The 72,089-nt window shown below is 39.6% G+C and overlaps 2 protein-coding genes across 2 annotated transcripts; one reads left to right on the top strand and one right to left on the bottom strand.

Moving 5' to 3' along the window:
* Nucleotides 1-21,364: 21,364 nt before the first annotated feature.
* Nucleotides 21,365-44,623, bottom strand: LOC124117049 (galactocerebrosidase-like). Its single transcript, XM_046478747.2, has 18 exons — nucleotides 44,420-44,623; nucleotides 43,207-43,272; nucleotides 41,674-41,737; nucleotides 39,134-39,222; nucleotides 38,145-38,309; nucleotides 36,478-36,516; nucleotides 36,033-36,166; nucleotides 35,476-35,593; nucleotides 30,834-30,871; nucleotides 30,411-30,535; nucleotides 29,427-29,566; nucleotides 28,672-28,761; nucleotides 27,966-28,052; nucleotides 27,115-27,256; nucleotides 26,437-26,614; nucleotides 25,350-25,519; nucleotides 22,926-23,002; nucleotides 21,365-21,917 (listed from the first exon to the last, which is right to left on the bottom strand). Exons 1-18 carry the CDS (start codon nucleotides 44,555-44,557, stop codon nucleotides 21,711-21,713), a joined length of 2,067 nt encoding a protein of 688 aa, XP_046334703.2. The 5' UTR covers nucleotides 44,558-44,623; the 3' UTR covers nucleotides 21,365-21,710.
* Nucleotides 44,624-50,770: 6,147 nt separating this feature from the next.
* On the top strand, nucleotides 50,771-61,640 carry LOC124117044 (galactocerebrosidase-like). The gene is made up of 18 exons (XM_048393525.1): nucleotides 50,771-51,556; nucleotides 51,991-52,059; nucleotides 52,294-52,357; nucleotides 52,750-52,838; nucleotides 53,103-53,267; nucleotides 53,862-53,900; nucleotides 54,843-54,976; nucleotides 55,711-55,804; nucleotides 56,638-56,675; nucleotides 57,199-57,323; nucleotides 57,497-57,636; nucleotides 57,868-57,939; nucleotides 58,343-58,432; nucleotides 58,682-58,826; nucleotides 58,908-59,091; nucleotides 60,278-60,456; nucleotides 60,755-60,834; nucleotides 61,201-61,640. Exons 1-18 carry the CDS (start codon nucleotides 51,425-51,427, stop codon nucleotides 61,399-61,401), a joined length of 2,040 nt encoding a protein of 679 aa, XP_048249482.1. The 5' UTR covers nucleotides 50,771-51,424; the 3' UTR covers nucleotides 61,402-61,640.
* The last annotated feature ends 10,449 nt before the right edge of the window (nucleotides 61,641-72,089 follow it).

The following is a 72,089-nucleotide window of genomic DNA, read 5'->3' as shown; positions in this document are numbered from 1 at the left end:
CACTAGGCTATCCCGACACCCCTTGCAATGTTTTAATTGTCAATAATAAAAACGGCGAAGTATGGGACAGGCGCTTCTTTATCAGTAAGAATTACGAAAGGAATGATATGGGTGCACACTCAGTTGGAAACATTTCTGTTGATGCCCGATCTAACTCGTGTCGATTATTTCTCTTCTCACCCTCCAACATAAATCAATCTTCCAAAGGGTACATTCAATACCATAATTTGACATGACATGTTTTAAAAAGGGTTTTGTGCAGTGTGTTTCAGCTGTAATCTTCGATTAGAATTCTGGGGCAGTTGACAAAATAGGACAAGTTTTGTAATTGAGATATATAGCTTATGCCTTTAGAAAATCTCAACATGAAAAAGCAGCACTTTATGTGTTTTAATGGTCTAAAATGTTCTCGGATGTTCTTGAAAACAGTTGGGTGGTAGTTAGTGCCCTTGTTAGAAAATACGTTTAATGTGAGACAGTAATTCTAAAGTAGGGACAAGTATGATGGCCTTTTACCTCATTATCCTTCCCTATATCCTATTTCGAATATCAGTACGTATAATTATGATCATGAATTTATAATAATTCCACATTTCCTCTCATATTGCAATAAGCCGTACGGAATAGCTGGCACTTTGTACAGGCATGAATAAAATAAAGGTCAATGGCTTCTGTTTCTCACAGTGTATACATTCGTTCGATTTATGCCCATGTGTGATAAAATTTATGTCCCGTATAAATGATGCTTCGCAATTGTAGTCTCCCATATATCCGTTATTTGTTGAAAATCGATGTACCTCTCAACTTGCTTTTTCGTGAAGAGAAACTGCCTATGCGGTCTAGTGGACAGAGCGTCCGTCCCGAAATGGAAAAATTGTTGAAAGATAATTATTTTGTTATCCTGCCTGGCGCTCGACATTAAGGGGATAACACCAGGACTGGCTGGCTCTGAGCCAGTAATGTGTCTCTAGTTACTGATACCATTATGATATCAGCGGTTGTTCCAGCAAGGGTAAACGTACTCAAAGTTGGTAAGGAACCATTGTTCATACGTCTCACAGTGGTTCTTAGCATACAATAACCTACCCTTGACATAGATTCTTATTGAATGATCTGGATACTGATTCCTTATGATGTCTAGTCCTACGACAACACTAAGTATCTGTGTCCCTCAGGTGTACCAGATTCATATGAGCATGGGGTCGAATCCCAGATTCATGTTTTGTTTTGTCGCCTTTCCCGTGCTCAAAAGCTATCAGTTCAGATCTGCATCACTTTGGGCGTTCTCTGTCAGTGAATTATGATCATGCAAACGATCCGAAATACCATTTTCATCATATGAAATACTGGTGGTGGCTGTCACAGATTCAACTGATACCAGGAATAAGTGCCCAGGTAAGTCGTTCTGATACTCTCCAAGCAAAGTAGGGGATCATGAAACAAGTGTTTTATCGAACGTCAAGAAGAAATGTCACACTTGAAAAACGATGCAACTCGGACGTTTTTTTTACATATGTTTAAAGTGCTTTGAACCAAACTCAATTCTAACATGACGCATAACATGTGAAAGGTAGATCTTGATACATACAAGTAATACATAGTGGTAATTTTATTCTTTCTTCACTCGTAAGTATATCTCCTTCTTCAGTATCAGGTCTCGACAGCATCGATTTCTCCGTTTCTGTTTGGTTCCAGAGTCTCAGTCGGGCGGTTTCACATCTGGCAGTCGTGATGAATTTTGCTCTGTGTGGACTGTTGGTGCTGCTTGATCTTCTTGAGCTGACTTCTCTCGGTGAGTTCACCATCTTCTTATCTATTTTCAAAAGAATAGTTTCCTAATGCCTTACTAACATTTGGTAAATAGTTTTGAAACAGCTCCATCGGCATTGCGATATTGCGAAGCTCAATAACGTTTTTCTAATAAAGACGCCTCATCTCTTTCTTCACAGAGAAGTTGTAAGAATTGCACATTCACATCTTTAATTCATCCTTCATTAAAAGATAATTGTAACTTCAAGGAAAGAAACAATATTGAATCTGTAGATTTCGATCATTAAAGAATCCATTTTGTTGTTCTATTTTAAAATCCTCACATAGCTGAAACATGTTCCTCCAAGAGTATACGATAAATTATAAAATGCATTACAAATACCAACCACATAAGACAAAATATTCCGGGTTAGAATTGGCCTTCAGCAACCAATGCTTATCGTAAGAGGTGATTGACAGGGTCGGGCGGTCAGGCTTGCTGACTTGGTTAATAGATGACGTCCAGGCTCGATTGATTTACAGGCCGCCGTCATATGCAGCAGGTATACTCTGAGAGCGGCTTTAAACAAACAAATAAAACAAATAATACGTATATAAATTAAGTCCATTGTAGATTCCGATTATATCATAAGATTGTGTTTAGGAATCAGTATAAAATGGCGTTGATATCTGGTATCCGTGGAATGGCGAGCGTATCCTGATCCACCGGTGGCAACCGTTACAAACACTTGCAAAAGCAATTGTTCACCCCCCAAAAGACTGTCGTCGATGCACCTATGTCGATGCACCTATGTCGAAAACATACAAATATCACAATATTGAACGACACAATATAAATAAGCACACAAACCAGGATTTAAAGAGTAAAAAATACAGTTTAAAAGAATTCAGAATTTTATCAAGATCTGAATGATCCTGTCCACATCCACATTACTTTCGAATTCGCTCTGTGCACTCAACGATAGGTATAAACACTTTCCCTTAACATTTTGAAAGTATTTAAATTATCATTGAAAGTATTTTTAAAGAGAGGAAGGATACTTTTATATCATACTTCGGGGAATGTTTTAACAAAAAATACTAGTACCTTTAATAAGTGATGCGACATTTCAGTACGAATACTGGTATGATGGCCAAGCACTGACTATAGATAAAACTTACCACAAAGCGTGTTGTGACGGCCATATTGAAAATCGGATTCGAAGCTCTTGAACAAAACGGCTTGTCATCATTGGTGAGAATAAGTATATGAAATTTCAGCTTCATTGGTTCAGCCGTTTCTGAGGAGATGATGTTAACAGATCGAGCCAAGAATGTATCTGAGAGGAATGGGCGCATTCTCAAAATTCAAAGGTCAAAGGTCAGGACTAGAATGAAAAACAATTGAGAAACACAGAACTTGTGTGATGGGTCCGAATACTATACTTCTAATTATTCCCATATTTTGCACACACAAAACACAAATGGCTGAGTAATTGGTCATTCTAGGTGTTTCAATTTGGCTGCTTTGGTGGCAACATTAAAATTGAGATTCGACTACCTTGAACAATTCAGGTATGATAACCGCATATAAAACTGTAAACATTTAGCGTTGATTGTTCTGTGATATATGGAAAGATAATATTAGAGTTGCATTTTGAGATAATTCCGGGGCATGTCAAGGTGCAAAGGCTGAATCAAGGGCATAATCTTGTAAAACGATTGAGAAAAAGTTCAACTACTAACTGCACATGTATCATCTTGAAAATAATGGCCACAAATAGGTTTTTAATATGGCTTCACAACATTTTGAATCCTGTTATCTTTGTTGGGAACGAGCTTAAGAATGCAAGGGTTCCTGTTATTCCGTTTATCGTTGCTGTCATCTGTATAATTATCAGTGCAGTCCCAATAAAAGACTTCATGCGTCTTCAGGCAATTCTGCTCTCTTCACAAGAATTCTAATTTTAGCAAATCACATTAAAACTGCGAAAGCAGACGACGTGTTTCATTACTCTATTATCGATAATTGAGCAGTAACATGATTGATCTTTGCAACCGCCAAATTGGTGGCTATACAAACACAGGACTGGTGTTCAAATATGTTTTCTGGCAACTTGTTTAACATATTTGCAAACAAATTGCCTAAAATCTTGAAGAATTTCTGTCAATGAATATTGCAAAGTTTGGAAATAATAAGCCGCTGATTTTTAAATGATTTTTATGTTGATTTTATTTTATAACTTTACGATTTATCTTCCACGTTTCATACATATTCGATCTTAATTTGATTTTTTAGAAGAAAATAGATCAAAAGTAGAGTCCAATATGGCGACCAACCATATGACATATCCTTAAAAAGCGAAGTGGTCTTGCTGTATTGTGTATGGAGAAGCATTGAAAGTGTAGTTTCAGAGAAAATTTTGGTAGACATATACCCTGTGAAACGGTAATCCAATCCAATGTGGTGTTGAAAGCATGAGACTTTTCATACACTCTAAGAACAAAGTTGTATGACTATTCAAGTTGATGAATCATGAAATGTTTCAAAGTTGTACAAAAGGTACTTTGGAGTAAGATTGGGAAAGATGGATTTTGGGCCGAAAAAGTTACTAGTTATTTCCCCTTTACAAATTGTCCAATTAGATCCAATTTCTTGTAGCACAAACACTATCGACCTAAACATTTTCGCAAGAACCAATGCAGTACCTTTCTTCATTTTAGTCAATCATGATCAGTGAAATTTGACCCCTGTTGCTGAAACTACTTAAGACCATAAACTTGGATGTAATTGGAGTAGGTAGAATAAGGGCCCGGTTTGGCCAACTGGGTCTAAAATGTGAAATTTTAGAGTTGAGGAAAACTTTGAAAAACAAGTGTTAAATTGTTCAGACATGTTCAAATTGCAGACAGCGAGTCTTTTTCCTGTCTTTCAATTGCACGTTTTTGACTTCTGACATCGTCAAAAATACAATTATGGCGAAAAGGAAAGTCTAAACATGAGCAAGTCCCAATTTCATTTTTTCACAGTATCCTGAAGCATAATTATTTTCTGGGACATTTTATTGTATTTATGATGTCCCCAACATACAGATCCCGTGGGGTAAATAAGGCAATTAGCCTTCTTTGTCCTACGGAAAAGGAGCAATTGCGCTTGATGCGTATGCCCTATGAAACAAAACTGATCCATCAGATAGGGCAAATATTTAAAAGAGGACCTCCGATGAAATCTGCAAGAAGTCCTAATTAGTCTTGGAAAGCTATAATAGTGTGTGTTTGTTGGTTAACAGCGCAATATTCATCAATATTCCGGCTATATGACGGCGACCTATTTTCACTTGTGTCTCATAAGACAATCCTGTGATTGATGGTACGTACGTCCCCGTGAAGATCCGAGTTAGAATTGGTCTTCAACAACCAATGCTTTTTGGAGGAGGCGACTTAATGGGATCGGGTGGCCAGGCTTGCTGAGTTGATTGATACAATGTCGTCATGTATTACAATTGCATAGAGGGATGCTCATGACTGGATTGTCTGATCTGTACTCGAATATATAAAGACCACCGTCATGTTTCTGCAATATTTCCGAGTATGGCACTGAACAGGGCAGAAAGATCGAAAGCTTCGGGGTAAGCTGATGCACAAACATATAAGTTGCCAAGTCTGACCGCCGATCCTTTTTAGACAAGCACAGTGCTAATGTAATATTTTGACAGGGAATCTCTCAAAGGATTCAGCTTTGCTTAACGAGATAAGTCTTAAAACGCTTCCATACTTACCTTCCTTTTGGAACGGTTTTAGTATCCTTTCCAATTCAGTTGAGCGGGGAATCTATTTGATTAATTACAGTGTATATAGATGGTAGGTGGACTAATATAAACATACAAAATTCCCATCGATTGAGGTATGTTCCCATATACTAATTGCAATAAAATATTCATTTGTAAATAACCAATAGTTCAAGCACACATTAATAAGCATCCTCGCCCATCTTGTTTTCGGTATAGTACTGACTCAAATCCATTTGCTCAAATGATTCAGGGTTCAGCACTGCAGGGTACTCAGCTTGCAAACAATTTCTCGAACTTGAAGGGATCTGCAAGCCTCGTCGTCATCTGAACCTGATGTGTTTTAATCATACCACAAAAACGTCAAAGACGAAAGGTGGGTGACATCATATATGTATTATTTTCCATTGTTACGATAAATTATTACAATGGAAAACCAATAAAAATGTGATTTTAGACACCAAGTACATGATATGGGATTATAGATGACATCCATTTTTATTACATGTCCAATGTGCTCTTACACTCATAACGTCTATTAGACATTGTTTTGACATTGGGGTTATTTGATATCGAAGATGTAAAGATGGATTGTTGGGCGAGGTGTAGAGGATGACAAAGTGCAGGAGGCGGTGTTGAAGTAGTAGGCAGATCATTGATGGAGAAATGTGATGAGGTGGTGTTGAGGAGGTGATCCACATACCCATGAGAAGGGGCAAGCTTCTATAAGGTTAACATGGCCAGTTGTGAAAGGGTGCAGTAAAGGGGGTTGAGGACGGGGGAATTACGTGAATGCAGAGTTGAGAAAGGAAACGGTTGGAGGATTATTAAGAATAGCCTAAAAGGATACAACTATTGCATTGTTTTACTTGGATGCACAAATATACCACATTTGAAAGTATTTTTTGCTTTCCTTCATGTTAGTTCGACCAAAGGGGTACTTGAAAGTATCGTTTGGTAAGGAAAATCTATTCTTCAAACTGTACCAAACAAAGAGATCTTGGTTCAAAGCTTTGGAAAGGTGCAGGGTTGATGGTGGCTCACTTGCAAAGATAGATTCTTCTAGAAAACAGAGGGTCATTCAAAGGATTGATGGATTGAACGGTAGGTAAAACTATCATGGCTTTTGTAATTTATCATCCAAAGTATTACATCTTAATACTTTCTAAAATCGAGAACACGTGTATATGTTTAATGTATCAGAAAGTGTGACGCATAACGTGTACTATGATTGTAAAACAAACAAGGCAGGCGGTGACAAGATAGTTACCGGCCGTGTGCAATAAAAGCGATAAATCCCCTTCCATGATCAAAGGAAATATGGAATCCATAAAAATAACTATAACATAAGCATGTGCTATGAAATAGTGATAACAGATATTCGCGAAAAGGCGGACGTATCCTGCCCCGTCACAAACACATGCAATTGCAAGTCAATTGTTTAGCTGTACGAAACCCACGGGAATATACGGAACAAGTCAAACTAGGAAATAGGATCAGTAATCTACACTTTCTGAAAGCCTGGCGTGAAAATAAATGAGCCGGGTTAGCGGATCATTGGAAAGATAATAAATCGAAGTTGTTCTCGTAAGTAACAATTAGATGCAGATCTTATTGTTATACTATCCATTTTGCCAGCAGAACCCGTCAAAATAAGGGTATCTGACCAAAACTGAATCGTCAAAAAAATCACGAAAACAAATTCACTGTCCAATAAAACACTTTCAGTAGCACGTTTTTGTTGATACACGTGATGCAATCCCAGCCTTGCACCGTCGTCACATGCTCCCGATAAGTGTCTTGATGGTTGTCAAGGGAAAATCTACCAATGCAACGTGCCTGACTGTGATGTCGGATCAGTAGGAGTCGATTGCATGCCCTCTGTGACGGGAGACAAGCCTCACAGAGACGATTACGCACTCTGAGTAGAAATATTAACGCCAATGGCGGTTCGCAGGTCATTTCTTGGTGTGACAGCAGTCACGAAGTCAGGAGAAATCACACTGCCTGTTGTGTGGTGGAACACTTTCGACCAACTGCATGTCTCTGGGTAACTGATACGACGTCCTTGATGTTGATGGGGCATAAGTGCATTCAGTTGTTGCAATCCTCAGAAGAAAATGGTGGTAATGATGTGCAGCGTAGACTGCATGCCTCTGTCCGTTCATCGTGAAATTGAGGTCTAAAAGGGGTTACCCAATCATTTTGTACCGGGATAGTTCTTTATTTGTTGGATTATTTTTTTATATCATCAAAATTGTATCCTTAGCAAACTTGGAGTAGTATATATTTTGTCTGGTTCAGACTGGGAAACCCTTTGTGATTTATTTTATAGGGGATATTATCAAGATCACTGGTTTAAAAAAGCCTTAAACTGGATTTTGTTCGACATACTTGATCGGCGAATCCGTAAACAAAGTTTAAACAACAACAGTCGTAAACAACATTAACTGCCGTTGTAGCGTCCGCCAACCCAATTGTAATAATAGTCGTCAATGAAGCAGTCTAGATTTTAGACAGGTTCGTCTTTCATATCACCGGTGCTCCCTTTCAATTGTTCGTGTCTATCCAAAACATATTTACTGAAACTATCCTAAGTACAGTGCACAAAGTAAAGAGTAAATCATGTGAAGCTAAAACGTCAAAGCGAGAGTACGTTATTTAGGCGCTCGTGCGTATGAGATGAAGATTGTGAAATAGCATACATTTCAGGTGGCCCTTGGATCGGATTGCGAGATACCCATGACAATGATACATTTTTCTGGAGTGATGGATCCCCTCTTCTCTACACAAAGTGGAGTTTATTCGAGCCCACTCACATGTCTAACGATGGTTCTAAAGAATACTGTGTGAAGCTTCTAAAGGGATTGTTTGATTATCCATGGAATGATATACCATGTGGACGTAAGCATCCTTTTTTATGTGAACTGTGAATGTGGCTCTACTTTGGCATGACAAAACGGTGACAAGAATATACGAGCTCTCTAGTTATTGAACAATTGTAAATGGTAATTCAAGTATTTATCAGGTTTTTTAAATCTTCGATTTACATGTTCAAAAGCAGACATTGCAATTACACCTTCATGTGCATGCTAATTGTTAATTGAGTTGTTACATCATGTCTCTTGTTACCTTATTGATTTTGTCAATGAATTTGTTATGACAAAACATTAATGAGGCGAATGACCAAATATTGTTATCATTTTAAATAACATAACATTTAGACCAGTGTATATGAAGAAGTTTCCCTTAAAGTACATGTTTCTATTAAAATAGCCAATTTAATTATCTGACCAAACACATGTAATTTTTATTTAGAAAGCGACATACTCATTTTGGAACTCAGAAGCTGATATTAATTATGTAATGAAATGTCGTGTAACTGTTCCATTGTAATTCAGCTATGTGATTACCCTTTCTTTTGCTTCCTCTGCTTCTTTGTATGACATAATATTCAGTGTTTGCGGCAATTTGGAGAAACATAAAGTGTTCTTGTTCCACTTTTCCAGCAGGTGTCGTTGATATATCAGACATTCATGAACGTATACATATGTCCAACAGATAAGTGAAAATGGGATAAGTGAAAATAAATCGTTGTTGTTGTTGCATTAAGCGTTTAAGAGGTCGCCTTCTGCCTAGGCGATGTCGACTGACCTGTCCCTCTTTGGGTCTCAGGTGTGTGAATAGGGTACACATATCTATTGTGAGTTTGGTATTCACATAATTTCTGTTTTTGCATTGATATGATTTCTATTTTCGTATATTGATATAATTTCATTTTTATCTTTGGCTGCTCTGTTTATATACGTTCGAGTACCTGTCCATCTCTCAGAAAAAGAGTTAGTTTGGCCTTCGCTATTGCATCTCTTGGATTTGGGCTTTAGACAGATAGCGGATCAAACTGCAATATTTCTTTTTTAACCGAGCCCGGGCTTGGGTTCGGTCTTGACATTCCAGTAACACGTGAGCAATGGATTCAGCCTGATTGTAAGATGAACAAATCTTGTCATAGTGGTTTGTGTGACCGAGTCTGAGGCGTGAGATGGCAATTTCAACTTTCCTTTCATTTGAGTATGAGTATGGCTTTTGTTGGATCAAGATTTGAATTTTGAAAAGCCATCTGCCGATCTTACTTGCGTCCGACTGTGCTTGCCATCTTTGGGCTATAGAGGCTTTGATTTTGCCTGTTATCTCTAGTTCACTAAAGGGAATAGACTGTATCTCCGCTTTGTCTAGAGCTAGCTTCGGCGGTGTGTCTGCTTTTTCATTTCCATTAATATCTATGTGAGAGGGGTTCCAACATAGCTCCACCTGTTGTTCGAGTTTTTGCCGCTGGTGGCTTGAAGTGCACTTAGCGAGTCTGATAGGACGACTGCCTTTGCTTCCGGAAGTTCCGGTATGAGTTTGAGTGCGTGATGAATTGCCTCCAATTCAGCAGTGAATACTGACTGAAGTGAAAATAAAGGAAGGTTGATGCTTAACATACTTGTCACGACTTGGGTCAAGACAAGAGTTCTACTCACTTATGTCATCAGACAGAGGCCACTCACGCAACGCGGTGTCTTTGTTCTATGCGACTGCGTCAAGGCCGACACGAGCCAGCGCGCATGTATTGTTTTAGCGGAAGTACTCTACTCAGCGCTAATAAGCGGTGCTATTTGGTGTGTGACTGGATTAATGTAAGGTTAGATTAAGGTGAGGATTCCCCTGTAAACCTGACAGAGGATGTTTTCTTCAGATATAAATCCACTGATGCTTGAGAGGAAGGGGTGTCGCAGTGATATTGAGTCGCATTTTTTTGGGAGGCTCATTAATTTCACGATTTACAGTATTTCCAGGTATTTGTTTGAAAAAACCCAAAACAACAGAAAACAAAAGAAGTAGATTATTTTGTTAGAGTTTGGGCAAAAGATGTTTTCATTTAGCAAAACATAAGATAAATATTCACTTCCAGATTTGCATAACGTCCACGTTATTATTATTTTATTTGATGTTTCTGCTCATATATCACGCCTTTAATAATTGAAAGAGAGTATCTGAAGAAGTGTTCTGTCACAACCATTTGTCATCGACAATTACCCTGTGTTTCCACTCAATAATGACAAATACCCAAAACCCATTTGCTACGATAGCCTTGTGTTGAGTTCAAATGACACAACGCTGGTAACCAATTTGGCATGATTAAAACAAGCAACGGTATCACCAGTACTTGACTCGCTTTGCCAATGGTGTAAAATACAACTGGGAACGTCTGGTAGGGTGTCCTCCCATCTGTCAGACACCCCACTTGTTAGACACTTTTAGCAATGGTTGATTGATTACTAATCCCATGCCTGTTACCTACGGTTTAAGTGGACTCAGTCCTTTCAACACCCATTTGTCAGCTAGTAAGGAGTAAGAAAAGAACAACACAAACTGTTCCTCATATGTTTATGTACAGCACTAACAATTCAAATGGCATTGTTCATATCAACAAAATCAAATCAATGTCAGCACTAAAACACACATCTCAAGTCATTTACAGCACTATCAATTCAAATCGGAAGAGTCATCTCAACACTTAAAAAGACAAAGAACTTGAAAGTCACTTGAACTGCCTTAATGAGTTTGGCAACAGCATCCAGGTACTGCATTGTCGTCTTTTCACCGCTGTCCAGTTTTTCTTTCAGTCGTGCCAGTCGATTGTCAATCTCCTTGTATACTCGCTTCCTAGGAGGAGGGGCTGCACCAAAGTTTATCAAGAAATCTTGAAACGATCGACCTTTTCAATTCGCTTCAAAATATCCACAAGTCGGTAAACGTTTGAATGTCGGGAAGACAGAGAACTATTCAAACGACTGTTAAATCCCCCAAGGCTGATGTTAGTCCTTGCACCGAAGGTGGCGTGTACTTCACTGTACACCTCCAATGCGTGCATGTAGATAGTTACCCTGAAGAGATAACCCTAGAAGTATACCTGTGATGTTCCTTTACATGACATAACATATTCGACTTGTTGCAATCCTGCCATCTTAATGCAATGCAAAAACACACCAGCGACACATTAGTGCGGACACCGTGCGTTGTGCGTCGATGATTGACGAGCAGACACCTCCACTGTCACAGGCCACACCGAGGACCCATTCTGTCACCACTTCATCGCCGGGACCGTCTTCAATGGGCAAAACAGCACCAGCATTGGCGCCACCAGCAGTGGAGAAGACGCCGTGGGGAACGTTATTCGGATGCTTATGATGTTGAGATTGGTTGGGTGGTCCGAGCATCATGGTGTGGGGTTGAATTGGTCTTGCACAGAGGATCGGCCCTGTGGTCTTCGAGAACATCGGTCCAGGGAGAGGCAATGGTGTCACAGCAGCTCGGTACATTGATCAAGTCTTGAGACCACACGCCATACCTTATTTGGCACGTCGCCGCAACGAGTGTCAGCATGATAACGCCCGTGCCCACACTGCGAGAGCAGCAAGAGACTTCCTCCAGCAGAATGGTATCAGAACCATGCAGTGGCCTGCCCTCAGTCCCGATTCAAATCCCATCAATGCACATGGCGGACACACAAGATACTGACTTGTGATTCGATTTTCTCAGAGACGAGTGTTGTGTTTCACTTTAAGAACATTTGACACTTTAATTTCTACCATGATGATCAGTTTTGCCAAGTTTCATCTTTTTAATATGTTTCAAAGTATGTTTACAGTGTTTGGACAAATAAGGTTTCTCATATATCTATCCATGGTGACGTTTCTTTTGCGGTTCAGTATATGTACACTGTAATTCATTTTCTCAGAGAGCTTTTTTAATCCCTTTACACTGGTCAGTGGTAGTAGTTCTAATCACTCTAGCTAGTTTGGACTAGCCTTTTACAGCACAGGTAAGCTCACTTTATTTTTTTAGTAAGTGTCTAACAACTGGGTGTCGAACACATGGGGTGTTTGACGGATGGGGTAGAACCTCTGGCAGCATGAGGACTGCCCTCTGTCTCAATGTTCAGAATAACATCTTTCCAGCTAAAAGTCATTTAATAAGTTTGATTCGACTCAATATATCGTGGGCTTAACCACACGAATCAACAATCTTGTATGTAGATATATGCCAAACTCTCGTTCAGAAGAGTCATTCCGATTGGTTGTTTCATATTCATCAGCAAGAGGCGTTCTGAGCTTAGTTTGTGATAGGAAAGATAGTTGCGCGACTAAACGACGTCCTGTTGCCCAGTGTATTTAATCACAACAGAATGAAGATATCAATACAAAGGATAATCGACGATGACCACTTCGTGTTCATTAACTGTTTCTGTGTAAACTGTACGAGGAATGTTTTATCCATTTTGCATATTTGCAGTGATCGTATTTCGCAGTAAAACATTTATGTCACAACTGTCATCATTTGAAGAAGTACGTCATGAGATACATAATTTAATCATGTTTATTGAAACTTTTCTCATGATCTCTTGGTTGTAAAATATGTCTTTTTAATGGCACAGTGTATGTCGTAGTAAACGCATTTATATTCATGTTGTCAACATTTCTAAGTGATGTACTGCAATTCAGGTAACAAACACTTTGTCGTTTCGTTCTGACGATATCACAGTCTACCATCTACTGCTGAACAAGCATCAGAATCCATCACGACCTGACAAGTAAACACGCAGATTTGCATTATCCGACCAGTCGACAACAGCAAGGCTGGAAGGTCTCCTTGTGGGCCAGTCGACGTTGGTCCATTGACGATAACACATGGAACAAACTACCAATGCAACGCGTCACACTCCACCGCAGTCCCCTGTTCAATGGAAATGGTTTCTTCCGTTGCAAACGGAATGCCTTCTCCCAAACGCGGTATTCCCATCGATTTTACTTGAGGGTTGTTCAGCAGTAGCATTAATATTGTTCATCAATAGTGACGGGGTAAAACGACACCGCTGCAGTAAAAGCATGATAGACCAATGATTGAGTGGATGTTGTGTTTCGCTGTTGTCTGCAATATTTAATATATATCGTGGCGGCCTGTAAATATGGCCTTGGCCATATAATAGTTGTTGGGTGCATAGGAGCCTCATCTTCCGGCTTCTAAATTGGTAACATACTAAATGTGTTTATAAGGACATTTTTCTTTGTGGTGTAACTAGATTAAATGTCAATAAAGTGGATGATAAAGAAGTATATTCATTCTTTCAATTACATATGTCTTTCGGTTGGACTATTAAGAACACAAACCCTGGAAAGTGAATTGTGTCGCTTTAGATCATAGGTAACCTGTGTCCCTACTGCAAACATCAAACTCATAAATTGTGAATATATATAAGTGCCTCAAACATGTAGCATTATTTGATTGAGAAATACAGCATGGAGACAGACTAACACTGAAATGCCCCATGTTTTACACTTGTGGGGATGTGGTGAGGTTTATGTTGCTACAGGGAGATGAGCCACAACAAGCTCCAGCTATTAGCCATGCATATGTGTTGTCAGAGTGTAACAGAAATAAAATATGCACTTTCAATATTCGTTTGACTTTTTTGTGGGTCACATATAAATTCCAAACTGCTATACACATTCTTTATCACTAATTCACTCAACCCATATTATGTCCAATATTCACCCCTGTCAGTAAATCTACCCTACCATGAATATTTAGTATTTGTAATATTTATATTGAACTCAAATGATACAGTTTTTCTTTCCTTTGTTTGGAAACTGTTACCGGTACATTAATACATGGAACATATAAACCATTCAACTTGATTTGTTTTTCACTTTGGGGATAATAAGGAATTTAAAGAGAAGTTGGATTATAAATAAATTTTAAAATTGGCACCACTTTTAAAATGAGGCCATTTAGGAATATACATAAGAGTATAATTCTACTTATGTCAATGTACCTATAATTGAAATGCAAACAGTTCCATAATACTGAGATATCTGTGCGACATATGCTTATAGTCGGAAAGCACATGTTAAATCCCCAACTTAAATAAGTAAGTTATACTAAGATGGTTAATCAATTGGCAAGGTATCAGGGATGTTAAGCTCTTTAGTACAAAATAATTTCTTTTCATTAATACTTTACCACACAGAATATAAATTTGGTAATATATAACAAACTTCAGGCCTCATCTTAAGTATGTGATCAGAATGTTATCAAAGTCAGCTGCTCCAAAACTGCCAAGCCAGAGTGTAGCAAAACCAGACTTGGGTAGGCATTTAACAGCTGAATCAGCTGATTCAGTCCATCTAAAAAATGACTGCAGGTGTTCCCTGTTAAAACACGCTGGGAATAACTTAACCTAAAATAGAACCACTGACTCTGTAGGTCTCATGGCTGTCATCAAACTTTCAGTCACAATCTTGTGTTGGGGACCATTCCAATACAAAGATGAGTGAGAGAGTGAGGTGGGTTTTATGCTGCTTTGAACAGTATTCCAGTTATATCTCAAACTAAAATAGAGCCATTGGCTTTGTATGGCAATATATCCTGTCAGAAATCAAAATTACAAATACAGGAAGACAGAAGCAATAATATAAATATTATACAAGTATACAAGGCCAGGCTGTAAATAATTGAGAAGAACCAGTGGATGATATATGCTCCACTTTTTGATGTGCAATTAAGCAAGTCACTGAGCCTGACCATCCAAATGAATTTGGTCACGTAATAGAGCTGGGGACCAGTCCAATTAAATAAAGGCAACAAAACCATTTCCATAATCCTGCCCCACCAGTGGCCAGCCAGGATGACCAGTTTCTGATGCTTGGACAACACCGTACATTCGGATACCATGACTCATCAACAGGGTGAGTGCATCCTGCCCCACCAGTGGTCAGCCAGGATGACCAGTGTCTGATGCTTGGACAACACCACACACTCCGATACCATGACTCATCAACAGGGTGAGTGCATCCTGCCCCACCAGTGGCCAGCCAGGATGACCAGTGTCTGATGCTTGGACAACACCGTACATTCGGATTCCATGACTCATCAACAGGGTGAGTGCATCCTGCCCCACCAGTGGTCAGCCAGGATGACCAGTGTCTGATGCTTGGACAACACCACACACTCCCATACCATGACTCATCAACAGGGTGAGTGCATCCTGCCCCACCAGTGGCCAGCCAGGATGACCAGTGTCTGATGCTTGGACAACACTGCCCACTCCGATACCATGACTCATCAACAGGGTGAGTGTATCCTGCCCCACCAGTGGCCAGCCAGGATGACCAGTGTCTGATGCTTGGACAACACCGTACAGTCAGATACCATGACTCATCAACAGGGTGAGTGCATCCTGCCCCACCAGTGGCCAGCCAGGATGACCAGTGTCTGATGTTTGGACAACACCGTACATTCCCATACCATGACTCATCAACAGGGTGAGTGGATCCTGCCCCACCAGTGGCCAGCCAGGATGACCAGTGTCTGATGCTTGGACAACACCGTACACTCCGATACCATGACTCATCAACAGGGTGAGTGCATCCTGCCCCACCAGTGGCCAGCCAGGATGACCAGTGTCTGATGTTTGGACAACACCGTACATTCCGATACCATGACTCATCAACAGGGTGAGTGTATCCTGCCCCACCAGTGGCCAGCAAGGATGACCAGTGTCTGATGTTTGGACAACACCGTACATTCCGATACCATGACTCATCAACAGGGTGAGTGTATCCTGCCCCACCAGTGGCCAGCCAGGATGACCAGTGTCTGATGCTTGGACAACACCGTACACTCCGATACCATGACTCATCAACAGGGTGAGTGCATCCTGCCCCACCAGTGGCCAGCCAGGATGACCAGTTTCTGATGCTTGGACAACACCGTACACTCCGATACCATGACTCATCAACAGGGTGAGTGCATCCTGCCCCACCAGTGGCCAGCCAGGATGACCAGCGTCTGATGCTTGGACAACACCCTACACTCCGATACCATGACTCATCAACAGGGTCCAACACTGTAACCACCCATCAGACAATACTCACTTCTTAGATATCCATGGGGTACTGGGGATCTAAGCCCTGGAATTCCAACAGGGGTCTAAAAATGAGCTGTTTCAAACACTAAGTTGAAACTTCTGTTATAATAAAATACAGTTAAAAAAACCATCTGTAGCTGATATTCATTTAATGTATAAAAATAATGTTCCAGTGTGACTTTTCAACTATAAACAATCACTTCTTTTCTTTTAATGAATATATCATGTATGACAATGACAAATTTCCAAAGACCTGGAGCTCACCTGAATTAGTCAACAGTTAAAAATGTCCAGAAAGCCACTTAAACTTGCTGTCAGCATTGACATTCAAGTATTTCTTGCAGAAATAATGAGGACTGAAACAAAACTGATAAATATCAAAGAAGTAACTACAAGGCAAAAAGTGAGCAGGGCTCACTAATACCCCCTACCTCTACTCCAACATATTTCTAAGTTCAAAACATGAAAAAATCATATTTTCCCAGAAAATACACATGTCAAAATCAAACTTTGCACTGCACCTCTTCTATTTGTATGGAAACTGTTCAATAAATGTGGTATTTTTCAATATGGCCACGGGCAGCCATACTTGATTTCAAATGTCTTGAAAAACTTCGTACCACACAAGGTTACCATATCATCCATCAATTTCAGACCGCTGTCCCTTTAAGTTTTTGATAATAAGAACTTTATATTTATACCTGGCGACCATATTGAAATTCCAATTTTCGAACCTTGAAACAAACATCCAAACAAAAATTCAGACCTGGGCCCACTTGCACAAAGCGATCTTATCACTAAGATGATTGTAACTCCCATTCTTTAACATAGGCTTACAATAGTCGTAGCGCTAAGATTGGTTTGTGCAACTGGGCCCAGGTCAGCTGAAATGCTTTGAACAATATATTATGTCATCTCACATATATCAAATTATATCACTTTTTGAAAGAAACTGGCAGTGTAATAATGGCTTTTCAACATGGCCAGCTTTTCAATATGGCTGCTATGATTTCTTGATGGGAACACACAGTTCAAGTTGAATTATTTCACTGTAAAAGCTATGTTTCAACATAAACCATTGTGAAGCACATGTTATCCATAAATTGTGTTTACTTTGTCATCCGTCCCCTGCAAGTTTCAACTCCATCAAGATTGATTTCTTCAGCCATTTTTTGTTGTCAACAACAGCCTCAAAAAAACTCACCTGACTTTCAGTGAGGTGAGATAAAAATGCAGCCCTTGCTACTAAGACAATATATAATATGCTGCAGTTATTTCTGAAATTCTCCTGATCCATGCTAATTTAACAAAAGCTTAACTGAATGATAAATTACATGACCTGACCTAACAGAAACAGGATAAAAACCTGAATTTTTTTTACACTGACAGAAAAATCTTTAGGAAAAATATTGCAATCAGTGAAAAGCCACTGAATTAATATTTTGTTAGGTCATAACTGTACAGATCAATCAATAATCAATCAGTTAACACATCACAGTGGTTTATCAGTATGAAATTATTGGTGGCCATCTTTGAAATTGTACTCTAATTGTTTAGAGAACCATCCATGTTATTTTGTGTACATCACTGCAATACTGGCATTAAGCCAAACTCACCAGATCATTGTTATTTTGTGTTCATCATCTGCATGATCAGTGTAAAAGATGTACAACCCCAACACCCCCCCCTCCCACCAAAAAACCTGAAACAACCAAAAACAATCAAAAAAGCAATAACAAACAAGAACCAACCTTTTGTTGAGCATGCAAGTGATAGGTTTTCTTATCACAGGTTGCTGAATTACTGCTTGGTGTTGAGAACTTGAAAGATGGAAAAAAAAAACAAGGGCCAAAAATAATTACTAACTTCATTCTCTTCTTCAAATATCCTTTTACGTGAAACAGGATGCTTCTTAATCTATTTTACCAAGGAGGATGACATACATTCTAACATACAATATGGATATAAAAACACTTTTAAACATATTTCAGCAGGTAATTTAGGGCTGATGGGAGATGAAAAAAACACAAACAATTACACAGATGGCCTAAAAAACTCTAGGTGAGATCATTCATACACCAGTTCAGGATAAGATGGAGGTTTTATTTTTGGTTGAGATGCACTGGTGTAGATTCTTTACACACAAAAACAAGAACTAAAAATCTTGGTTATGTACAAGTATGTGTAAGTACCAGCTATTCCAGCAGCACTGTCAAAAGGAACAGCTCATTCCGGTCTGGAATATTCTCCATGATTTGTACAACCTGCACACAGGAAGCAGTTTCATGAACATGACATATGAACAATGACCAATCCAGTTCTGTAAGATTGGATTGAGTAGTCATTGTCTGCTGCTGATGTAAAAGTTTCGAGGAAATAGCTATGTATTACCCTGACATGTAAACAAGAACAGCTTATGGTACAGACTGTTAGGTTGAGTAGTGACAACTTGAGTATTGAAAGTAGAATCAACCCGTATATGTGGCCACATATTTAACCTCTGTAAAATCTAATACAAAACACATTGCAACACTAGATCTAATGATACATCAATACAAATATATACCTTGTGATGCCCCAATACTTAACATGAACACATAATATAAAATATAAAAAACAAGAAACACACACCATGTCCATGTACTGCACTATTTTGTCTAATGTGTCATTTCCCTCCTTTTGTCTACTTCTCAACCAACTGAAGGATGCTCCTTTCTGGGACTTACCTTGATCTGTTGCAGCAAATTTTGAAACTCGTATAAAGAACCTCATCCCAATTCACGCTAGCTGCTATTGTAGTTATAACTAATATACATGCTTTGAAGAGTATTTCACTGATAAGTTGATCAATAAAGAAGAGGAATTATTGCCTGGTTTTACATTATTGAAATGAAAGCAATTTTAAAATACAACGTTAATTTCTCTGAATGTTGCATAATAAAAACTTTCCCAATTTTGAACAAAATAATGATATTTTTGCCAATTTGACAGCCATAGGCACTTTGTTTGGAATACCTGCCTTTATATCTACAATGACTTCTTCTAATGGACTTGAATACATGCAACATTAAGGAAGTATAGGATAAAACTTGCCTCCGTGGTTTTGGTTGAAAATGTAAAACTGTGAACAAGGAAAAAGAGCTCAAGGTTTTACATTTTCAACAAAAACCTCGGAGGCATGTCCTATCCAACTTAAAAGGTTGGTTGGTTGGTTTGTTGTTTGACGCCGCACTCAGCAATATTCCAGCTATATGACGGCGGTCTGTAAATAATCGGGTCTGGACCAGACAATCCAGTGATTGATATCATGAGCATTGATCCTCGCAATGTGGGATCGATGACATGCATCAACCAAGTCAGCGAGCCTGACCACCCGATCCCGTTAGTCGCCTTTTACGGCAAGCATGGGTTGCTGAAGACCTATTCTACCCCGGAATCTTCACAGGTCCAACTTAAAAGGAATTCGCTCAAAGCATGCGAGAGAAAAAACATGTGCAACATGGACTAGCTGGAGTCATGACATCATAAATTGAACAACATCTCATCACCCGCCTTGGTAGCTCAGTGGGAAAACAGTGGGTTACAAAACTTAACATGATATATGACTTTTAACCAATCACCAAACACAGTTGTGTTCACGTCAAGAGGCAAGTTCATAAAATGTTACTTGTGAAGCCTGGGTATTACATTTGAAATGTAAAACCTCAAAGCAGGTTTAGAAGTGACCCATTTCAAAATCTAGGTTTGGAAGAGAACCTCTTCAAAACCTGGGTTTGAAAGATGAGCTGGTTACTTGTTTTACCCGTGCATGTCTGGAACCTAATGCAATATAGGTTAATGCAGTGATAGGTTAATAATTGTCCTGTTATTTTTCAGTTCATCGAGTTATGAATGGCAATGATAATTTTTTAAAGTATTTGCATAAGTGTGATCATAAACAGAGCTGATATCCCAAGCTAACTGACTGTTCTGACCAAACTGTTTGAAAGGAGGATGTAGCATTATCACCAACATTTTAGATTCTAAAGGTTTCCTTATCCCTTACCCACATCATGATGTCGGTTGCTTAGATACTGAGGTAGTAAGAATGTTGATGATGGAAATTTGAATTTTGAATGGCACTTTTACATGATTTTCTCATTTCTTACAAAACAATCATTATCATTGCTAAGTTTGAGAAAAAATGAAAACACAAAGTCAATGGCCTAAAAATATGGCCAATCTAAATCCTGCAGGTTAGCTCCTGTATAATACTGAAGGCTTCATTATACATGTACATGTTTTCCCTAGTTATAAACCTATTCATTGGGATCGCTATTAAGTAAGAGACTTCTTTCTATAGGCATTAAAACCTATTGTGAGGTTTTACTTTCCAGTCGGGTTAAATCTCATAAACGGGGACGTTGTAATGTCCCTGGGATATTATATAATATCCCAGGGATTTTATATAATGTCCTGGGTATTTTATTAATACAACTTCCGTTCAGATTGTAACATGTACCCTGGTAATGAAATGTAAAATCAAATGACAAATGTTTTCTTTATATTCCCGAGGATCGAACTCGCAACCTTTATATCTGTAGCCCAGTGAGTGTACCACAAGGCAAAAGAGGTGTTGATAAGCCTCACTGGTTTTTAGAATGTCCTTTTCAAGATCCGTACGCCAGCAACAGATATTTTACGCGCGTTTCCTAAGGTTCATGGAAAGTATGTTCGAAACATAAAAATGTTGATAAATGTTGATTTAAGTTCCTTTTTTCGGTTTATAAGCATGGAAAAACACTTTCCCTCGGTTTTTGTAGACAGAGCATGCCCTGGGGGTCGGAAAAAAATGCGGGGGCTTTGCCCCCTTGGTTTTTCCCTCTCCCCAGGGCATGCTCTGTCTACCAAAACCTCGTGAACGTGTTTTCTCCAATACATAAAAACTAGTTATCCTTATTATATAAATACATGTATATAAGTACTTTCAATCATTTGTGCAAAATTATGGCAAACATTCTTCATGTCAAATTCTGTACAAAGACTTGGCAAGACAAAAGATCTTGACATTTTGGAATATTTCTGTGAGCAATCTGAGATAAAACTCTTGACAACAGGCAAGAAAATATATGTGGAATGTATGAGTCAACAATTAAAAATAATCATAATGACCTAAACATGAAGTCATTCTTAACAATATACAACATCAAAATAGAATTATCTTACAGCTTACTTGAAATACTTATATTTAGTTTTCTATTTTTCATGTAGTGTAGCCCATCTCTGGCACTGGCAATCCTCACATAATCAAAGTCAGCATAGCCTAGAGATCCTGTTCCCATGCCAACAAATCCTGACTGCACTGAGGTTGGTAGGGTGGTGTAGTTGAAGATCATTTGCCCATTCAGAGATCCCACTGCACTGTTTCCCTGTCATACACAGACACAATACTAGAGTGAGTGAAGTGAACATTGTTTAATGCAGCAATATTTCAACGCTATCACAGTGATTAGACCAGAGAAAAAATTCAAAATAGCAAAAGGCACCAGTTAAGCTGATGAGTAATGCACATGCAAAGTTTCGTTGAAAAAAGCAGAACGGTTTCAAGTAATGACTAGGATGGAAACGTTGACGTGAACGGGAACCAAGCCCCAAATATTTTCTCCCCTCCCTTTGGAGGGGGAGGCAAAACAATCCATCATCAACACTATCAGGCGGATCTGTCATCCACAAGAGGGTGAGAGAGGGAGTCTGGGTTTGACACCGGACTAACCAATTAATTTCAATTTAATGTGGGAGGCTTTACACACCTTTTGAGTCAAAGTAACTCTGGTATAATGCATCTGCGCAGAGTCTCAAATAGAAGCGTGTTGAAAGATGTTTACCATCTTGGTGAAAAGCACAATCTAGGTTTTAGTGATAAAGGATCATAATATTTATCAGAGTGAATATGGGGCACGAGCCGCTGATAACCAGATCTTAGCATGGTTAATGGATGAACAAAACATGGTACTTTTTGTTATTCTGTCTGGCTCTCTGCATTTAGGGGCTAAAACAAAGAACTGGTCGGCTTGGAGTCAGTATACTGTGTCTGAGCGGGGTATTCATGTTAAACTGCGGCATGGTATCTCAGTGGGCTAGCACTATAAAATCGGGATTAGTCCGGACTTGTACAAGCAGCCACACACACACGCATGCATTTTGCTAAATGCAATAATACTGTTAAACCCTATTTCACCACACCTCATCTCACCCTAGACTACACACACAAGGAGATTACTTGTAATAGATGAAACAAAACGACCATACGACAAGAAGAGCTTGAAGTTGCACATGGAGGACACGGTTGGTCAAGAAATTTGACCTACAACTGGTTATACATGCAGGCCTAAGAGGGATACAAACCTACCGAAACTAACAGCATAGCAAACACATACCACAGTCAGGAGTGACACTGTATTCCAGTCTTTGTTGAGTGTTTCAATTTTTCCTGTCGCCAAGATGCCGATTAAACCTGAAGACCAACATATACGCATATAATTATCAATAACAGTGTTAGACAGTGTTAATACTAACAGTGTTAGACAGTGTTAACACAGTGCAGAGTGGCGGATTAACCTAGAGGTTGACCTGGTCACCAGCTGATGACCCAGGTTACAATAATTACAGTCCCCACAAAGTCAAATCAGTTCTTGGCTTCACACTTCAAACACACTTCATACATCAGGGATCAAAATGTTTGTTGTTTCAAGTGAGCCACATGGGAACTCTATGGGAAAGTTAGGTGCTACATGGAATTAATGTGTATATAGCAAGAAGAATTTTTATCCATACAAAATATGATATTTGAAATGTTTGTGATCAATTACACATTGTAGTCAACATCACAAGTCTATCAACTATACTCACCGCCAAAAGAGACACGAACCATAGAAACATACAGAGAAGTATGTACGTTAAGAAGAGACATTTCTAATGTGTCACTTTATGACAAAACTAACAATCAGCCAAGTGTTACCACAGAGTGTCTTTAGTCTTATCATGATATGCTGCACGTGATTTCCAAACTTTACACGCTAATCCTGCACGAGACAAATGATGCATCTAGATTCATGGATCTATGACATCACATGTGATGTGTTCAAGAGCGTCAGTTCACACAAAATGACAGTATGTTCGTTTGTGCATAGGACCAATCTTATATCTCTTGCATATGAGTAGGTCTTCATATATTAACCAACATGTATGTCATTCATGTTTCTTTTGGCAGTGAGTATATAGTAACAGTTTCCACTGACATTATGAACTTACTGGTTGTTTATTAGACTTATCCACTTCATGAATATGCAGTTTTCACCTTTCCTTTCATTGACAAGGATATTAGCTGGTTCATTTTCTTAATCCCTAGGTATATTTTTTGAGGCATACTATGCATTAAGGAACCAGTTCAAAAGTTCAACGGAGGATAACAAACTTAATTCCTTATGTTTTGAGACAAACACCTTCCCCCAAAAAATTAATTCTGAAAATTTGGAGTTTAGTGGCCTCTTTTGTCAAGCATTCTGCTTTTTCAAAACATTTATCGACTGAAGTTTCTTAACTAGGTGTTGAAAATCACTTGTAGGGTTTTCATAGATCAAATCTGCCACTCTATATTACACATTGCACTAGTTGGACTTTCCACTACTGCTGGCCACAATAAAACCCTAGTTTGTGGAAAGACAGGATATATAACAACTTCTAACAGCATCAGAATGAAAATAGGATCGGCCTAGTTCAGTTACTGTCCATAACATTGAAAATCAGGTTAGATCATTTTGTCAGATGGAAAACACCATAAAGCCAACCACCCACAACACCACCCCAAGGGAATTGAGGTTTTTATCTGACAACAAACTTTGAACTGGTCCCCAAGTGCATTCTTATGTTTAATTTTGCAAAATCACTGGCTTAATATACCTTACATTGTCTGAAAGTATTAAATACATGCGAGTTCTAAGTGTGACCTTCAGGCACCAGGGATGTATTTTAACCATAGGCCATAACTATGTTAACCATGCCATTGGCACTCTGAGACAAGTAATTTAGAACCCTATTAATACAGTAAAATATGTTTATAACGAACATGCTTATAACAAACTGACGGATATTACGAACTTAATTTTTGGTCCCAGCCATTTGCTGTACAGAGGTTGAATACATGCTTATAACGAACTACGGTTATAACAAACTAAAATTAATGGCCCATTTGAGTTTGTTATAACCGTAGTTTACTGTGCTTCCTTCTTGTCAGTCTCAGAAGCAGGCTTGGCCCAAACAATTCACCTGTGGGGAACCTGGGATCTGTTCTACCCTGGATTTCCCACATAGTCACTTCTTGCAGGAAACAGAATGTACAATCAGCTAGGTGACGCTGTGTCCATCAAATCCTTGTAAAATGACTCTGATAAAGTGCATGGGAAAATGTGGAACTATTCCGACATTTGAACAACAAACTGGAAGCTCTCAGATACTGTTCTTCTCTGAATCCACGCACTTAGAGTCACACTGAACAGTGAGTGAGTGAGTTGGGTTTAACACCACTTTTAACATTATTACAGTTTTATCAAGGCGTGTCAGCTTAATGTGGGAGGAAAGCCTGAAGTGATGCAGGTCTCAGACGTTTACCACTTCGGTGAAACCCAAGATCATGGGTATGGTGCTGACAAACCTAGAAACATAATCGCTGCGAACTGGGATTTGAACCCACAATCAAAGGTTTCTGGCGTGCCCAAGGGACGCAACTCTGCACAGAGAATTGCGTCGCCTAAGATGACTAGGCCACCCATGCCCCAACACTGAACAGGGTAACAGCAACTTACTGATAGAGCTTGACAGGATATACAGCTTCTTTTGAGGGTTGATGAACAGGAAGACTCCCTTGGCCATGTTAGACTGACACCCTGCCTGAGTGACTCGGGCTGCGACGTAGATTGCACTGACGTTGCTGTTGTTCGGGGCCTGGATGTCGGCTTGTACATAGATGTCACTCCTGGTACAAACGGACGGAACATGTTGCTTGGGGTTTACAGATTCAGTCAGCCACAGACAAATATAATATGAAAATAGTTTTACTTATTATAATGTCTCTGACAATTCTGTCTTTGCTACAGACATCCCAACTATGATGCCTACCAGTGAGAAATGCCAAGGATTGTGAACCCCATACCTATAGAGTCAGCAAGTCACCAGGCTACAGACGTCTCTACTATGATGCCTACCAGTGGGAACTGCCAAGGATGATGAACCCAATACCTATAGAGTCAGCAAGTCACCAGACTACAGACATCTCTACTATGATGCCTACCAGTGGGAACTGCCAAGGATTGTGAACCCCATGCCTATAGAGTCAGCAAGTCACCAGACTACAGACATCCCAACTATGATGCCTACCAGTGAGAAATGCCAAGGATGATGAACCCCATACCTATAGAGTCAGCAAGTCACCAGGCTACAGACGTCTCTACTATGATGCCTATCAGTGGGAACTGCCAAGGATGGTGAACCCCATGCCTATAGAGTCAGCAAGTCACCAGACTACAGACGTCTCTACTATGATGCCTACCAGTGGGAACTGCCAAGGATGGTGAACCCAATACCTATAGAGTCAGCAAGTCACCAGGCTACAGACGTCTCTACTATGATGCCTACCAGTGGGAACTGCCAAGGATGGTGAACCCCCTGCCTATAGAGTCAGCAAGTCACCAGGCTACAGACGTCTCTACTATGATGCCTACCAGTGGGAACTGCCAAGGATGGTGAACCCAATACCTATAGAGTCAGCAAGTCACCAGACTACAGACGTCTCTACTATGATGCCTACCAGTGGGAACTGCCAAGGATGGTGAACCCCATGCCTAAAGAGTCAGCAAGTCACCAGGCTACAGACGTCTCTACTATGATACCTACCAGTGGGAACTGCCAAGGATGGTGAACCCCATGCCTATAGAGTCAGCAAGACACCAGGCTACAGGTTTCTGAAGAGTCATCTGCCTCAACACATGGCCATGCGTGCCCCCAACATCTGCAACCTCAAATGATCCAATCTGCTGGGCAAACACAGCTGGGGCCTGGTAGACACTGGTCTCTGGGGAACAGAATGAAGAGAGACATTAGTTCTGTGAGTTTTAAAGAAAAATGGTTCGCCAGCAATCACATAAACTTTATAGGTCTGAGTGTGGTAGATCCTTTGAATTCAAGAGAGAAAACACAGTGATTTGATGTAAAATTAAAAGATAAAATATTGGCTAAGAAATAAGACTTTTCGTGGAGGATAATAATGATATATTATGTGTGACTAGATGTGTATACAGATCCTTAGTCAAATGCCTGGCACCAGTAGGACATCTTAATTTCCCAATAGTGCAAGTTGATGCTAGCAGGCATTACTTGGAACCAGATAAAAGAGCTCTTAAATAACTTACCATGTCCATCTCATTCACTACAAATTCATTCCAGACATAAGACCAAATTAGTCTAAGGAGGCCAGAAAATATCCACACATTTTCTCATTGAAGTATTTTGAATAAAGCTGAAAAAGCAAGTTGATTTAGTTTTTAGATACAAGAGACTGAAGTATTTGCTTACCTTCAAAGTTGACAGAGTACGGAAGTGGGAATGGTTTGGATGGTGGAGGGGGTGCATACTGGCCCCTGTTGCCTGTAGCAACTGTTGTCAGGGTCAGTACCTGATCTACACCCAGTTTAAACCTTATCTGGCCATCAATCACCTGCAAACAATCAACATAGTAGATGCAAATATTGTTAAGTGTCCTGATTTCCTCTATCAAACATTAACAGAGTCTTGAACTTTGAACGAGTCAGTGAATGTCCTTTTCCCTGCAGTCTGTGTCAAATAACAGGGAGTTATCTGGGATTCCAAACTTGGTGCAGTCAAATTAGGCTTAAAAAATAATAGAATTGGTTTTCAGGCAATGTTTTTTTAAAATATAGTGCGGGCTGGCGATGTCTTTTTTTTCCGTTGTTCAAATGAGTATGTAACCAAATAAACAGTTGTGTACAATCAACCTGGGAAAAGGGTCTCCCTTCATAAATGTATTCCTTGATGAGTAAAAAACTGGAATATAGTATTTGACTACAATTGGACTTGGAATATTTAAGGATTTGTTTGTTTGTTTTTTTAAAATGGAAATTAAAATGAAACATGCGGTGAACTTTATGATGATGTGAGCTGTGCCTGAGAACCAAGACTATTATTTTTTTGCCTTAGGAAATATTTTTTAATTTAATAAAATCGACTTTTGTGTCCAAAATTAAAATAAATTCAAAATATACATAGTCAAGCTTTCGGCCTCCCTGCCTTCATCAGGCACACTAACATTTGTCATGATCATGAAAGCATGACTCATCTAAAAAAAGATTTTAATAATAAACGATTTGGTCATTTACTTACAAATACCTACAACATAATTCACTTACTGGAATGGGCATTTGTTGGTGGAATAATGTGGACTCTCCAGTGAAATTTAGCTGTGAAAACCACGGGTATAACTTCTTTATACTTGACTGAAATGATAGCAAAAGAAACAATCCTTAACACACATCATGTATTTATAATATAAAACATCCTGAAGAATACTTCATATTTATTTGCTATTCCAAATATGAATCATAGTCAATTCATTCAGTTTTTGGTTATATAATCTCTGCTCTAAACAAAAGCAGGCCTGTTAAAGAGAAACAATATTCAACTTGTTGCATTTCTTATTATACAAATAATTACTCTTGACAAAGTCAATATGTGAAAACAAGCACCCAAGGACCCAACAGCTGAGGTGGTCTGCCCACCGAGGGTCTTTGTTTTTGCATTTTAACCTCATCAAGAGTTATCATTAGTTTTGTTACATCAAAATGTACTTGAGAGTTTATGAAGCCTTTAACTGTCCTCTGTTTCATTACAGTAACTTAGCTGCTAACTGTAAAATGTTAGTTTTCCAGATGCCATCTTGTTCACTAGCAGACGAGTTAATATTCATCATGTGACAGGTCAGTACTGATCATGTGACGAGTCAATATTCGAGGTCAATGTCAGTCACACGATTAGGGGGTCTACATTAAAATGTATTGTTTCATCATATGGTGAAATTGCAAGATTCTTAATGGAGGAAGAACAAAAAACACTTACATAACTTCCATTGAAGACAAATGTAACATCTTGCGGGACCACAGTGTATGCTGGTAAAGCTGGTCTGATGCACAAAGAGTGGTTGTGGCTCTAAATGAAAACAATATCAAATCATTACTGCTATGTTCCGCCATTGAGTAAACCCCAAGGATTTCCTCATGACAGTGCCTTGGAAACAAACTGGGTTTAGAAACTTCCTGTGATGTCATCCATTGTTTTGGGGTGTTGCTTGTAGAATATGTAATAACTTAACATGCTTGTGGCTGAGATGAGAAATTTGTACTTGACATGCAAAGTAGACTAGATACTGGTCGAGTCTCCTTCTTTATGGGGGACAAACAACTCAATTACTTGTGTGGGCTCGAAACATCGCATATCTGGTCAAAAGACTCAGACACATTTGATCGGTATTTGTCTGTATCGAAGCTAGATAAACCACTCCTCCTCAGTTTGTTGGGATGATAAAACCCTTTGCTAGCACTGGTCCCTGTTACCATGGATATCCACAGTTATTACAAAACCAAAACTCCGGAGCTGTGTTTTAACTATAGCGTCAAGACAGAGGAGAAGGTTTTCAACCTTCACTTCCCCAGGGTGAGTACATAACCAGCGTTAGAAATTGGCACTTGTCCTGTTGTCCTTGCCAAACTGCCCAAAAGTTGCTATATGTTATCATTATAAGGACCAGTGGACTAAAAATGTTAGTTTCTACCGCTGCTAATTATGTTGATGAAGCATCAGTCTCCATGTCTTACCATAGTCTCTATGACAATGGTGAAGTCCTTCCCATCAGGGCTGACCAGGGCAACATAGGTCCCCCCTCCTGACAGGTGCCCCACCCCCCAGCCATGACTCAGATACCGCCAACCAACACTGGTGAACTGAGTTGTGTGTGCTGCAAGGAAAAATGGAATTTTTAATGATACCATGCAAATATACCATTCATATTTCCTGAACTATGTGTTCCATTAAGTTTTTAAAACTACAAGTAAAATATTAAAGAGGTGATTACAATGCATTGAGAGGAAGGTATTTGTTGCTTTGTAAAGCACAGTTTTGTCAGCCAGAGAGGACTTGCCAGATCATAGTGTCCATGGCAGTCCATGGCTCCACACAAGATATGTAGGTGCTGTATATATATTTTATAATGGCACTTACCGGTCAGCCAGAGAGGACTAGCCAGATCATAGTGTCCACTCCATGGTTTCACACCCGATACGTAGGTGCTGTATATATATTATATAATGGCACTTACGGTCAGCCAGAGAGGACTAGCCACATCATGGTGTCCACTCCATAACTCCACATCCGATACGTAGGTGCTGTATATATATTTTATAATGGCACTTACCGGTCAGCCAGAGAGGACTAGCTAGATCATAGTGTCCACTCCATGGTTCCACACCCGATACGTAGGTGCTGTATATATATTATATAATGGCACTTACGGGTCAGCCATAGAGGACTAGCCCCATCATGGTGTCCACTCCATAACTCCACACCCGATACGTAGGTGCTGTATATATATTATATAATGGCGCTCACCGGTCAGCCATAGAGGACTAGCCACATCATAGTGTCCACTCCATAGTTCCACACCCGATATGTAGATGCTGTATATATATTATATAATTGCACTCACCGGTCAGCCATAGAGGACTAGCCAGATCATAGTGTCCACTCCACGGCTCCACACCTGATACGTAGGTGCTGTATATATATTATATAATTGCACTCACCGGTCAGCCATAGAGGACTAGCCAGATCATAGTGTCCACTCCACGGCTCTATGGCAGTCATCAGACCATCTCCATAGTAGGGCAGGCCTTCATACCAGCTGGCTAACAACGCCCAGGAGATTGTGCTACAGAAATAGATACACAACTATAGTCTGATAGTCCCTGCCAAACTGCCCAATGTTATATGTTATCATTAAAAGGACTAGTTGACTAAAACTGCTAGTTTCTGTTGCTGTATCATAATCAACTACACTAGGGCCATTGCACAGACCGCCCCACTAAGATCTGTGCATGTATTGTGAAGGTTGATCATAACAAACTGTTTGGATATCTGAGGGTTATACTATGAATACATACATACTAAAACATTGTAAGGAAATATAAAAACAATTTCAACAAAAATTCTTTCACAGGAATGCTCACCTTGTCATAAATCCATTGACATAATTCTGGTTGAGGAGCTGAAAAAAATACAATTTGTAGATCAGCTCACATAGCAACCAACCCTCTCCCAAACACTGTCTGTAACATCAGTTCACATAGCAACCAACCCTCTCCCAAACACCGTCTGTAACATCAGCTCACATAGTAACCAACCCTCTCCCAAACACTGTCTGTAACATCAGCTCACATAGCAACCAACCCTCTCCCAAACACCGTCTGTAACATCAGTTCACATAGCAACCAACCCTCTCCCAAACACTGTCTGTAACATCAGCTCACATCACATCCAACCCTCTCCCAAACACTGTCTGTAACATCAGCTCACATTGCAACCAACCCTCTTTCAAACAGTCTGTAACATCAGCTCACATAGTAACCAACCCTCTCCCAAACACTGTCTGTAACATCAGCTCACATAGTAACCAACCCTCTCCCAAACACTGTCTGTAACATCAGCTCACATTGCAACCAACCCTCTCCCAAACACTGTCTGTAACATCAGCTCACATAGTAGCCAACCCTCTCCCAAACACTGTCTGTAACATCTGATCACATAGTAACCAACCCTCTACCAAACACTGTCTGTAACATCTGATCACATAGTAACCAACCCTCTCCCAAACACTGTCTGTAACATCAGCTCACATAGTAACCAACCCTCTCCCAAACACTGTCTGTAACATCTGATCACATAGTAACCAACCCTCTCCCAAACACTGTCTGTAACATCACCTCATATTGGAACCAACCCTCTCCCAAACACCGTCTGTAACATCTGATCACATAGCAACCAACCCTCTCCCAAACACTGTCTGTAACATCTGTTCACATAGCAACCAACCCTCTTCCAAACACTGTCTGTAACATCTGTTCACATAGTAACCAACCCTCTCCCAAACACTGTCTGTAACATCAGCTCACATAATAACCAACCCTCTCCCAAACACTGTCTGTAACATCAGCTCACATAGTAACCAACCCTCTCCGAAACACTGTCTGTAAGATTAGCTCACATCACAACCAACCCTCTCCCAAACACTGTCTGTAACATCAGTTCACATAGTAGCCAACCCTCTCCCAAACACTGTCTGTAACATCAGCTCACATAGTAACCAACCCTCTCCCAAACACTGTCTGTAACATCAGTTCACATAGTAGCCAACCCTCTCCCAAACACTGTCTGTAACATCTGATCACATAGTAACCAACCCTCTCCCAAACACTGTCTGTAACATCTGATCACATAGTAACCAACCCTCTCCCAAACACCGTCTGTAACATCAGCTCACATAGTAACCAACCCTCTCCCAAACACTGTCTGTAACATCTGATCACATAGTAACCAACCCTCTCCCAAACACTGTCTGTAACATCAGCTCATATTGGAACCAACCCTCTCCCAAACACTGTCTGTAACATCTGATCACATAGTAACCAACCCTCTCCCAAACACTGTCTGTAACATCAGCTCATATTGGAACCAACCCTCTCCCAAACACTGTCTGTAACATCAGCTCACATAGCAACCAACCCTCATCCAAAACAGTTTGTAACATCAGCTCACATAGCAACCAACCCTCATCTAAAACAGTTTGTAACATCAGCTCACATCACAACCAACCCTCATCCAAAACAGTTTGTAACATCAGCTCACATAGCAACCAACCCTCATCCAAAACAGTTTGTAACATCAGCTCACATCACAACCAACCCTCATCCAAAACAGTCTGTAACATCAGCTCACATAGCAACCAACCCTCATCCAAAACAGTCTGTAACATCAGCTCAAATCGAAACCAACCCTCTCCCAAACACTGTCTGTAACATCAGCTCACATCACAACCAACCCTCTTTCAAACAGTCTGTAACATCAGCTCACATAGTAACCAACCCTCTCCCAAACACTGTCTGTAACATCAGCTCACATTGCAACCAACCCTCTCCCAAACACTGTCTGTAACATCAGCTCACATAGTAACCGACCCTCTCCCCAACACTGTCTGTAACATCTGATCACATAGTAACAAACCCTCTCCCAAACAGTGTCTGTAACATCTGATCACATAGTAACCAACCCTCTCCCAAACACTGTCTGTAACATCTGATCACATAGTAACCAACCCTCTCCCAAACACCGTCTGTAACATCAGCTCACATAGTAACCAACCCTCTCCCAAACACTGTCTGTAACATCTGATCACATAGTAACCAACCCTCTCCCAAACACTGTCTGTAACATCTGATCACATAGTAACCAACCCTCTCCCAAACACCGTCTGTAACATCAGCTCACATAGTAACCAACCCTCTCCCAAACACTGTCTGTAACATCTGATCACATAGTAACCAACCCTCTCCCAAACACTGTCTGTAACATCAGCTCATATTGGAACCAACCCTCTCCCAAACACTGTCTGTAACATCTGATCACATAGTAACCAACCCTCTCCCAAACACTGTCTGTAACATCAGCTCATATTGGAACCAACCCTCTCCCAAACACTGTCTGTAACATCAGCTCACATAGCAACCAACCCTCATCCAAAACAGTTTGTAACATCAGCTCACATAGCAACCAACCCTCATCTAAAACAGTTTGTAACATCAGCTCACATCACAACCAACCCTCATCCAAAACAGTTTGTAACATCAGCTCACATAGCAACCAACCCTCATCCAAAACAGTTTGTAACATCAGCTCACATCACAACCAACCCTCATCCAAAACAGTCTGTAACATCAGCTCACATAGCAACCAACCCTCATCCAAAACAGTCTGTAACATCAGCTCAAATCGAAACCAACCCTCTCCCAAACACTGTCTGTAACATCAGCTCACATCACAACCAACCCTCTTTCAAACAGTCTGTAACATCAGCTCACATAGTAACCAACCCTCTCCCAAACACTGTCTGTAACATCAGCTCACATTGCAACCAACCCTCTCCCAAACACTGTCTGTAACATCAGCTCACATAGTAACCGACCCTCTCCCCAACACTGTCTGTAACATCTGATCACATAGTAACAAACCCTCTCCCAAACACTGTCTGTAACATCTGATCACATAGTAACAAACCCTCTCCCAAACACTGTCTGTAACATCAGCTCATATTGGAACCAACCCTCTCCCAAACACTGTCTGTAACATCTGATCACATAGCAACCAACCCTCATCCAAAACAGTCTGTAACATCAGCTCACATCACAACCAACCCTCTTCCAAAAAACAATCCTGCATTCAAAAGGCCACACTTTTTTCAGCTTATGTTTCACAGTTGATTGCTTCACAGTCTTCTAGCGCTAGCACTTGTAGATTTGTTTCAGTTGGGAACTCTAGATCTATTTTAAACGTGAGCATGCCAAATCACATGATCACCTGTATTATATTTCTGCCTTTTGGAGTTTGGGACCCCGGTTATAAAGAAATATATAACAGCCATTGTGTCCCTCCCACAAGAAGCCTACAGAGGACCCACACTGCCCTAGAATGCAATTTGCAGCCATTGTGTCTCCCACCACAAGAAGGCTACAGAGGATCCACACTGCCCCGGAATCCCTGTACTATGCAGCCATTGTGTCTCCCACCACAAGAAGGCTACAGAGGACCCACACTGCCCCAGAATCCCCGTACTATGCAGCCATTGTGTCTCCCACCACAAGAAGGCTACAGAGGACACACACTGCCCCAGAATCCCGCACTATGCAGCCATTGTGTCTCCCACCACAAGAAGGCTACAGAGGACCCACACTCCCCCAGAATCCCCGTACTATGCAGCCATTGTGTCTCCTCCCACAAGAAGCCTACAGAGGACCCACACTGCCCCAGAATCCCCGCGCTATGCAGCCATTGTATCTCCCACCACAAGAGGGCTACAGAGGACCCACACTGCCACAGAATCCCTGCACTATGCAGCCATTGTATCTCCCACCACAAGAAGGCTATAGAGGACACACACTGCCCCAGAATCCCGTACTATGCAGCCATTGTGTCTCCCACCACAAGAAGACTAAAGAGGACACACACTGCCCCAGAATCCCGTACTATGCAGCCATTGTATCTCCCACCACAAGAAGGCTATAGAGGACACACACTGCCCCAGAATCCCGTACTATGCAGCCATTGTATCTCCCACCACAAGAAGGCTATAGAGGACACACACTGCCCCAGAATCCCGTACTATGCAGCTGTTGTGTCTCCCCCGACAAGAAGGCTACAGAGGACCCACACTCCCCCAGAATCCCGTACTATGCAGCCATTGTATCTCCCACCACAAGAAGGCTATAGAGGACACACACTGCCCCAGAATCCCGTACTATGCAGCCGTTGTGTCTCCCCCGACAAGAAGGCTACAGAGGACCCACACTCCCCCAGAATCCCAGTACTATGCAGCCATTGGGTCTCCTGCCACAAGAAGACTACAGAGGACCCACACTCCCCCAGAATCCCCGTACTATGCAGCCATTGGGTCTCCCGCAACAAGAAGGCTACAGAGGACCCACACTGCCCCAGAATCCCCGTACTATGCAGCCATTGTGTCTCCCGCCACAAGAAGGCTACAGAGGACCCACACTGCCCCAGAATCACCACAAGAAATGTAGGTGATCTTCCCATACATACTCTTGCCCAGCAGCCTCCTCCAACGAAATCATCGTTAGTACTGTAGTCCTCAGATGACCACAGCTGTTTGCCGGACTCCAGGGCCTTGAGGGAACTGGTGGTTCCGGGGTAGTGAACACTGACAACATATCAGAGACGAGAAACGATGCTCTATTAACTAGCTAAAACATACATGCTTAATGGTATGGTTGTAACAATTCCCAGGATGAACTGTATCTGTAGTCTTTGTATCAGTACAACACAGTACTTGTCTGCAGACTGAGGAGATGTTTCCATTGTATTAAACAAAACATTAATATCATTTCCTTTGAATGTGTACAACATTTTTCAAGAATGACCAACTACCACCTTAATATTGTGATATATTTCGTATTGTGGCAATCAGAATAAAGTATTTGAGATTTCAGCAAGTCTTCGTTGTAGTTATAAACATATATGGCATAATTCAAGCCATTCTCAACTAAACTTCCATACATCCAAAAGTTCATGATAATGTTTTGCAGCTATTGTCAATAAAATTTCCCCATTATCCCATAACTTTCATGTAATATTCATACCCAATTCCATAGATGTCTACTGATAATTCAGGATCGTTTATGATGGCATCAGATAGGGTGTCCCAACCGAAGTAATCCGCAGCTATGATTCTGGTGTTCTGCAAGCCATTACTATCCAATGTTTTCCTCAGTGTCTGAAAAAGAGTCTCCACATCAATTCCAGAACAAATAGGAGTAATGACAGCTGGTTGCTGACAATCACGCTTACAATTGGTGAAAAGTTTGAAAAAGAAACAAACAATAATAATAAGGATATTATCTTACTCTAGTTCAGGTGCCTGTTTTGTAAGGATTGAATTCCCTATAATAGAGGAAGTATTGCTATGAAATATCCCCTTTCCTGAGGAGACTAAATTAAGTGCATCCAAAACATATCTATATCTGATGTCAGGGTGACTTTCAACTAATGTCCAATTACATCCCAACTGTACAGGAGAGTGATTACCTTAATGTAGGTGATGTTGTACATCCTTTCATTCCATATCTGAATACAAAACAAGAGAGAAACATAACTTGCTAAACACTCAATATGTTCAGTCACTTTGTCAAGATTCAGATAACCTTCATACTGAAACTACAGCTTCAGCACAGTCTTTAATCCTTTGCTGACATACACATGCCAGCATCTACTGATCACAGATTCGCAACTCAGGTGTCCTGATTATCATTATGATGATAATTTATCTATTAGCACCATACACATGCTCATAGAATTCACAAAGTGTCTTCCACCTGCATCACTGTGGGCGTTCCTCCCTCAGTAAGCTGACATATTATGATATAACAGAAATACTTGTCAAAGCTATGTTAACCTCACTTGTTACCCATATCACTCACTCACTCACTTATTACCCATATCACCCACTCACTTATTACCCATATCACTCACTCATTCATTACCCATATCACTCACTCACTTATTACCCATATCACTCACTCACCCATTACCCATTTCACTCACTTATTACCCGTATCACCCACTCATTCACTTATTACCCATATCACCCACTCACTTATTACCCATATCACTCACTCACTTATTACCCATATCACTCACTCACTTATTACCCATATCACTCATTCACCAATTACCCATATCACTCACTCACTCACTTATTACCCATATCACTCACTCACTTATTACCCATATCACTCACTCACCCATTACCCATATCACCCACTCACTCACTTATTACCCATATCACTCACTCACTTATTACCCATATCACTCACTCACCCATTACCCATATCACCCACTCACTCACTTATTACCCATATCACTCACTCACTTATTACCCATATCACTCACTCACTTATTACCCATATCACTCACTCACTTATTACCCATATCACCCACTCACTCACTTATTACCCATATCACTCACTCACTTATTACCCATATCACTCACTCACTTATTACCCATATCACTCACTCACCCATTACCCATATCACTCACCCATTACCCATATCACTCACTCACTTATTACCCATATCACTCACTCACTCACTTATAACCCGTATCACTTACTCACTCACTTATTACCCATATCGTTCACTCACTCAACAACACACCAACTCACTCACCCATATCCCTATGGGTTAATTTCCACTCTCAGTCAATATATTACTCATTATTTCCAAGGATGTCTGCATCTTTTTATCTAACAAAATAAAAAAGTCAGTTGATACCTGTCATGAACCATTTTCCTCAATGTTCAGTCCCTTACAACATCTCTGAAGTCTGATAGTTTGACATCAATCTCCAATCCTTTGCTCAAAGACAAGACATGCTGATCTCAGAATTGAAACCCAGAACTGTCTTGAATATGATCATTTTCCCTGTCAGCACAATACTAGTGCTTAATATATACAATACAATACTTCTGGTTTTCCTCCCACATTAAGTTGCCATGCCGTGATACAAACTGACATAAAACACAGCTCACTTGATCATTCAAACACAAGATAATAAAAGTATAAGCATACATTAAGTTAGTTAACTAAATACTAAATTACTGCAATACAACAGGTCACTTTCCATTATCAAGCAACATGTCTGAAGTCTGATAGTATGACCAGAGTTTATCATGTAAATGTATGCAGCTCCTCACCCCAACATAGTCGATAGTGAGATTATGCACCGTCTTTGCTCCCTTGATCCACTTGACAACATACATGGCTGTCTGTTCAGGGTTGGCGTACACGTCCCCCTTGTCCCCTCCCACCCAGCCAGGCCACCCCCAGGGCAGGCAGTACAGCTTGATGTTGGGGTTCCGCTACAATAAAACCAAATACCATTCTGGATAAAGCATGCTTTTCAAAACTCTAGTCAAATAGTTAGTCCCCCGGCAAAACTTGGCGGATAACATGTCTGACATATAACTGATATAATGAACATAAAAAAGTTAGGGGTGATGAGAAAATTTTACGCATGAAATATCAAATGTGCGCTCCGTCTTCACTACAAAAAAAAATCCCCAAAACATTTATGGTCCCTTTTTTGTTCAATATAGTTCATGTTTCAAAAGGATTCCCCACTTCTAATCAACCTATCCAGCCCTAGTGGGCTTACAGACTACTTAGGCCACCCGGTTAGAGGGTAATGTCTCAGACTTCATAGATTTTTCAAGGACAAAATCCTAATTTCAAAGACATTTATATTCATCCTAAAATAGAACAATTAGTCCTCTGAAAGTTCAGACAATATACATTCAACTTCCTCATAATCATTTCAACAGATACTAGTCACCTGAAACTTTCAGCCATATTTCTGCTGTAAATTTTCTTCCATCAGCAGAAACATGGTTCCTTATTTATGTCCGTAAGTGCAATGACATTAACGCATGATGCGACACACGAACATAGTGCTCAGTTGTAGTACTGCTAAATCTTGCAATGAAATTAGATTGGTAATTACTTCTGTAAATCGATTCAGTGGAGGACTGATTGCTTCCTTTTCAAGGCTCGTTCATGCAATTCATTTTTTTTTGTCATTTCAAATATTGAATTAAAGAAATGGTAAATTTAAATACTTTTCAATGAAGGGGTTTAAATACAAGGACTTTTCAAGTGTTCGTTACTGTATCTGAGTGTGAGGTACCTTCTTCGCCTCCAACATCAGCCACCATTCATATCCTCTCTGGTAGTTCTCCTCGTCCGGTGTTCGCATGTGCGTGGACTCTGTCCCATCTGGAATTGAGAGAGTGAATGTTGTTTAATCAATAAATGTTGTCGTCAAATCTATCAATATTGGCAGGCTGTAAATAAACCAAGTCTTGGCAATGCAAATAAGTGGTTGATAGCATGAACAACAATCCACACCGTCTGGTTCCAGTGAAACAGTTAGATCCCACATTGTGACATTCCAAACCTCATCAAGTTGACGCTTGATATGACAGGTATGTGGTACAGGCATTCTCCTCTGACTAAAATCCAAAAGGGATGCCAGCTGTATTATTGATAACAAAGAGGATCAGTGTTTTGCATGACGTTTGGTCTTTACTTGACATGTAAGGAAAGCGTTCTGCGCCATTAATCACAATCCACATGAAGGAAACTCATTAAAATGAAAATTCAAATGTCAAAGAGTCTTCTCGAATACCATGAGAACCGGTTGTGTTTTTTTATTTCAACAAGGAATTTATCATTATAAAATCATTAAAAATTAAAGTCACTTTTAACTTAATTGATCATATGCATTGCCATAAACAGAACAATGCCTTCACAGAAGTACAATGAAAATATGAATACAGTAAACTACGGTTATAACAAAGGCACCACTAAGTTTAGTCAGTTATAACCATAGTTTGTTATAAGCCTATATATAACTAAAGGCTGGGAAAAAAACCAGTTTGTTTTATCCATCAGTTCGTTATAAGCGTGTTCGTAATAAACATAGTTTACTGTACATATCAGTACTGAAATCAGGTGTAATACTTACTATTCTGCACTAAATGGTATCAGCATTTATTTTTTCCCCACAAAACCGACCTACCCAAACAAATCCATGCCAAATGAAATAAAAAAATATTGAATTACACAAATGTATTTTCATTTTTATTTCAACCAATCGGTTGACAATAGTTAGAAAGAATATGTAAACCATTACAAAGTATTGCTAGCCTACTACACAGCCAAATTACACCTCATGGGGCATGGAGTAACTTATGGAGTATGCTGTCAAACATTTCCTGTAGGACTGGGGCGACACACCAGCTGTGCGATCCAATACGTATCATGATACCTTGCATGTGCTCGTATCTGTGGCAGAAGCCATCTTTTTCAAAGACAGAATGGCCAAATACCTGGCACACTGACAAATAATTGTTGGCAGTGTCAAGAGTGGCAATGGATAAAAATATTTGTTTTCACTACTAATTTTCCCTGCTAATTAGTGTTTGGAGTAACATTTATTAAAGCAAACATTTAAGGTATGAATCGATATTTTTTACTTTATGTGCAACTGTGATCGATACTTGTATCGAGAAGTAAAACATCACAATCCACTGATGCATCAGAGTATCGTCCCACCACTAATTTCCTGTAGGTCTGCTCCCTTAGTTATTTCCTTCAGTATATGTATCAATATTGCAGTCAAACCAGAGTTACGGCTTGATCATGTTAACATTCAAGAAAGTGAAAATTGACTGACCAATTACCATATCTACTATAGCACAAGCTTATGTAGTATAGATAAAGGATGATATGTAGTATAGATAAAGGATGATATGTAGTATAGATAAAGTATGATATGAAGTATAGATAAAGGATGATATGTAGTATAGATCAGGATGTTATAAATGTTCTGTCCCGATAAAGTACTGGCATAATTCTTTATCTATTTTAGAGCAGAGGTGACTACTCAAGTTCCACTCACTATACACTGCAGATTGCACAAACGCCACCATTCACATTCGAAGCAGATTCCATGATTTTATATCAACTGTACGATTCATGCCATCAAATGTTTTTTTGTTTAAGGCCTGTCATGCTGAAAGGTTCTACTTTATAGTACCGGTACTTCATCAGCAGATAAATGTGCTCCACCTGACCACAATAGTGACCACCCATTGCACAAACGTATTTACCTGGGCTCTAAGATATGTTGTCTGCATGCATTCAAAGGCCAATGCATTGCAATGAACAGCTTTTATTTGAATTCAAGGTTTGTTTGTAATGAGCCGTTTCTTGACCATTATGGTGCAGTAAAAAAGTTCAAATCTTCATTTTTAAAACTACAATATCTTTGTTGTCTTTTTCTAAATACACTTCTTCAGGAACATGTTAAAATTGCATATGTTAGTGACTACATATATCCCTGTCATATATAATCACCATCTCATTCAACATTTTATTTGGTCAGAATAGTGAATTTGAAAGCCAGATTGGTCCAGGCTTTTACAAGAGCAATCAAATGCAGCAGCACACAGTTTCACATCTGGATATTGGTGCATTAGTTAAATGATGATAAACACTGATCAGTTTGAAGTACCTCCACTGTCTGATTCATCATCGAGTTCAACTTGCAGTGGCCTCTAGAATGAGGCTGTCTAGAGGGGCAGAAACTGACAGGGAAGATTCTTAGTTTAGTGGCTGTGGTACCCTATTCACTCCTACAGGGAACAACCTATTGCATATTACCTGTACTTTGAGCATCGCCACCTATCTCAACTTTCAGGATCTGAAAGGCTGCTCCAAAATTTGGCTGAAAAAAAGAAAAAGCTGACATAATCTATTTGAGTTAATATGCTGAAATATTACCCATGGAACAGACAAGTAAGCGGGTATGTGGTTCAAAATTAAGTATCGAAGTCAAGGGCTCATTGTCATAACCATGATAACTCTAAAGTTAAAAGAAAAACGACTTGAGTCCCATCCGGGATTCGAACCCACACTGCCAGAGTGAGACACCTAATCGCCAGCTCACAAAGTCAGCGATCTAACGCACTCAGCCACCGAGACTTCCACAAAATGAAAGTCCGACAACTGGTTGTCTAGATCACTTACTTTGTGTACCCCTCTCACAAATGTAAATTGGCACGGCTCCTGAAAGCTATGAACACACAATGCCATTTAGAAAGTGGTCAAATGTAACAAATGTTATATTTGGGAGAACACTTTCTTAGTAAAGTAGAGATTCTCGTACTTTTTTGGATTGAGTCCCGTCCGGGATTCGAACCCACACTGCCAGAGTGAGGCACATAATCACCAGTACACAAAGTCAGCGATCTAACCCACTCAGCCACCGAGGCTTCCACAAAATGAAACTCTGACAACTGGTAGACTAGATCACGTACTTTGTGTACCCCTCTGACAAGTGTAAATTGGCACGGCTCCCATGGCGTTTCTTTTGGTGCCTAGTATAAATTGATCTCCAACATAGATACCAGTGATTTTTCAAATTCTTGCATGGAAACTCATAAAATTAGTAGTTGAGGGACGATACACTAATGCATCGGTGGATCTTCGTCCCGGCCCTAAAAACTAGGGGTGTCATGTCATGCCTACCTCATGTATGGATACATACTGTGACACTTGTGTCACATTACAATACTTATGATGATACTAACTTGTCCATGTTCCATGTGACCTGGCTAACACGAGGTTGTTGCTATCAACAAGTTTGTGCTTCACTCAAATGATAACGTAGACATGTGGTTATAGCCTTATGCAATCAGGTTTAAGCAAAGATTTAAAGGTTTTGCTACCGGGGTATCAGGGTTAGAAATTGGCACTAGTCCTATAGTCCTTGCCAAACTGCCCAATAGTAAAGGTATCTTAAGGACTAGTAGAATTTTGACATTTTTAAAGGTTTTGCTATATGCTATCATTATCAATGATTATAAGGACTAGTGGACTGAAACTGTTAGTTTCTACCGCTGGGGTATATGTTATCATTATAAGGACTAGTGGACTAAAACTGTTAGTGATCTGTGTGATCTTTCTTCATACTGGTGAACACTTCATTGTATCTTAATAAATGGTACATATAAATGAAAGACAGTTATCTCATGAATGCTCAATATGCAGGGGTCAATATAACAAATAATAGTTTGTGGGAAAGTCACAACAGCCTAAATCAAGATAAAGTACATTGTTAAGGCAATAAATAGGATATGCACAACTGTATCAAGGACATCGGATTGTATCACATAATATATTGATGCCACACACCTTAAACATGTAGTCCAAAATTTCATTTCTCTGTTTTTCTGGGTACCCTTTCAACAGGACTGAAGACTGAAACAAAAAATAAAAACATTTCAAAATCAAGTTTTCTTTATTTTGTGCTCTTGAAAAAATGAAAGTGAAACAAGGTGTTGTTGTAGTTTTGCCTAAGACATGCAATAATTAATGCATCATGTGTAGAGCTGGCTTGCTTTGAGTTTTAAGGGCATCCATGAACACTTAAATTGGATGAGTTTCGTGCTGCTTTCAACAGTATTCCAGTTATATCACAGTGTGTCAGCTTAATGTAGGAGGATAGCCCAAAGTGATGCAGGTCTCGTTTACCACTTTGGTGAAACCAACGAGTACGGGTATGGTGCTGACACTTTTTATGGATAGCAACTTCTTTTTATTCTTGGTATTAAGAATAAAAAGAAGTTGCTATCCATAAAATTGTCATGTATTCATGTTATAATATCCCAAAACGCTATAAATATTTTAAATTATTACATTGTTACAAAGACATGTGACATCGAACAAGTTTCTTTGTACAGTTTTAGCTGTATGGGATATTGGTCCTTTATGTGGCTATTGATGGATACATTCCTCAAACAAGGTAACTATCTAATATTTTCATATAACTTTTGTTGGTTGTAATTACGGTAAATTTTGCATTTCCTTTTGATCCCTTTGCTGTAGTAAGAATGAGAAGCTGATCAATTTGTTCCAAATGTAAAACATCCAGCAATTGATATCAGTTGTTCCAAAGTGTTACGCTTACGGCTATTATCATTTTAAATATATAAATCAAAAGTTTCAACTAAAATAACATGTCTCAGTTTAAAAAGTAGGTGGTGTCGTTATCACAGAGCAGGTAGGACTGTTTCCTATATCGGTTCATTTTCAAGGACATTGACTGATTTTCATCCCAGACTTCCTGAAATCGTGTTAGACGTCGATAGATATAGGTGCTGCTATTAGAATAAAGCAACGGTGGTGCTGTATGTGACCTAATCATGACACAAGATCTAGGCTACGACTTGTAAGAGTAACAAACCAAATGGAATATGCACGCTCTTAATCATATACGGTACAAGTGTAGCCTGCACATTATCACAAGGTATACGAGTAGTGCAAGCTAAGAAATATTCAAGCTGTAGATCATGAGGCAAGGGCCTGTTTGTCCACAATGATTGACAATCGTGACATTGAAACATACCGCTCCTGCACTCAGTCCACCAATGCCATCGAAAAGACGACCATGACCGTATTTGTCCGTGAAGTAGTAGGTTTCTGGAGATGACAAACTTAATTTTGTTTGCAACAAAACAAGAATAACACCAAACAGCCTGTGCATGATGAGTTGTCACGACAAAATAACACTAAACATGTAAATTTCGTCTGCTGATCTCAGTCATGTGAATCGGACAAAGCAGAGCTAAAGGTAACTTCCTACTTCCGGTACGAGTTTCGTATCTGAATTGCGTTTTGGCGATCTAACCAAAACAGTGTTTAAAACGGAATTATATTCATATGAATTTCGTCTGTTCTTCCTCAGTCATGTGAATCAGACAAAGCAGAGCCAAAGGTAACTTCATACTTTCGGTAAATGTTTCGCATCAGAAGGGCGTTATGGCGATCTAACCAAATCATTGTTTAAAACGTAAGATTGTAGGCCAGCTTTTTATTATAGCCGTAAAACGTAAAATTGTAGGCCAGCTATTTCTTACAGCCATTGATGCTTAAACTGAAACTAAGGGGCTATTTGACGTATTGAAGTTGGAGTAATATCTTTGATCTTCGACGGATGATTTAGTATAACGCGACAATGGTTGATAACCATGGGGATTATAATGCTTGTAATGGGAACTGTAATAACAAGAAGGATTTTCACCTGACACGTAAAGGGGACAACGCGTTACAACTAGTTGGTAGGGCTGGGACGAGTCCCCAAAATACCCGACCCTACCCGGTTACCCGCTGTAGGTCTCAAGAGGTAGGTACAAACTGTCCGAAGTCGGGAAAAGTGTGACCGTAGCCCGGTCAAAATGTGTTTAGATACAGGTATAAAACGATTTGGTCATGCATACACTGAAGTTGACTGAAGTTATATTTTTATTCAAACATAAATAGGTCAGAAGGAATGGGCGTAGTAGTCAGAAAGAACTGTGAACTTGTAGTTGTAGATAGTTTTTGTCATTAAACAATATATTACGTGACTCACCACGGGTCCGGGTAGTCCTGTGGGTACCCGGGTCCTATTCAGTACCCATCCGACCCGAGTACCCGAGTTAACCCTCCCAGCCCTACTAGTTGTCACGACTTGCTGCATGCAATTAGTTGTAAAAAACTGCAGTTGCATGCAAAGTACGCTTATCTTATTCTGTGTCGTTGTAACCGACGGCAGCCGCTTCTCGATTATTGGCAGGTGTCGGTAACAGACAGGACAGTGCTGTGTCGTTAAACACGTTGAACACGCCCTCACTCACTCACTCCATACTCTGTCCAGTGGGGCATTAAACTGCCTCTTGCAGATATGCATATATACCCAAAAGGCAAAAGAAAACACGAAGACTGGGACTATGTCATAATTGCAAAGCACCTATGTTATATAGAGGATTCATCACGAGTGTTTTTTAATATGGGAAATATCAACCGAGTCTTAGTTAATCGGTATTTGCCGAGCCTTTGGCGAGGCAAATACCGATTAACGGGACGAGGTTGATATTTCCAATATAAAAAAAACACGAGTGATGAATTCTATTTATCATTTTCACATTTTTGCTTCCAAATTAAGGAATAATTGCATTAAACATTAACATCAGCAACTTGTCGAAATCTTACGTATAGATCGTGCGTAGTGATACATGTTTTCCATAGCCATGTAAACCAAAATAAACAATTCGCGGAGAAAAAAAGTTCCTCGGATTATTTTAAACAAAATACTTGAACAGACTTTTGCAGAATAATTGAAACTTTAATAACGGTAACAACAACGATTCTGTGTAATCTGATTATATCTCTGGTGTAACTTCACTTATAATATATAGTTTCAAATCAAACCGCTCGCTCTTCCGGTTTTCTAATTTGCATATCTAATTTGCATACTTATGTCATTGGGGTATGACATACATGTTTTTATGTCATAAGCTTATGTCATGGATAAATGCTTAAGTTAAATGATAAATGAGTATATTGCTTGCACATCTTGATAAAAACACATTTCAGAATATTTAACAAATTCCGAAGAGGTTCACTGACGGAGGTATCTTTATGAAAATGCAAATATTGAAAAAGCAGCTTCCGTCCCAAAGGAATGAGACAAAATAATACCTTTTGTTACTTCGGATCACAAAACATAAACGAGCAGATGCTTTTAAGATTCAAGTCAACAGACACATAACAGTAAATATTATATGTCAACTGTATCGAACAAGGTTCAAGCGTCACCGGTCCGGGTCGAATATGACGGCGATACCCACAGTCATTAAATGTCATGGAACTGCATGACAGGAGTATATACAGTTTACTGTTTGTTTTGTACGTGTGAAAGGCAGGAAGGAAGCTTGTCTATGCCTAGATGAACTGATACCGCACTACAGAACCGCAACTTTTTGGTACAGCGAAATGGCTGGAGTCTACCGTGTTGACGCCTAACGAATACCACGCTACTTCTGATGGTGATGTTGGAGACTTAACGCGCGCTCGACAGGGACAACATGGGACGGAGAAAATGCAACACCTGTGGAAAAGCAGCTGTCAGTTGTGAAAGCTGGTTGATAACGTTATCTGAGTCCCTGCTTGCTGGGATGAGGGACTTGAATGAATGTGACTAACGGTGTGGTAGACTCTAACCTCACAAAATAATACAGTGTTACATAAAACAGTAAATGAGCCACCTGTTGAGTGTTACGAGAGACGATATACTTATTTACATGCAATATATTCATCACACTAGCCAAGTAAAATGCAACAGTAGAGAGAAGCTAAAAAAACAAATAATTTGTTAAAAAATGGTATCAGCCAGGCGGTAAATATGACCAGTGCCACCAGACAGTGCTTGGCAGACTATGTATCAGCATGCGGCCTAATGTCTATAAGACACAAGAGGAAGTGCTAGCTCGCGGCAAATCATTCTTAGTTTAATTTGAAGCATTGAAATTCTGACATCTGCATAACTCTAACGGAAGCTCTCGTAAAATCCCCAACATCACCACACGAATTTTAAATGTCTCTTTAACAACCTGGTATGGTATTCCTTAAGGAATAAGAGTAGTACTAGTATCACGGTATCTGTGACACAACGACCTACATTATTTTAACAATGACCAGTATTATGGGATACATAATGTTGCCATCAACGAGGCACAAGGCTGGCAGTGCATCAATGATTGACCAAATGTGCACCTGGACTTCATTGTGAATGAGTATGGCTTTACGCCGCTTTTAGCAATATTCCAGCAATATCACGGTGGGGAACACCAGAAATGGGCTTCACACATTGTACCCATGTGGGGAACCGAACTCGGGAATTTCTTAGAAATATGAAACATCAACGCCAAAGAATAATGTCCCGATTATCCGATGCAACAGATTCCGTTTTGTGTAAAATTATATATGATCGCTGAAAATCAGTGATAAATGTTTCCGCGAATAACCCACCCAACTAACGTCGTGTGATTTTATTTTGCCAAACGTTGAAGCACCCGTGCTCAATCTGAAGGTTGAGATAGGTGATGACACACAAAGCACAGGTGCCTGGTAATACCAGATACAGGGATTACCTTCCTAGACAGCACCTGGTACGGTGAGAGTTAACGATGAGTCATCATGATCACGCCTGTGCTATCTCCTAAAGTGTGCTGGAAGAGTGACACAGATACCACGATACAAATAGCTATAGCACGTTATATGTGATTGTTATCATGATGAATTAGTCTATTTCCGTCTACCGAGCTACTCCATTAACTGGAGATGGTCTGGTATAATCTGCTTGTCTCGAACTGCGGATACTTCGATATAAATATAGTCTTACTTTTAACATGACACTCGTGACGTATCAACATGATTTCATTCAATTCTGTTGACAACATACAACAAATGAAAACTATGGGAGGGGTTATAATGGTGTCGTATGTAAGAAACAAAGAAGGTTTGATTGTTTTTAATTAAATGAAAACCTAACAATTCATTCATCAAACGGAAAATAGAAAATAGAATACAGTCCAGCATAACAAAATGGTGTCAAGAAATGAAATTTATTTATTTCAGTTCTATACTCGTAGTAAGCATTAATCCGACATTACACATTCGGAATATCACGAGGACGTTTCTTGTTAATTTAGTTCTTTGATATATACAGGGCAGGTATACTGTTTGTACATACAATGTATTTCCCCCTTACAGAGGAACCCCAACATCAAGCTGTAAGGTCTGACCTGGGGGTGGCCGGCTGGGTGGGAGGGGTAATCTGAAAATACTAGGCCTTTTAGATTGTTTGGAATTTCTTTTCAGATATGTCACAAACATCCTTATAACACAACCTAATTTACATAAAGGTACAGTTAACAATATGTAACATAAACCACAGACATGGAAACATGGTTATCTGCACATAATGGTTTTCTGATTGCACTGGTTCTTTACCATCAGGTGAAATGAGCTCTTTTGGGCAACTACAATACATGTAGCTTTATGAACTGCAGTGGAGTGTACACTAACCAGTGAATCTGGTCGAGTTGTACACCTTCATGTTTGATCCAGGCGGATCTCTTTGTGTTCTTTCCATGATTTGAGCTTCAAATGGGCCAGAGAAAAAGTATTGAATTACCAGAATTATTACTTGTTTTCAGGCCTCCGTCAACATATATATATCGAAGGTCGTAGTTACACCATCAGCTAAGTCAAAGAGACAGACTACCCGATCGCCTATCTGACATGACCGCCTCTGTGGTCTAGTGGTAGAGAGCGAAAGGTTCGGTGTTCGATCCCCGGGCGCGTCATACTGAAAGACGGTCAAAGATGGTACTTGTTGTTAACCTGCCTGGCGCTCTGCATTGTATTTAAGAGGCTAAAACAAGGACTGATCGGCTCGGAGTCAGTATACTCTGTCTGAGTGGGGTATTTATGTTAAACTGTGGCATGGTATCTCAGTGGGCTAGTAATATAAAATCGACATCAGTCCGGACTAGTACAACACACATACACACACGCACGCACGCACGCACGCACGCACGCACGTACGCACAAACACACACACGTGAATGTCCATCACTGTATAAGTGCAATAATCTTGGACGCGACGTTAAACCCCATTTCACCTCACCTCACCTTATCTGTCATCGGGATATGTACCTATACATTTTTACATGTATATAAGGATGTATTTACAATTGTCAAATGACAAAACACCTTCAATTCTATTTGACTGCGTAGCTGCAAACACGGAAATACTAACCGCACATACATGTAATCTATAACTGATCACACTGATTGTTCACCATGGAATTCAGGATCCAAAGAAGCAACAAACTAAACCGAGGTTACATGAGAGTATAAACCTGCTTGAATTCATTTGTCACGAGAAACTTTACTCCACGTAAACACATTTCATTTAGAATCCAAAAACGTTAACCCATTTCAAGTCTATATGCTAAACAATTCCTAATTTGTTATCATTGCTGTGTGCACAAATCGTACTTCTGGAGTGGTGAGTGGGTGGGGTCTCCTTCTTATAATTTGGGAGGAAAACCTAAAGCATCGCATGTTGTTTACCATTTGTTGGAACTAACGAGCATGGGAATGGTAAACTAAAAATAATACGAATTTAAGATTCAAACCCACGGCAGCCAAATGAAAGGAGCGCAAATCTGCACACTGAATTGATCATTCAGAGGTTTCACAATAACCACCTCTGATTGAAACAGCTGGTTTTGACAACAGTATTACAGCGTAAGCATACATTGATAGAAAAATGTCTTTTCTATAATTGTTGGTAGGCATTTTGAAATACAGATATTGAAAATTATAGGTTACAAGTTGCCGAGCCCCGGTTACTATACGACTGTGTGGTAAAGTATATGTGGCAATACAGTTTGGGGCAGAAAAATATTAGAAATCAACCAAGAGCGTCTGTATGTAGTTTTAGGGTCTACAGAAAGTTTGAAATTTGGCGCTTTTCCATTGCCGAGGCATCATATGTTTTGCATCCAATGAGCGCGGAGATGTCATTATAGTGAAGATGTCATTATGCGGTGTAAAACTAAACCTTTCCAGGTTGTTTATTTCCAGGTCATGTTGAATGACAACGTAGTTGCCCTGCTATATGAGTAAAGTATGATGATGTACATAACCTATGCATGTTGGGCTCAGAATTCAATTTATGGCGGTTAAATCTAAATGTATTTCAGTAAGCTAATCTCATTATGCTATTTCGGTTGTGAGATTTGGCCTTTGACATAGCATTGATGAAAATATGTGTGTGTCAGTGTGTCCTTGGCCTATCATTCATGCAGTGTGTGTATGTGATAAACGTGACAACGACCTTCTGTGGGGGTTGTTGATAAGACAGATAAAGAAGTACTATGTGTAAATATGAAACGAGTTCGCGTGGTGAAAGTGTTCCCACAATGTTAAGTCTAAGTAACAATGAGGATACGGTTTAGTTGGATAAGAGATGGAGAGACCTTGTTTTGAACAATAGTTCAGGTATATCCCGACATGACTGCTAAAGATGGGAGGAGCACAAGTGACTCATGTAGACGTGAACCACTACTATGACTTCCTTAAAACGAAGGGACATAATCAGTGTGCAGCATGAAATCAGGAAGGTAGGACAGTATACAGAGCGAAATGCCTCTGTTTTGTTCTCCTTGTCATCTGTGGTCCATGAACCCGGAGAGCAGATAGGGGCGTCTGCACAGCAACCTAACATGATCAGTATCAGCTGACAACGTCTTGTGATTTTCTTACCTAGATTGATAAATAGGCCGCACAGATATTGAATGGTCTCATTTGTATTGTGTCAATGTTATGGTTGTTGCACCATCAAACCGGAGAGTAGACAGAGGCGTCCGCACAGCAACCCAACATTATCAATACTACCTGACCACGTCTTGTGATCTTACGTACATTGATAATGAAGATTGATAAATAGGTTGCTCAGATATTGTGAGGTATTTATAAAGAAGGTTTGATCTCTGAAGCCATCAGTTCATGTTCAACAATGCTGCTACATACATTTGTCATCCTTGCGTGTATTTCCCCTGCCTTGTCTGAGAGGGACCTGTACTATCTGGACGATACAAATGGACTAGGCAGGCTTTTTGATGGTATTGGAGGAATCAGCGGCGGGGGAGTAAGTCCTGTTATATGTAGTTAATGTATGAAGGCTCTGATTCTGCACTTTTTGAATATGCATTTCCCTCAATGATAATGTTCCATAAATCGTTAAAATGTGAGTAAGAATCTATTCTGTTCATTTAGTCGAATGCTAAAATTCATATTTTAGTTCCTTGACAATGATTGAAACATGCATGTGTATGAAATTCTGTAAATATTCAGGTATACATTTTCATATTTGTTTTTAGTTGTCATTTGATTACAGTTGATACCTTTAATATAGATGGTGGCATACATGTGAGACTGCCATGATCATTTTAGCAATTTTCTAAATATTTACTTAATTAAATCTACACCCAACTAAGGCTGATCTTATTGTAAAAGATGTTTTGAAGTTGAATACATACTTGTATACTTATTTGTGTACGAATTCGACTGTTTTCTTTGCAGGCCACATCTAAACTTCTAGTTAATTACCCAGAGAAACAAAGAAATGAAATCCTCGACTATGTATTCAAAGTAAGTGTTTTTTTGTTATTGATTTTAAGGTAGAATGTTTTAACTTTTTTAATGCATTTATTGGACGTTTATGTAAGTTTAGCGCCGACATAGTATTTGATGTTATCATATTCATGTGTCTTGTTGAAAGGGGGGTTGAACCAAATTCACTTGTCTTTACATCGTCGGGATTACTTTGTCAAAAACATATATATAGAAAACTTTTCAAACGTGATGACATATGGTGTTCTTCAGCCTAATTTCGGAGCGTCGCTGCACATTCTGAAGGTTGAAATTGGCGGAGACACACAGAGTACAGGTAAGTGCAAATACAAGACACAGGTGCATCTTCCGAGAAGGTATCGTCGCATTAAGGGTGAACATTGTGTAGTCATGATCTCCTTACATGTGCATGAAGTATGACACACAACCGATCATACAAATACACACACAAACTTCAGATATGATTGTCACATTTGTGACTTTGTGGAAAACATGGTCCTCATACAACCTTGGCATAATATGTGCATTATCTAACTGCGGATAAATCTATGTTTATCATTCAACCGCAACAAGACATTTATGATGTTTCTACAGTAATTGTTGACTCAATATTTTTGTTAGGATCACTCGATATATATTTCACTTTTAACATGACAGTCAGGACGTTTGAACATAATTTGGTTCAATTCTTTTGACAACATGCAACAGATGGCTCTGAATCTACTCATATGCGAACACCTGACGATGAGAATTACCAGAGGGGTTATGAATGGTGGCTGATGCAAGAAGCAAAGAAGGTTTGATTGCTTTTAATCAAATGAAAATCATATAATCAATTCATGAAATGGTAAATTAAAAATGAAATATAATCCAAGATAACATGTTTGGTGTCATAAAAATGAGACATAATTATAACTGTTTTTCATTTTTAAACTTAATTAAGCATAAACTATCAATGCACTCTATACACAACATAAACACTGCATTTAAATACTGGTTCATTTAAATATTGTTTAACAATTATATTTATAGATACATATATATACACTTCTCCATCACAGAGGAACCCCAACATCAAGCTCTATGGCCTGCCCTGGGGGTGGCCTGGCTGGGTGGGAGGGGACACGGGGGACGTGTACGCCAACCCTGAACAGACTGCCATGTACATTGTCAAGTGGGTCATTGGAGCAAAGACCCACTACAATCTCACCATTGACTATGTTGGGGCAGGTGACTTTTGTCAAATGCGAATCTTGATCTATTACTTACGAATCTAAACATTTAGGAATAAACCAACTGCTACACGGATTGCATGTTTTAGTCAGGGACAACATTATACTATTTTCTGTTGAATGACCCGATTATGTGTTCACAGAAATTTGGTTGACTCTTAGTGATCGGTTCCAAAGTCCTAAATGATGTACTTGGATATAGTAATACATTACATCACACCTTGTTGAATTGTTTATGTGGCTATTAAAGCATATGAAACACAATCTTATATTCTCATGGCGTGTCTGACAAACCGAGGTAAGACTAATCTATTTTACCATTTGGGTAACAAACGTTGGATAGAGGCAGAACTCAACAATGACATTTGTGATTTAAAGGTATCTGAAAAATAGAGTTTCTGACAAATTGGGTGAGACCTACACCTACATATGCCTTATAACAAAAACTCAAGGCTAAGAAACATGCTAAGAGGACGATAAGTACGATAATGCAGTGTAGGTAGTTAGCAGTCTTATATTACTTTTTGAGGGCTTTTAATGAAATCTTGAATATTAGAGAGTTTTCTGATGTTTTAGTTTTCTTTTCAGATATGGAACGAGAGTCCATATAACACAACCTACATAAAGGTACAGTTACTGTCCATATATGCGTAATAGAAGTTATATATCTATGTAACATACACCATCGAAGATGTAGTGCAGTTTACATTTAATACATAACTAGGGGGCACGGGTGGCCCAGTCGTCTAAGGCGCCGCGATTCGCTGTGCAAAGTTGGGTCCCTGCGGCACGCCCCGATTATGTTTCTAGGTTTGTCAGCACGATACCCGTGCTCGTGGGTTTCACCGAAGTGGTAAACATCTAAGACCTGCGTCACTTCGGGCTTTCCTCCCACATTAAGCTGACACGACGCGATATAACTGGAATATTGTTAAGAGCGGCGTTAAACCCAACTCACTTACTCACAAATACATAACCAACCTCACCAGCTGAACTCCGAACTCACGGATCCGCAGTACATAACAGTGACAGGGATGGACGGTTTGCTCGTGGGCCAGTTGTTTATGTATGTTCGCCTGCTGCAGACGACTGTACCAGGTTCCATTTGTAAACATGATTCTGCAGGAAATTTATGCTGGTATCTAAGCAGTCGAATCCTGTAGTAATCCTATACAACTGATTCACAAATGATGCTACAGCTTGGGGTGAAAAAGGAAAGTAATGCTGGTATCGAAGCAGTCGAATAAACTCACTAATGTGAACAGCTACTGTACATGTGTCGAAGTGGCGTTTTCACGAATACACTGAAACACTGTGAATACGGACGGTACTGTTCCTCGTGAAATCGTCTTGATTGAAGGGGGCACCAGAAATGGGCTTCACACATCGTACCCATGTGGGGAATCGAAACCGGGCCTTCAGCGTGACGAGCGACGACGCTTCAACCGCTTGGCTACCCTTTTGTAAGCTTCTATGCATTATGGTGTACATGTGGCAATTGATTAAGTTGTAAAAGTACTTTTAGTGTCATGTGCCTATAGTTCACACGATGTAACCTATTCTGGTCAGGCCCTGAGGAAGATGCTGGACACACACGGATGCAGCTTCACCAGGATAGTGGCAGCGGACTATTTCCACTGGGATAACATTGCCGGTGATGTCCTGGCCGACCCGGTCCTGGCTGATGCTATATACGCTATCGGGTAACTACATATTGAATAATAACTATTATGGGCTGTGACAGATACTTATTAGCTATCCCGGACCTACATGTAGCTGATGCTATATACGCTATTGGGTAACTACATATTGAATAATAACTATTATGGGCTGTGACAGATACTTATTAGCTATCCCGGACCTACATGTAGCTGATGCTATATACGCTATCGGGTAACTACATTTGAATAATAACTATTATGGGCTGTGACAGATACATATTAGCTATCCCGGACCAACATGTTGCCGATGCTATATACGCTATTGGGTACCTACATTTGAATAATAACTGACACATACTGTGATGGAGACATACCAGATGACTCGGTCCTGGGTGATGCTATATGGTTGACTTACAATTATTTAGAAATTTGACCGATAGTGAAATATCAAAGGGATATTGCTAAAACTCATCACTTTACATGCGTAAAGACGTTACTGTAATCAATTGACAAGGATATACTTGGTGGGGAGATTCAGATGATTGGCGGCCGTGGTCACATGTGTTACATCAGAAGGAGCCTGTTGTGTAGAATGTGGTATACCTGTTCAGCATGTACATGGTTCTCAGCCTCTGGCATCTTCTACCTTTATTGCAGGTCGTTAATTCTGGCCTCCCTCATTTGACAAAACAGTTTTAGTAGCAAAACCATTTCTAAAATACTTTACAGATGCTAAAGAATGCATCATGCCGATATATTTGGAATTTGTGTTTCAGGGTTCACTACCCCGAAGAAAACAGCTCTCTGTATGCTGTTGATACTGGGAAGCAACTGTGGGCTTCAGAAGATCATGCCGTAAAATCAAACATGGTAGTGTACCTTCTACGTGTGTATGGAGTATTTCTATATGCGACCCGTGAGGACTCCGGGTGAGTCCCCAACAACCTATGTTTGTCGTAAGAGGCGACTGAATGGATCGTTGGTCAGACTTGGTGACTTGGTTCATTGCATGTCTTCGTAACCCAGCTGCCTAGATCCATGCTTATGATTGGGCTAAAATATTGCGGAGTGCGGCGTTAATAACGCAAAACAAACAACAACCATGTCACCATTGCACCATTGACCGTTGTCACTATTGATTAGTTTCACCATTGATCGGTTCAACCATATTGGCGTGTTTCACCATTAACCAGTTTAACCATTTTAGTGTTACAATTGATCAGCGTTCGTTTTTATAAGTGTCACCACTGACTGGTGTCACGTTGATACCAAATGTTATTATTGATAGGTATTTCCACTGACCAGTGTCACTATTGATCAGTCGTAGTCGCTTTTAATTAGTGTTGATTATTGCTGTCATTTATCAATGTAGCCTTTGAACGGTGATACAGTTAACAATTTCCCGTGTTGATGTTTGTCATTTGGATGAAGCCTTCTCATGGCACTGTGTCGCCATGCTGTTCATCTGGAATGCTTACATTGGACAACCAAACAACTGTAGTTTTCCAGGACTGAATATATACCAAGTGTACTTATGCTGTTATGTCTACAAGGGGGCAACAATGTGTGGCCTGTCTGATTACCCACAACATTGCTCATGCTATCGACCATCGGGTCACCCTTAATTAAATACACATACTGCTTACACTGGGAAGTTAATATGGCGAATAGAACCTGAATGCATTTACTCTCATCTATTACAGCGATGGAACAGAAATTATGTCAATGGATATATGTCAGGGTAAGTTCTTTCATAACATAACAGCAAGTAAGCCCATCAACTAGACCAGCTGTCTAATTATTGTTAACTCACCACAGCCTCTCAGTGGAAGAACATTATGAAATAAATGGTCATGTTTGTCTGATGGGTATGTATGTATTGAAGACCATATTTACTATGTTTCGAGACTTTTCAAAGTCTTACTTTAAAATTAGAGATTATATCTTTCATTTCTTGTTTATAGATCCATCGCTCATAAATGTATTATGAAAAATCCTGAATTCTGAAAATCAATCATCGTCATTTTAAATCCGTGTTGTTTTCATAATGTGTACTATCCCTCCATCGTCAATAAAGACATATCATTAAACTATTAGTTATAAACACTAAAACAACAAAGTAAACGCATACAAACATGAACAAAAGATTATGAACTCTCAGCTTGTCAAATTAAATACATCATACTTTCCGAATATTTTATCCCATGATTGACTGTATTCGTTGATTAAAATGAATAATATTGCTCAACTGCCACAACTTTCAGAACCGTCATATGGGCGATTATCAGCGCATGGTATCCAGGACTCCCCTGGATAGGCTCAGGCCTTCTAAATGCTGAGCAACCGTGGTCGGGGTACTATGAAATTCCCCAGTATGTCTGGCTAGCAGGTAAAATGAATTTTCGTATACAAACAATAATGATGTATATATTATATAAGTACTTAACGAGATTATGAAAACCATAGAGATCCAGATATGTTTGAAAACATTTGCACATAGGCTTTTGGATTGAAAGAGTACAAAGAACGTCCTTTGATAACTGTCTCTGTATGCCGTTACAGCCCACACTGCTCAGTTCACCGAACCTGGCTGGCAGTACTTGAGACACGGTGCAGGGGTGGGCAGGCTGGCCGGAGGGGGGACATTCGTGTCCCTTGTCAGCCCTGATGGGGAGGACTTCACCATCATTCTGGAGACTGTGGTAAGTACACTGACACAGCGCTAACAAATAATCCCTACTCTAACTAATATTAGTAGCATATGTACACGTTTCGCATGGCAGATACACACTGTTTTAATGATCATACGTGAAGCAAGCACGTGAACTAAAAGTGTTGTCACGATGTATGTCAAACTTAAAGATTAGAAATAAGAGACACCTAAAAATCGTTTTACCTCTTTGCATATAACATGTGACATTTGTCCTCTACAGCAACAAAACTACACAGGGCTGGAATCAGTGGTGAAGCCTCAAAATGTCACCCTGCAGTTGAAAGGAACATTGGTAAGTGTTAACATTATTAATAGTTGTGCCACATTTTTTAATCACACTATGTCATATAAGGATATATTGCTTACGTAGTCCTCGGTTTAGAAGTGTTTCAATTAGCCGGTCAGATACTAAGGCTTTGTAGCTCACCTCCTCAAGTCTCCATGTTTGGCGAGGAAGTTTTTTTAACTAAAACTAGTTGATTGCATATTTTATTCATTGTGACAAGAAGGAGGTGTACACGAAACAACGCTCTTGCTTATGTACATGATATTAATAAAGGTGATTTCGATAAAAAAAGTTACTAATGTTAAAAGAAATTGGGGTATTATTCTTCAAAATGGATGTTTGATTTTTGTTCCTTTGTTGTCACACGTGGTTATCATGTAAATATCAAACACGACTATGTTTCTTGTAGCGCAACGTGACCAGATTCAACGTTTGGTTTTCTCAACTGACTGATCCGACGGGAGCATCTGTTCTGTTTGAGCAAAGACCCCCACTACAGGTGCGAAGGCCATTTTGTAATTGGTTTTGCAATTAACGTGGAATACACACGAGGGGTAGTGGTGGGGAGGGGGTATTGTTATCTATTGTAAACCTGAGATTAATGTACATCATAAAATTACATTCGGAGACCCAAAATACTTATTTCCAAATCCTGTTAAACACAGACACATTTCTATGTTTTATATACCATATTGTCGAAAATCGTATACTCTTCATTTCAATCCATATTGTTTTGAGTTTGTTCCAGGTTGTTGACGGAGTACTTAATCTAGACCTCCAACCAGATCAGGTGTACACGTTCACGACCTTGAACACAGGTCATAAAGGGTCATTTCCGGCTGCGCCTCCTCCAGCTAAACCCTTTCCGTTGCCCTACACTGATGATTTTGAAAGTGAGTGTCAATGTCAACGGACATCTTCATATGATGACTGAATTTTGATGTAATATTATTGACGAGAATGTCTTTGACTAGGTTACGAGGATTTCCAAGAACCCTTCATGATAGCCCAGCAGACCGGAACCTATGAAGTGGTCAGTGGGCAAGGCGACCATGGCAAGGTGATCAGGCAGATGACCGTACAACATCCGGTCAAGTGGGTGTGGTGTCATGCAGAGGATTTAGGGTTATCCGCAGCCGTATTTGGTAACTATCATTGGTGAGTCATGACACGTGTTTTATTTGTTATGTGCTATCATGCAATCTTTATATCTGCTCCTTTGAAGAATCAAATTGAATTTGGAAACGAGTGAGTGAGTTGGTGTTAACACCGCTTATATCAAGGCGTGTCGGCATTATGTGAGAAGAAACAGCTGATGCAGGTCTCAGACGTTTACACTTTGGTGAAACCAACAAGTACGGGTAGTGTGCTGACAAACCTAGAAGCATAATTTGAGAAATTGGGAATGAACAGATATAGCACTATGTCAAGACATTGAGGAATAACGTTAAGTTTAGATGAACTATATGTGTTAATTTTGCTTTCCATGTCATACCTAATCCACCTTTAGCTGCATTAGCTCCGTGGTCTAGTTGTAGAGCGTCCGCCCGGAGAGCGGAAGGTCCGGGGTTCGATCCCCGACCGCGTCATACCAAAAGACGTTAAAAGATGGTACTTGTTGTTACCCTGTCTGGCGCTCGGCATTAAGGGACTAAAACAAGGACTGGTCGGCTCGGAGTCAGTATACTGTGTCTGAGTGGGGTATTCATGTTAAACTGCGGCATTGTATCTCAGTGAGCTAGCACTATAAATCGGCATCAGTCCGGACTAGTACAAGCAGCCACACAAACACACACACGTACATGCACGTCGCTATATAAGTGCAATAATCTTGGACGCGACGTTAAACCCCATTTCACCTCACCTTTAGCTGCATTAATAATGAGAAAGAAAGTTGTAGAATATATACTGATGGCAAATTTACAAAATGAAACAGTGTGGTGCTTTAAGTACAGTATTAATATATTTTTCAAGGGGAGGATAGCTTCAGTGCAATCTATGTGAACTATTTGATATATTTCATCACTTGATTATCTGGTTTCTTTATTGCCGCCGTCGCATGGCAGGGGTACTTCAGTGCGGTGTCAGGCAACAAACAAACACGTACTTCATTTGTGAAATAACGCGAGTGGCAGGTGCTTTTGCAGGGCAGGACATTCTTATCCTTTTCGCGAACACCCGATGTCATCACTGATTTGTGTGACCCATTCATTCAACTTATACCGCCATTTTGCCATTTACGCCTTAAGGAGTCAGTTTCGTTGGACACTTGAGAATGGTATTCCCTGGCGCTCACGTTTTATATTTCACTTGCCCATAAGGTCTATATTTTGTTTGTTTGTAGGAGCGACATTTACATCGAGGCTGACATAGGCATAGATAACGACCTGTCCCAGAGCGCGGCGAAAGAAGCTTTTCTTGGAACCAGGATCAGTGTAGGAGGGTGTAGTTTGCCAGACAGTCTTGGTGTCTTCTTCTTCATCAACCCTGGAGCAGGAACATATCAAGTGACAACAAACCTTGGTAGGTGACTCCCTGGAAATGTTAGGGCTGATCCTGCGTCAAGATGAACCTCTTAAAACGATTTGATTGATGAAACAAAATTAAAAATCCATATGGCCACAGGAGCAAGGGAACTTACAGTCAGAAATTTAGAGGGTACATCTATGACGGTATAGTTGGGATATACAGTTGGGTTTACACCAATGCATGTGGGAGTATTCGGTCAGGGATAGCGAGTGTTGGCTACATATCTTTTGCCGAAGAATACCTTCTAATAGAATAATTTGTTAGAGAAATACATTTCAAACTTCCGTTTCAGAGAGGAATCAGACACTGCTATCAGGGAGAACAAATATTTTCAGTGGCACAAAATGGAACAATGTTGGCTTACTTGTAAAGGTGAGACAGAAAAAACAACAAAGAAACAAGGAGACCAATGATAGTTTCACATTTTGATGTTTCTATAGAATCACTATTTCAAGCAAATGTCAACTCGCAAATGTAAGTTCTGAATCATTCGTCGAATGCTTCAACAAAACAATGAAGATTGTTGTTATCTTACAATAGATCATGTTACATATTTTGTTACCAAACTGGAACATTAAAAACGGATTATAATTGATGTCTCATCTTGTTGCAACATACATTTGTTATCATTACTCATTCTGTTCAACATGATATTCGACAGAATTGGATACATAATTACCTAATTACATAATTATATTGAAATGTCAACGTTTCATAGTGAGCAACTAATCTTTTCAGGGTTCCACGGTGATCGGGACATTGAATGGTCAACAGCTGTTCAACGTCTCCTCCATACCAAGCACTGTGCAGATTGGCTTCACTGGACTCGGCACTGGTTCGTTCGGATATGCTGACTACGACAACTTGAAAATTTTACCCCCAAGAGACGGATGGGACTTAATCAAACGGCTAAATTATAATAGATATAGCAGCAACTAACATAGCCGTTTCCAGTGTGTTATTTATGAAGGCAAAGTGACTCGCTCGTGTTACTGAACTGTTATTAACGAACAAGTTACGTGTATATATACCAGTCTTGTTTCATTACTTGAAAGAACCTGAGAGTACATAGTATTTTTTAAAGGCAACTTTGCAAAGATGTGTACTCATGGGAGCAGATTTACTTATTGCATTTAAATATGATACCATCAATCGACTAAAATATATATGTTATGAAAGTATTGATCTTTTTTATCAGAGCTATGTTTGTTTGTTTGTTGTTTAACGCCGCACTCAGCAATATTCCAGCTATAAGACAGCGGTCTGTAAATAATCGAGTCTGGACCAGACAATCTAGTGATTGACATCATAAGCATCGGTCTACGCAATTGGGATACGCTGACATGCATCAACCAAGTCAGGGAGTCTGACCACCCGATCCCGTTAGTCGCCTCTTACGACACGCATATTCGCCTTCTACGGCAAGCATGGGTTGCTGAAGGCCTATTCCACCCGGATCTTTACGGGTTGTCCGAGCTATGAAACGGGCTACGTATAAGACCTGTGTGAAAAAAATTCAATACATGAGAAAAATCACATGAAAGGCAAACTGAATCTGATTTATTTTGAAATGTTGACTTGAACATATCATGGTTGAACGAAGGAAGGAACGAACGATCGAATGTGTTTTATCAGATATTGTTGATGCGCGGTCTACAGGCTAATCTATCGGTGTGACTGTGGTGTCTGAGAACTGTGTCACCTAGTAATCGGGAATTGCTGTAGTAGCTATCGCACAATATCACAGCTCGTGAAGGCTGAACTATCAACTTGCACCTACCTATAACATGATATCATATAATGATATGGACGTCTGAATGTACTCACTTCAAGTCAAAACAACTACACACATTCACAAATTGGCTTAATTAAACCCCTAATAACGATCAATACTATTTCTTCCCTTGAGATTGTCGTTAATAGTCTCAACATAGAAACATGTCCGCAACCTGAACACTGACAGTACAAGGCTGATATCTATAGCAACAGGCTAAATTTTGGATCGGGAGCGCAGCAGCCTATTTACCGGTAACAGTCTCTGGGCTATCTTGATATTAATTTGAATACATTTTGATTTCCAACGTATACTCACACGCAAAAGAAACGCAAGTCGAGTATACAGTATACATGTTATTTATTTTCAACAGTAAAGACAAGAAATACTAATAGGGCAAGATTTACAAAGATTTGACTGAAGATAGTTTAATGGATTAAAAGGCAGATGACATAATTGTTTTTTTCAAATGTTAAGGGCTTACACAGTTTCGGGTCAATACCCAAAATGTCAGTCAATACCTGGTGTGACCACCATTAGCATTGATCACTGCCACACATCTCCTTACATTGAGTGGATCAGACGATTTGTGAAGGCCCTAGGGATCCTCCTGCACACATCCAGAGCAGCTGTGCTTAGTTCATCGGCAGTTGTAGGGACTGGGCGCACATTGTGCAGACGCCTTTGAACCTCATCCCACAAGTGTTCGATGGGGTTCAGATCAGGGCTGAGGGCTGGCCACGGTAGAACACGGATGTTGTGTTGTTGCAGAAAGGCCATGGTAGCTCTGGGTACATGGGGACGAGCGCTGGAAAATGTGTTGTTGATGTTGTGCAAAAAATGGAACAACGTGGGGTCTGATTACTTGGTCGATATACCGCTGAGCCGTGACGCCGTGTCCCCGACCTTGACCAACATTCAGAAAGCACATTGGTCCAAGTCTCGCATTAAGTCCAATCCCTGCCCATATCATGACGCTAGGTCCACCCCATGGATCCCTTTCCACAACGTTTCTGTCAGCGAAACGATCACCTCGACGCCGCCAAATTCTGACTCTTCCGTCTGCATGGGAGACACAAAAGCGACTTTCATCAGAGAAGATGACACGCCTCCACTCACGATGACGCCAATTGTGATGACCCTGCGCCCACTGAAGTCGTGCTTGTCGATGCCGTGGTTGGAGAACAGGACGACGTGCTGGTCGGCGACATCTGAGGTTGTTGGAACGGAGACGTCGGATCACAGTGTCCCGGCTAATGTGTCGATTATGTGTTCCTATGGTCTGTCGAGCACTTTCACTTGCAGTTAGGAACGGATGTCGCTGGTGTTGTCGGGTAATCTGCCGATCTTGTCGAGGTGTGGTGACCCTAGGACGACCGCTCCGAGGAAGGTCATCTGTGGTCTGTGTAGCATTGTATAGATGCAGGAGACGGTAAATTGTGGTTATGTTAACGTTGAAATGACGGGCAATATCTTGGACAGACTCTCCAGCTTCCAAACATCCGATAGCCTGGTTCCTCTGAATTTGAGTTAGGCGTGGCATTGTTGACCAAGGAGTGGTAGGTCCAAGAATCGGCCACAGTTTTATACCCACTACAGTTTGTGACAGTTCGTGCATTTTCTATTTCGCGAGAAATGGGTGCATGATACCCATATATTCATTGAAATGGTGCGTTTTGGCGATTCGTTTTTGTTTGTCGCGTTTTCACTTAGGGCTTCCAAAATGCAACCAAAAATATTGATAACACCATCAGGCTTCACTACATGCTAAAACTCGTATCAATTTATGGTTCCATTTTTGTTACCTATTTGTTTAAAACCACTTGCGTTTCTTTTGCGTGTGAGTATATGATGACAATGTTACAATGAAATTTAAGGCATTCCTATAGCATATGCTAAAGCTTTAAAAACAAGTTTGAGCTCTTCTACGATTTCATATATAGTCTTTCTTCCTCCATGTGTTATAATACAACATGTTATGAATTGTACATGAATTACAATGGCATTGTAAAATACAATACAATACATAGCGTAAATAGATATTATTTGATAAGCTTCGTCCCCATTCCTGTAAAATTGCACATTGATAATGCAACATGTAGTTTCTTTCAAAGTAATTATATAAACATGCTACATTCCCAGGAGGCCATGTTGCGCAGACTTATGCTACATTACTCATACATTCGACATTGATAAGGTCGGATGCTAACGACAAGAATGGCCTGTTGGTGATAGTACTTAGATTTACACAAACGACATTGGACTATTAAATTATGTTATCTATCTATTAAAAAGTTAAGGATCTATTAGGTCTTTACCGGTCAACAGCATTGGGAATTCACTGACCTTCAACAGCGAAACAGCTTATCCACGTCACTGATTCTACCGATTCCACCTACCATTCTTCCTACAACAGCCAAATTATGTCTAGTCTCTTGTTTCTTTGCTTGGACACCTACTCCTCTGCAGGTGAAATGTCGTCCCTGACCCATTACTGCGATCTTCTAATTAAATAAACAACCCTACGCCATTTACCAAACTGGACAAAAAAAAACATATGAGCTTTTGACATGTGTAGCAAATTTCAGAATATCATAATTCGACTGTGTGGGTGAAAACATTTTGACTGTTTAAAGAAGGACGTTGCCTATTTGACCTCTTGCACACCGTGCGTGTGTTTAGCCTTGAGTTACTTCCACAACTGAACACCGGTCTCTGTCTTATGTATGAATTGACCCCGGACATACCTTCCAGACTGATACACTTATCACACTTCTCATCGATATTTCACCATCCATAAATTACTCGTGGAGACGTGGTCAGTGGTAAACATGTTTATGTGATCACTGTTGTGGTGACCACGGTCTAACTCATGATCATTGAGGTTATTAGTCAATCCACATCTGACGACCCGATTGCATTAAAAAAAATCCCTATGCTGATTTGTGGAATAGAGCTAGCTTGAACTGGCTAGACTTGCTTTTGTATGCATTTCAAGATTATTTTTTCATAAAATGAATATATTCCACGGTCATGGTGCAGGACTACCATTCCGACTGTAACAGGTGAAAGTTCGCTCCACGGTGTCATACTTCATTAAACTCCTAACGACGTTAACCTATTTCAATTATTAATGCTCATGTCGAGAAAGGTTCTCACCAATTCATAATATATAATCTTGGCTCCATGCACAGAACGTATCCCCGTCATGTTGGTTGACGAATGAACTGTGCTGCTATATAAATAAGGTATAATGATGTATACAACTCGTTCGTTTCAAAATTCAATTGTGAGATTTGCCTTACTTGAACGATTGATACAGTTATATGTGGTAATGTGACCTTGACATATCATTCATGCAATGTTTGTATTCGATAACGCGGTGACAACGACCTACTTAATGGCAGATACATATGTATTATCGGTAAATATAAAACGACCTTCACTTGATGAAAGTATTCAAACAATGTTAAGGCCAATGCTGAAGAATTTGCATAAGGCTTAGTTGCATATGTGCATATGCACTACGGTCATATTTTAGAACATGTACATAAATTATATAAATATGTCTTGTTGCAATTACCGCAACGTCAAAAAGTTAAAATGAACATGCTTGCAATGCAATATTCGATCTATATATGACAGCAGTCTGTAAATAGTTGAGTCTGGACCAGACAACCCAGTTATTAATATCATGAGCATAGATCAACGCAATTGGGATACGATGACATGAATCAACTAAGTCAGAGAGCCTGACCGAATTAGAATGTATCTATCATGTATTCGAAAACATATGTCAATAAGCAGGTCGGATACTGAGGCTCAAAAACTGCAGACTGTGTCTATGTGGCTAACCTGCTCCAGACTCCATGAATGCCGATCATTTAGGCATAATTTCTGTACTAAAGTTGATAAAGTACACCCTTCATTTATTGTGACAAGGGAGGGAATAATGTAACACCGCTCTTCATTATGTACATGGTTTGAATAAAACTGATTTCCTTACAAAATTAATACATTGGAGCATTATTAAGCGATGTCGCTTGTTTCTGTATGCTTCTTTCGTCGACACTGGTGTTTCCATCTGTCGTGTACATATTGTATACCGAATTTGGTTCTTGTAGAGCAAGTTGAACAGATTCACCGTTTGGTTTTCTCAACTGGTTGATCCGACGGGAGCATCTGTTCTGTTTGAGCAAAGACCCTCAATACAGGTGCGATGGCCATAATGTGCACAGTTCAAACTGGGCTTTTAGAATTGTTTCTATCGTACTTAATAATCTGAGATTAACTTACATAATAAAAATTACATTCGGGGACCCGAAATACATATTGTCGAAATATAGTATACACTTTGTTTCAAGCCATATTGTATTGAGTTTGTTCCAGGTTGTTGACGGAGTAATAAATCTAGACCTCCAACCAGATCAAGTGTACACATTCACCACCTTGGATTCAGGTCATAAAGGGCCTCCTCCATCTAAACCTTTTTCCGTTGTTCTACACTGATGATTTTGAAGTAAGATTTTGAAGGTTTTTTAAGCATGGTCATGTTTTTCAGCATGTTCAGCATGCCATCAGTTTTGGCAAACACTATTAGGTTTCACGAATTGGGTCGTAGATATTGGGGTAGCCCTATACATCACAGTGGTGAACATACTTCTGTCAAACACACCCGCCATGTTACTATTTGTTAAAGATGAAATAGACTGAAGAAAACTATTATGAAGAGGAGTTTTATTAACTAGGTTACGGGGCACGAGGAACCCTTCAATAGTGGTATGAAGTGGTCAGTGGGCAAGGTGTCCATCACAATGTCATCAGACAGAAGACCATTCAACGTCCAGTCTCCTGGTCGTTGTGTCATGCAGATGATATAGGGCTATCGGCAGCTGTTTTGGAAAACTAACACTGGCAGGATAACTAACACAGTTTATAATGCTGTCAATAATTGAACCATGACATATACAATGATCCTCACACCTCTGATCCTGAACCTTGTTTAGATCTTGCTTTTTTTCAAATATCAATATTGTCACTCCTTATATTTTGTTAAGAAGAAAGTGATATCATGACAACTGCCCCCTGAAAAATGCCCCAATTATAACACATGACAATTATCTTAGGACTCAAGAAATTTCGAATTCAATATTACAGTTTAAAGTTAAGTACATCAAAGAAGCTTTAACTCTATTTTTCCAAAATAAATATAGGAAGTATGGGTGTATACAGAAAATACAGTGTTTACTGACAATCCTCAGAGGAAACATCCTATAATTAATCTGTGTTGAGTTGAAAGCTTCCTTCGTTGTGTTATAAATGTGCAGTTGCCCTTGAATCGAAGAAAACATGTGTCTCAACCTGTATTTAGTCTTAAAACATTTCATTGACAATGATAATGCAAGGTGTCCATCTTGGGTTAAAAGTTTTTCTTTTGGAACAAGAGCGACGCGGGAGCCATGGTAGTAATGGTCCAACTACTTGGTCTAATGTCTTTGGTAAAACTTAACTTGAAGTAAAGACATCGATATCTTCGCTGAGGCTGACATCGGTTTTGGCCAGGATATGATGCTGACCCTTAGAGCAAATGAAGCTTTCCTTGGAGTGAGGGTTGAGACAGGGGGATGTGCTTTGCCTTCTTCTTTGTCAACCCCGTAGCAGGAACATATAAAGTCACTGCCGATATTGGTAAATGAGTGACTAAGTGAGCCATCGATTGATATGGGTTTGTCACCACTTGCAGCAATATTCAAGCATACAGTTTTGGGACACCAGACATAAGTTTCCTTTTTAAGCAAGGAATCAGATACCCACACACGGTACAACTAAAACGTTTTCTATCATTTCTCGTATTTGATAAGACAGATCTTGTCATGTTAACTCGAGATTTATAACGACTGATGACACTCGTCACTTTTAAATAAGTTGATGTCATCAAACGATTATAGATCTCGTGATAACTGAAGCCACTCTTTGTGGCAGAACAAATGAAAATGACGTGTTTTATGAATCAGGTTGAATACTGTATTTAGTTTATATTTCAATATTTTACGCCTACCAGATAAACGGTGATTTTCAAAACTTGAATGTTTGTTTGAAATGATTATAGATAAGACTTTGCTTACAAAATATGTTTGTTTATATGTCCAGAACACAATCTTAAAGAAAATAAGTAGTGATTTTTACTTTGCACAAATTAAAAATGCAATATCAAAAGCTTCATAATTTTATAAAGATGGAGATTTTTTTAAAGAATGTGATTACGGTTACACTCTTTGACTTAACAAAATCAAATGCTTGTTATATACCTAGTATTAGAAAGTAATATTTTCAGAGTTCCGTGGCAATCGGGACAATTAATGGTCAACAGGTGTTTAACATCTCCTCTATACTAAGCACTGAACAGATTGGCTTTACTTTAATCAGACACCAACTAGCACATATGGTGACATTCATTACCCTCGTTACTCAATCATACAATAAGACTCGAATTTGCTTGGCCCCAAATTGCTTAATGTAAATTTATCGTTGGAATATTTCTGACGGTGCTGAATGTTTAATACAAAGTGCTCTTCAAATCTCTACTGTGATATAACATTATCAATCTTTTGTCAGACTAATTCCAATTCTTCTCACTGGGTTGTACTCTCACGGGCCTCTTGCTTGAGGTGTATTTCCATCTTTTCCTCAATGAAACCAACTCTATTTCATCTCTCTTGTCTGTTGTTTGGTGTAATTATGCGGAAGATCATCTCTGTGATTGTCCACTGTTTTTGCCAGTCTTGTTTAACAGGGGGAATAGTCTAATAGATTGATAAGATAACTAAACTGTCCCTATTCTCGCGGCAATAATGTCATTATATAGCATAGTGGTGTGCATACAGCGGAACTCCTTGCATCAGTAAGTCTTTGCGAAAGTGTACTCGTCGCTATATGACTTAGAGATTGCTGATGTGAAATTTTAACGAGGTTTAATGTTAGTGCTTCAAAGTATTAAAGCAGTACTATTTCATTCAAAACAGCTTGTCACATTCTTTCTTTTATATTGTTTGTGCTTGAATGTATGCCTTTTATGATATTATCAAGGTGTGTGATGCTTAATCAACAAATACAAATAAATCACGAAGTATTGACGCGATGTGTGATGTACACCTCAAACTGCAGCGCCCACAAAACAAATTAAAAAATACCACCTGCAGCTGTTTGTAGCGGTATGAAGCTGGGAATTGAGGACCCAAGTATTACGGGCAATCACACAAGGAAGCAATTTGATTGTTCACTTGTGTGTATGCCCTTTCCTTTGAAAAAAGTATCACTAAGGTACTTCAAATTGAAGTTAATATAGTAATGAATAAACCTTGATAACTCATAGGTCCTTTTGTGTCTTCAAAAGGAATGGTTGGCAGTTTGAGATCGTTGACTGATTACGTAATCACTTTCTCTTATCATCTGCCTATAAGAATATTCAGCACATTTAGATAACTATCTATAATGTCTTGTAGTAGCCTGTAATATATGTTATAGGGATTGGCTGTTATCAGTGATCAGTCTATGCGGAGTCATATACATTACAACATTTTGGACTCTTAACCCGGTCAACTGATTGCTGATGAAAGACACTTATCATTTGCATCACAAACACCTGATGCAGATGCTAGAGTGACTGGGTGAATGAGTATGGTTTTACACTGCTTTAAGCAATATTCCTTCAATATCATGACAGGGGACACCAGAAATGGGCTACACACACTGTACCCATTTGGGGAATCGAACCCGGGTCTTCGGCTTCGGCTGTAAGCACGAGACTACCCCATTGCCCCTGTAAATTAGTAGCTAATGGGTTGATATTTACCAGTATCCACAATGCTACATATATACGAGGTAGATATTTACCAGTATCCACAATGCTACATATATACGAGGTAGATATTTACCAGTATCCACAATGCTACATATATACGAGGTAGATATTTACCAGTATCCACAATGCTACATATATACGAGGTAGATATTTACCAGTATCCACAATGCTACATATATACGAGGTAGATATTTACCAGTATCCACAATGCTACATATATACGAGGTACATATTTACCAGTATCCACAATGCTACATGTTTACGAGGTACATATTTACCAGTATCCACAATGCTACATGTATACGAGGTAGATATTTACCAGTATCCACAATGCTACATATATACGAGGTAAATATTTACCAGTATCCACAATGCTACATATATACGAGGTTGATATTTACCAGTATCCACAATGCTACATATATACGAGGTAGATATATACCAGTATCCACAATGCTACATGTATATGAGGTAGATATTTACTAGTATTCACAATGCTACTTGTATACGAGGTAGATATTTACCAGTATCCACAATGCTACATGTATACGAGGTAGATATTTACCAGTATCCACAATGCTACATATATACGAGGTAGATATATACCAGTATCCACAATGCTACATGTATACGAGGTAGATATATACCAGTATCCACAATGCTACATGTATATGAGGTAGATATTTACTAGTATTCACAATGCTACATGTATATGAGGTAGATATTTACCAGTATCCACAATGCTACGTGTATACGAGGTAGATATTTACCAGTATCCACAATGCTTCATGTATATGGGGTACATATTTACCAGTATCCACAATGCTACATGTATACGAGGTAGATATTTACCAGTATCCACAATGCAACATGTATACGAGGTAGATATTTACCAGTATCGATCCACAATGCTACATATATACGAGGTAGATATTTACCAGTATCCACAATGCTTACCTCAGAACGCAGAACGCAGAACTGATAACAATCAGACTGTTTAATAGTTTAATAATCTTCCCGTTTAAACAAAGAGCCCATGCTATTACCGTGCAAATGTTTGTATCTACAGTCTCAACTGGCAGGGAAACCGCCTCAACATCACATCTTCCACCATTAAACTCTATTTCACAAGTATCGGAACATTGAAGACACTTTGAATTATTTTTATAATACTTAACAAATCTGTTATAAACAAATCGAAGAAAAGTATTTAGGTATATTGACTCATACATCCTCCAATTCTTTCTTAAAATCTGTTAAGAGTGGACAATTCCTAATGTTCAAGGTATTTTGCTCAGGTTAATGACGCTCTTAAAGGTACTACATGTGACTTTTAAGGTGAAGACAGTAATCTCACACATCTGTATGTTGGAAGAGAAATACATAACAGTGCCTATTTATAACTTTTGTCTGAATAATATATATTCATGTTAATCAATATAATTGATTCAGACATTCGGTCATTCAAAAATCGGACGAGTAGGTATTCAGCGTCTAAATCTGCAAGATGACCGACCACAATCAGAAATCATCTGTCAATGTATATTCTATATGCGATTCATTACTTGTTCCAGTTGAATTTCAGATTAAAAAGGAACGGTGTGGCATTGTGAATAATAATGTCAATTAAATATATAAATAGCGACACGAATTCAAAGTTAATTGTAGACTATGTTATGGCATTCTTACACAACGCTTTTGCCGACGGCTGAACCATGAAACTAATTTGTCCTCTAAAAGGGGTAATTGATTTCGCAAATATTCACGGGTAATCCGCAGTAGTTCTGCGTGATGTTTCCGTTGCTTCGCAGACATTTTATAAATTTCAACCCACAATCAGCGGATCGTAATGAGTATCATAGCTAAGGGACGCAACTCTGCACAGTGAAGTGCTGTGTCTTGGATCACCAGGCCTCCCGTACCCAAATGTGATAGAACCCACACTAAGACGCTTACATCTTTCCATCTAATTTTCAGATATATAGGGTTAAG

The sequence above is a fragment of the Haliotis rufescens genome, unplaced genomic scaffold (genome assembly GCF_023055435.1).
Source record: "Haliotis rufescens isolate VD_foot unplaced genomic scaffold, xgHalRufe1.0.p SCAF_12, whole genome shotgun sequence".
Lineage (NCBI taxonomy): Eukaryota > Metazoa > Mollusca > Gastropoda > Lepetellida > Haliotidae > Haliotis > Haliotis rufescens.
This window is presented reverse-complemented; position numbering and strand designations above follow the sequence as displayed.

What these genes read in the sequence shown, in the direction of transcription:
- LOC124117044 (XM_048393525.1), top strand. Translation starts at nt 51,425, where the DNA reads ATGCTGCTACATACATTTGTCATCCTTGCGTGTATTTCCCCTGCCTTG. An exon ending in CCAGTATGTCTGGCTAGCAG is followed by an intron (nt 57,324 to 57,496) that starts GTAAAATGAATT and finishes ATGCCGTTACAG; the next exon opens with CCCACACTGCTCAGTTCACC. An exon ending in AGCAAAGACCCCCACTACAG is followed by an intron (nt 58,433 to 58,681) that starts GTGCGAAGGCCA and finishes AGTTTGTTCCAG; the next exon opens with GTTGTTGACGGAGTACTTAA.
- LOC124117049 (XM_046478747.2), bottom strand. Translation starts at nt 44,557, where the DNA reads ATGCACAGGCTGTTTGGTGTTATTCTTGTTTTGTTGCAAACAAAATTA. An exon ending in TAGTCCTCTATGGCTGACCG is followed by an intron (nt 29,567 to 30,410) that starts GTGAGTGCAATT and finishes TTTTCCTTGCAG; the next exon opens with CACACACAACTCAGTTCACC. An exon ending in ATCCTTGGCAGTTCCCACTG is followed by an intron (nt 25,520 to 26,436) that starts GTAGGTATCATA and finishes CGTTTGTACCAG; the next exon opens with GAGTGACATCTATGTACAAG.